This window comes from Mixophyes fleayi, chromosome 12 (genome assembly GCF_038048845.1).
Source record: "Mixophyes fleayi isolate aMixFle1 chromosome 12, aMixFle1.hap1, whole genome shotgun sequence".
Taxonomy (NCBI): Eukaryota; Metazoa; Chordata; class Amphibia; order Anura; family Limnodynastidae; genus Mixophyes; species Mixophyes fleayi.
Genome location: NC_134413.1, coordinates 84,816,325 through 84,887,324, shown reverse-complemented (window position 1 = coordinate 84,887,324; position 71,000 = coordinate 84,816,325). Strand labels below are relative to the sequence as shown.

At 43.8% G+C, this 71,000-nt stretch overlaps 3 protein-coding genes across 4 annotated transcripts in view; 2 read left to right on the top strand and 1 right to left on the bottom strand.

Annotated features, from left to right (window-relative positions):
- The window catches only part of F11R (F11 receptor), a 67,169-nt gene extending 61,193 nt beyond the window's left edge, over positions 1-5,976 (top strand). The window contains exons 9-14 of one of the 2 annotated variants that reach the window (XM_075193192.1): positions 122-277; positions 355-557; positions 923-1,022; positions 1,126-1,252; positions 3,105-3,150; positions 4,915-5,976. In XM_075193192.1, the coding sequence (XP_075049293.1) occupies positions 122-277; positions 355-557; positions 923-1,022; positions 1,126-1,252; positions 3,105-3,150; positions 4,915-4,950 (668 nt within the window). In that variant the 3' untranslated portion in view covers positions 4,951-5,976. Of the gene's footprint in view, positions 1-121; positions 278-354; positions 558-922; positions 1,023-1,125; positions 1,281-3,104; positions 3,151-4,914 lie in introns of those variants that run through there. The other variant, XM_075193191.1, reaches the window with a different exon arrangement.
- Positions 5,977-14,655: 8,679 nt separating this feature from the next.
- On the bottom strand, positions 14,656-43,265 carry KCNJ10 (potassium inwardly rectifying channel subfamily J member 10). Its single transcript, XM_075191853.1, has 2 exons — positions 42,945-43,265; positions 14,656-16,772 (listed from the first exon to the last, which is right to left on the bottom strand). Exon 2 carries the CDS (start codon positions 16,770-16,772, stop codon positions 15,636-15,638), a length of 1,137 nt encoding a protein of 378 aa, XP_075047954.1. The 5' UTR covers positions 42,945-43,265; the 3' UTR covers positions 14,656-15,635.
- A 15,930-nt stretch (positions 43,266-59,195) lies between these two features.
- Positions 59,196-67,342, top strand: KCNJ9 (potassium inwardly rectifying channel subfamily J member 9). The gene is made up of 3 exons (XM_075193311.1): positions 59,196-59,581; positions 61,297-62,244; positions 65,277-67,342. Exons 2-3 carry the CDS (start codon positions 61,329-61,331, stop codon positions 65,594-65,596), a joined length of 1,236 nt encoding a protein of 411 aa, XP_075049412.1. The 5' UTR covers positions 59,196-59,581; positions 61,297-61,328; the 3' UTR covers positions 65,597-67,342.
- Positions 67,343-71,000: the final 3,658 nt, after the last annotated feature.

The following is a 71,000-nucleotide window of genomic DNA, read 5'->3' as shown; positions in this document are numbered from 1 at the left end:
TGACCCAATATCTCAGACGTTACACAAATGACTTCGTCCACCCGGCGTGCGGTGTCCTTATGAATCCGGCCCTGTGTCTCTTGTAGGATTCCCCTGATCAGTCTCTTGTGTTCTGTCCTAGATTCATATAAGGACCGGGCTGTATTTTACCTCCAAGGCTTACAGCTAAAGAGTGTGACTCGGAAGGACAGTGGAGACTACGTGTGCGAAGTGACCGCCACGGACTCCACTGGAAAACCTGTCTACCAAGACTACAAAACAAAGCTGGTGGTTTTAGGTAACCTGAATTATCCAATACCTTCAGCCTAATGTTGCTTCCGTGCCACGTCTCTAACGTTGATGCTTCTTCTCCAGTTCCACCGTCGGTGCCTGTCGCTCAGGTGCCCACCTCTGTGACCACTGGGAGTAGGGCCGAACTTGTCTGCAATGAGCGAGATAGCTCACCTCCTGCTACAATCGTATGGTACAAGGACAAAATCCCAATGCCTGCAAACCCCAAAACCAGCCCCACCTTCCAAAACTCAAGCTACACCATTGACCCCTCCTCTGGCGTACTGGTAAGGTGCAAACTCCTAAATTTCCAGACTGTAGTGTACCTACTAATTAACCATTACCACATTGCCCCATACTAGTCATACAGCTGAATACTGATCCTACGTCGTTACTTATTACTGAATCGCCTCCGTAGCGGTCATAGAGCTGAATACTAATCCTATGGGGGGAATTGAATTCCTATTTGTAATTCCTGAAATGGGGTGCGGGCACACACGACTAGGCTGAGACGGAGCTATGCTCTGAGATGAGATTTCCCCACGTGTCATTGCCCTGTACCAGTCCTAGATCTGATTACTGAATCACCCAGGACAAGTCGTAGGTTTGAATGCTGATCTTTCTCTCAGTGAGATAATTTCTTGCTCTTCAGACGTATAACTCTGTGATGAAGTCTGACGCTGGAGAGTATTACTGTGAGGCAACGAACAGCGAGGGGAAGCAGGTGTCCGCAGCTGTCCGCATGGATGTCAGTAAGTACTGGTTTATTACATATATAAGTCGTGGCATGTGCCCAGTGTGGTGTTACCTGTATCTGTGTCGTCAGTGGATAGAACTGTGATTTCTCTTTGGCAGAGGATGTTAATGTTGGTGGGATTGTGGCCGCAGTCATCATTTCTCTTCTGATTCTTGGACTGATTGCATTTGCCGTTTGGTTTGCTTATCACCGCGGATACATTGGGGGTGAGTCTGTAGGGGTCATGTATATTGTATGACTGTAGGGAGGTGACATTTAGTCTTGGTGTCATGTAGGGTGACATCCTTATCACTTTAGAGGTGAGCCTTGGTAGCTAGGAGGACCTTCACAGAGAGCAGACCTGCTCAGTAACTCTGTGTCATGTAGGGTGACATCCTTATCACTTGAGATGAGTATTGGTAGCTAGGAGGACCTACTCAGTAACTCTGTGTCATGTAGGGTGACATCCTTATCACTTGAGATGAGTATTGGTAGCTAGGAGGACCTACTCAGTAACTCTGTCATGTAGGGTGACATCCTTATCACTTGAGATGAGTATTGGTAGCTAGGAGGACCTGCTCAGTAACTCTGTCATGTAGGGTGACATCCTTATCACTTGAGATGAGTATTGGTAGCTAGGAGGACCTACACAGAGAGCAGACCTGCTCAGTAACTCTGTCATGTAGGGTGACATCCTTATCACTTGAGATGAGCCTTGGTAGCTAGAAGGACCTTCACAGAGAACAGACCTGCTCAGTAACTCTGTCATGTAGGGTGACATCCTTATCACTTTAGAGATGAGTATTGGTAGCTAGGAGGACCTACACAGAGAGCAGACCTGCTCAGTAACTCTGTCATGTAGGGTGACATCCTTATCACTTGAGATGAGTATTGGTAGCTAGGAGGACCTACACAGAGAGCAGACCTGCTCAGTAACTCTGTCATGTAGGGTGACATCCTTATCACTTTAGAGATGAGTATTGGTAGCTAGGAGGACCTTCACAGAGAACAGACCTGCTCAGTAACTCTTCATGTTGTAGCATGTTGCACCTCTGTGGGGGGCGGGGGGGAGAATGAACGGAGACTTCTGCCATAACATTGGCACCATGTGGCTCCATTTACCTTCTGGAGACTCCTTGTGCCGAGTTGAAGGGACAGGCTCATTTAGTATTAGTGTCACTTACCTGGGCCCTAGAAGTCTATGGTGTCAGGTGTGTATTTATTTTCTCTTTAATTTGTAGAATGTCTAATGGGGTTTTTTTTTTCTTTCCTATTTTTATTTCAGGCAAAAACAAGTAAGTGGAGATGTTTCTAATGGAGTTCCTAGTCCTTCTGCCTGGTCACCATATAATACACAACAGATGATGCTGTGCAGCCCTGTCATTCCTGTACAATGATTGCACTCTCTGACAATCTCTGACATGAGTCAAAGCCTTAATAATCCTTCAGTTTAGTGTTGTAGCTTCCTATTAACCATATAACCACTCTGAAGGCTACATTTAGGTGTATAGTATTAGCCATCATAAATCTCTTAATGATGTGTTTATACACTGTCCAACTACTTACCCCTAAAACCTTATTGTGGCCCCTGATTGACCTCATTTATTTGTATAGTGTTGACCTGGGAATGTAATATAAAAGCGATGATGGAACATCTGATCCACGACCGTTTCAGGCTGCTTGAACTAGAAAGACTTGATGCAGTGGTTATGTCTTAATGTAGCGAGTCCATTCCTTGTGGTCAGCCGTATAATTAGAAGTCATCTTATGGTAGACGGACAGATCCTGTGTATTTCTGTGCAACGTGCAGTATGTTAAGACAATTGTATTGTAGTGTCCCCAGAACGCGGTGGTGGGGAGGGGAGACACCTATGAAAGGGCCCTGGTACATTCAATGAACGATGGTACAGTTACAGCACCCCCAAGAATCCTGATGGTTACATCCACAACACACTGCGAGAGCAGGAGTCTGTCCTGAAGTCCCAGATCCTCTGTAATGTCCTGGTCAGGGTTATAGCCGGTCACTCAGATCTGTCTAGTGATAAATGCAGTCGTCTCATCTCTCTCAAACTTTTTTTTTTTTTTTTCATTCTTGCAGCGGGAAAAAAGTAATCTACAGCCAGTCTTCTGAAACACGTAGTGACGTAAGTACCCAGCCATCCACACGCATGGTGCCTTCTCTCGCTCTGAGGCCGTCTCAGGTCACTCTTGGGCTTCCAGCTTATGTCTGATATACTGATCAGTCCTAGGGATGCTCACCAGTGCCACTCTAATGATGCCGATTAGTCACTACAGATGGGGACAGCAGCATTTTAAGTACGGTCTTAAAATTAGAGTTAAATCACTGACAATGGAAACCGTTCTCCCCAGCACACATCATATCTTATACCAGTTACTGTTCTCCCTGGTGATATCAGATCATCTAGCACAGCCGCCAGTAAGCTGTCTGCCATCCTGTCACATGACCTTCAGGCGACAGAGCAGCTCTTAGGTCACCCAGCATACAGCTGCTGTCTTACAGGCTCCGTGGATGGGACAGAGCAGCTCTTAGGTCACCCAGCAGCTGTCTTACAGGCTCCGCGGATGGGGGCAGAGCAGCTCTTAGGTCACCCAGCAGCTGTCTTACAGGCTCCGCGGATGGGGGCAGAGCAGCTCTTAGGTCACCCAGCAGCTGTCTTAAAGGCTCAGTGGATGGGGCAGAGCAGCTCTTAGGTCACCCAGCAGCTGTCTTACAGGCTCCGCGGATGGGGACAGAGCAGCTCTTAGGTCACCCAGCAGCTGTCTTACAGGCTCCGTGGATGGGACAGAGCAGCTCTTAGGTCACCCAGCAGCTGTCCTACAGGCTCCGCGGATGGGGGCAGAGCAGCTCTTAGGTCACCCAGCAGCTGTCTTACAGGCTCCGCGGATGGGGGCAGAGCAGCTCTTAGGTCACCCAGCAGCTGTCTTACAGGCTCAGTGGATGGGACAGAGCAGCTCTTAGGTCACCCAGCAGCTGTCTTACAGGCTCCGCGGATGGGGGCAGAGCAGCTCTTAGGTCACCCAGCAGCTGTCTTACAGGCTCAGTGGATGGGACAGAGCAGCTCTTAGGTCACCCAGCAGCTGTCCTACAGGCTCCGCGGATGGGGGCAGAGCAGCTCTTAGGTCACCCAGCAGCTGTCTTACAGGCTCCGCGGATGGGGGCAGAGCAGCTCTTAGGTCACCCAGCAGCTGTCTTACAGGCTCAGTGGATGGGGCAGAGCAGCTCTTAGGTCACCCAGCAGCTGTCTTACAGGCTCCGCGGATGGGGGCAGAGCAGCTCTTAGGTCACCCAGCAGCTGTCTTACAGGCTCAGTGGATGGGACAGAGCAGCTCTTAGGTCACCCAGCAGCTGTCCTACAGGCTCCGCGGATGGGGGCAGAGCAGCTCTTAGGTCACCCAGCAGCTGTCTTACAGGCTCCGCGGATGGGGGCAGAGCAGCTCTTAGGTCACCCAGCAGCTGTCTTACAGGCTCAGTGGATGGGACAGAGCAGCTCTTAGGTCACCCAGCAGCTGTCTTACAGGCTCCGCGGATGGGGGCAGAGCAGCTCTTAGGTCACCCAGCAGCTGTCTTACAGGCTCCGCGGATGGGGACAGAGCAGCTCTTAGGTCACCCAGCAGCTGTCTTACAGGCTCAGTGGATGGGGGCAGAGCAGCTCTTAGGTCACCCAGCAGCTGTCTTACAGGCTCCGTGGATGGGGGCAGAGCAGCTCTTAGGTCACCCAGCAGCTGTCTTACAGGCTCAGTGGATGGGACAGAGCAGCTCTTAGGTCACCCAGCAGCTGTCCTACAGGCTCCGCGGATGCCGCTTTCATTTCCAAGTAGGTCTGATTTGTGCATTTATTTCATGTCCTTACACTGATGCCTGAAACTGATCTTTCTCTTGTTTTCAGAAAAACTTCCAGCAAACTTCTTCCTTTCTGGTCTGATGACAAGACAGCGTAAATAGCTGTTCCATAATCTGTCTGCCTTAACGTTTATTGTGCCAGAAGATCTTCATATACGTGAGCTTAGGTGACATTCCAAGATTCCACAAGCTGAGAAACAAAGAACGTGTGTGTGTGTGTGTGTGTGTGTATATGTAGGAGAGACGCAAGAAAACTATGAATTAACTGTAAGATATTTATAATCCCAGACGTCTTCCTTATTAGATAACTCTTTATTATATGTACAGGTCATTCGCTGATCTGGTTATGTGGCCGTTCCTAGGTTTAGTGTTGTCATCTGCTTGTTCTTGTGTCTGACATCCATATCTGGTTTGATCCCACCTCCCATGTACATTTTATATATTTATTGATCTGCAGGCCAGACCCTTAGAGCTTCAGATGGCTGACGGTGTCTTGGGCTGGCCTGCCACCAAAGGACCAATCGGGTCCCTCCGCTCAGGCACCAAGAGACAAGATTTACATGTCATATCACGTTGGAGATAGCGATGGGGTCAGCAGATGTCATCTCACCTGGTTTTCAGAGATGCCGGTCGGTTGAACCCGTCGGCAGGAATATTGGTGGTATTTTCACCAGTATTACTGCATGTGCGTTCAGCATTGGTAAAATGTTCTGTTCTTGCTACAAACACCTGATTTTTCTTCTTAACCACCCTAATAATAAAATGAGCTTAAGGCTATTGATGCACTGGAGCAAATGAAGAGTGAGATTGCCGTGCATGAGTTGTACTATGGGTCTGTGTCTGCCGTCTTGTGATCTCCTCCGAGAGGTGCGATGTACCAGGACCTCTGGATACTGTGCAGCTGGAGGATCTGTACCCTGCGGCAGAGCTTTACCCCACTAAATCATTCACCATGTCTGCTGTAACTGGGGGTGAATAGATTTGTTTCCCTGGGAGTGGGGTGTTAACGGGGTTATGTCTTTTATGTCATGTCTAATATTTTTACATTCTTGTGTTTTCTATCAAGTTTTAATCTTATATTTGGGAATAAATCTCCTGAACCAAGAAATGTTGTCCTGTGTTCTAGTTGGTATTTGGCTTTTTACTGATCCGTCCAGGTCCCACAACCTCCAAGTAGATTGAGGCCAAGAATGAAGTCTGATAAAGGCTCAGCAGGAGGGGATAATTGTCAGTATGGTGGGAAAACCTCTTCTAGAGAGTTATAAACTTCAATAGTAACCCAAGGTTTAAGAGGGGATCAAGAGAGCTGCGTGTGGTAAGCTTCCAATTTAGGAGTGGCCAAGCCACCTCTAAGCTTGGAGCGAAACATTCGGTCTCTGGAGAGTCTAGGGCGTTTATTGTACCAAATCAAATGAGATTCTACAAAGTAGAATTTATTTATGACAGATCTGGGGGCCAGGTAAGGGATAGAGCTGAACAGATGCAGGATCTTTGGGAGCAGCATCATTCATAGCGGCCACTCTCCCCAGCCAAGAGATTTCATCATTTACCCAAGTTTTAGTGAGTGTGTCAAAATGTCTTAGTCGTGGTGGGTAGTTACACGAATACTGAACCAGGGGGGGGATATGAATTCCTAGGTATGTCATAAATGGGGGGCACCAATGAAACTTATACTGGAACTGTAAGGGCCGTAATGAGTCCTGTGGCAGGGCAGCAAGGGCCGTAATGAGTCCTGTGGAAGGGCAGCAAGGGCCGTAATGAGTCCTGTGGAAGGGCAGCAAAGGCCGTAATGAGTCCTGTGGAAGGGCAGCAAGGGCCGTAATGAGTCCTGTGGAAGGGCAGCAAGGGCCGTAATGAGTCCTGTGGAAGGCCAGCAAGGGCCGTAATGAGTCCTGTGGCAGGGCAGCAAGGGCCGTAATGAGTCCTGTGGCAGGGCAGCAAGGGCCGTATTGAGTCCTGTGGCAGGGCAGCAAGGGCCGTAATGAGTCCTGTGGCAGGGCAGCAAGGGCCGTAATGAGTCCTGTGGCAGGGCAGCAAGGGCCGTAATGAGTCCTGTGGCAGGGCAGCAAGGGCCGTATTGAGTCCTGTGGAAGGGCAGCAAGGGCCGTATTGAGTCCTGTGGAAGGGCCGTATTGAGTCCTGTGGAAGGGCAGCAAGGGCCGTATTGAGTCCTGTGGAAGGGCAGCAAGGGCCGTAATGAGTCCTGTGGAAGGGCAGCAAGGGCCGTAATGAGTCCTGTGGAAGGGCAGCAAGGGCCGTAATGAGTCCTGTGGAAGGGCAGCAAGGGCCGTAATGAGTCCTGTGGAAGGGCAGCAAGGGCCGTATTGAGTCCTGTGGAAGGGCAGCAAGGGCCGTATTGAGTCCTGTGGAAGGGCAGCAAGGGCCGTATTGAGTCCTGTGGAAGGGCAGCACAAGACTTTTAAACTTATCCAAGGAAGGAATTTGATGTCTGGAAACGTCAGTTATTAGTCTGCAAAATCTGCATATTATGTTATAGAATGATGATAATAATTGGTGATGATGATAAATATGATGACTGCCAGGACACCAAGAACATTAGGGCACAAGCCCAAACTAAAGTCCTGGTATCTAGGGGTTCAGGATCACAGGATGTATTTTTATTACAGATGGCAGAAATAACTGTAACCAATAGCAACTATATCAGATAAATACTTTAAAATAAGGCCCAAGTGATCACCATGCTCCAAACAACCCACAACCGCACCCAGTGTATGATATCCCTCAACTGAAAGACTTAATACAGTCTAGTCTGTTACTGTTCCCAGCTGTAGAAATGAACTCCGGCTAGACCAGCCACGTACCAGCAGTACTCAGTCAGTTTCTATGGAGATCCAGGGTGGGTACACAACACAAACAGAGTACTTAGTGTCTGGTGAAGCTGCTTGACTGATTCCTACAGCCCCTCTTAAAACTGTTGTCCAGCTAAGCAATTGCTGAGGTCCACTGTCCTGATGTTGTCCCTGCAAAGAAGTCTTCTGATCCTTCGAAGGTCTTATTTCTGGCCATGTTTTATTTTTCTATTCCCTGGCCAAGCTGTTGGCCGGGATGTTACTTCAGCACAAGCTGTTCCAGCACTCTTCTGATCCTGCGTATCCCGGGCCGCTCAGCCAAAGGTCTCTAACAAGGTGGCAGGGACCTGAACACCAGTCGCCCTACTCTGGTAGGCACACCAGGTGAACGGATCCATGAGCAGCTCCTGATGGAGCAGGATAAGTAACGGAGGTTCAGGCAAGCACCACAATGGAGCTGGTAGTAGACAACACTCTACCACCAGGCTTACCAGAATCCAGGACATCCTCAGGCTCCCCTGCAGAGTTATTCCCAGGTCATCCACGATTTTATGACATAGAAGGGTTTTTAAACAGTCCAGACTTCCTGTTTTACCTGTAAAGTGTTTCTTGGCCAAGATATAGAGAAGGATCCATATTGTAATCAATGAGTATATGTGCAACCTACCTGGCTATAGTTGTGACCATACAGTATCCCCAGATGTCTGCAATAGTGAGAGTCTGGATGACAGTTGCTGCCACAATAATGATGAATATTGATGATTATATGACCGGTTACTGCATTCTGCTCCTGTATCCGCTGTGTGTTTTACTGTTACTATGGTTGTCCGGTGATGTCCTGGAAGCAGTAGGACCTGAAGGAGGAAGTGACGGCCGGGAATCTACCTGCAGAGTTCCAGCATCTCTGGTCTGTTTAATGTTTAATCGCCCCCAGATCCTTCAGATGTTACTAGTGAAGATACTGTAAGAAGATACAATACTTACTGTACCTGATACTGTGGGTGCAGTATATATTATACCAGTATACAGTTACTGTACCTGATACTGTGGGTGCAGTATATATTATTCCAGTATACAGTTACTGTACCTGATACTGTGGGTGCAATATATAATATTACAGTATAGTTACTGTACCTGATACTGTGGGTGCAGTATATAATCCAGTATACAGTTACTGTACCTGATACTGTGGGTGCAGTATATATTATACCAGTATACAGTTACTGTACCTGGTACTGTGGGTGCAGTATATAATCCAGTATACAGTTACTGTACCTGATACTGTGAGTGCAATATATATTATTCCAGTATACAGTTACTGACACCTGATACTGTGGGTGCAGTATATATTATTCCAGTATATAGTTACTGTACCTGATACTGTGGGTGCAGTATATATTATTCCAGTATACAGTTACTGCGCCTGATACTGTGGGTGCAGTATATATTATTCTAGTATACAGTTACTGTACCTGATACTGTGGGTGCAGTATATATTATTCTAGTATACAGTTACTGACACCGGATACTGTGGGTGCAGTATATATTATTCCAGTATACAGTTACTGTACCTGATACTGTGGGTGCAGTATATATTATTCTAGTATACAGTTACTGACACCGGATACTGTGGGTGCAGTATATATTATTCCAGTATACAGTTACTGTACCTGATACTGTGGGTGCAGTATATATTATTCTAGTATACAGTTACTGACACCGGATACTGTGGGTGCAGTATATATTATTTCAGTATACAGTTACTGTACCTGATACTGTGGGTGCAGTATATATTATTCCAGTATATAGTTACTGACAACTGATACTGTGGGTGCAGTATATATTATTCCAGTATACAGTTACTGTACCTGATACTGTGGGTGCAGTATATAATATTCCAGTATACAGTTACTGACACCTGATACTGTGGGTGCAGTATATATTATTCCAGTATACAGTTACTGTACCTGATACTGTGGGTGCAGTATATAATATTCCAGTATACAGTTACTGACACCTGATACTGTGGGTGCAGTATATATTATTCCAGTATACAGTTACTGCGCCTGATACTGTGGGTGCAGTATATATTATTCCAGTATACAGTTACTGTACCTGATACTGTGGGTGCAGTATATATTATTCCAGTATATAGTTACTGACACCTGATACTGTGGGTGCAGTATATATTATTACAGTATACAGATACTGCGCCTGATACTGTGGGTGCAGTATATATTATTCCAGTATATAGTTACTGACACCTGATACTGTGGGTGCAGTATATAATCCAGTATACAGTTACTGTACCTGATACTGTGGGTGCAGTATATATTATTCCAGTATACAGTTACTGTACCTGATACTGTGGGTGCAGTATATATTATTCCAGTATATAGTTACTGACACCTGATACTGTGGGTGCAGTATATATTATTCCAGTATACAGTTACTGACAACTGATACTGTGGGTGCAGTATATATTATTCCAGTATATAGTTACTGACACCTGATACTGTGGGTGCAGTATATATTATTACAGTATACAGATACTGACACCTGATACTGTGGGTGCGGTATATATTATTACAGTATACAGTTACTGTACCTGATACTGTGGGTGCAGTATATATTATTCCAGTATATAGTTACTGACACCTGATACTGTGGGTGCAGTATATATTATTCCAGTATACAGATACTGACAACTGATACTGTGGGTGCAGTATATATTATTCCAGTATACAGTTACTGTACCTGATACTGTGGGTGCAGTATATATTATTCCAGTATACAGTTACTGACAACTGATACTGTGGGTGCAGTATATATTATTCCAGTATACAGTTACTGTACCTGATACTGTGGGTGCAGTATATATTATTCCAGTATATAGTTACTGACACCTGATACTGTGGGTGCAGTATATATTATTCCAGTATATAGTTACTGACAACTGATACTGTGGGTGCAGTATATATTATTCCAGTATATAGTTACTGACACCTGATACTGTGGGTGCAGTATATATTATTCCAGTATATAGTTACTGACAACTGATACTGTGGGTGCAGTATATATTATTCCAGTATATAGTTACTGACACCTGATACTGTGGGTGCAGTATATATTATTCCAGTATATAGTTACTGACAACTGATACTGTGGGTGCAGTATATATTATTCCAGTATATAGTTACTGACACCTGATACTGTGGGTGCAGTATATATTATTACAGTATATAGTTACTGTACCTGATACTGTGGGTGCAGTATATATTATACCAGTATACAGTTACTGTACCTGATACTGTGGGTGCAGTATATATTATTCCAGTATACAGTTACTGTACCTGATACTGTGGGTGCAGTATATATTATTACAGTATACAGTTACTGTACCTGATACTGTGGGTGCAGTATATATTATTCCAGTATATAGTTACTGACACCTGATACTGTGGGTGCAGTATATATTATTACAGTATACAGTTACTGTACCTGATACTGTGGGTGCAGTATATAATATTACTGGATATAATTTACTTATCCCAGTATATATAGTACATATGTATAATATTGATCATATTCTATATGCAGCACATTCTCAGAGATCACAATCACTAGTAGAAGATAAACATAATAAATGTATAGAACAACTGTCCCCTTTGTGGAAGTGGTGGCCATTTTCTTGTAGTAACTCTCTGGAAAATCTGCTAGGTGTGAGCTGGTAATTAGCAATGTAATGTAGTATTGTCCTCAATGGTACCCCAGCGGCGGCCATTTTGTTGTAGCCTCCGTGGCGGGAATTGGTATCTTGGTAGCTGCTGTCAGTGTTAGTTGTGGGTGAGGTGAGTGGAGGTGAGGTGAGTGCTGTCTGCCCTATAGGTGAGTGGAGGCAGCATCTGGTTTACATATATAAATAATGTATTAGGTTGGGCAAAATAAGGAAGATGTTTAGATCATGACTTTTTAATTAAACATTAGAGTAAGTTAATTTTACTGTTTTGAAAAATAATTCCTGTTTATATGTGTTTTGTCCAATTTCAGACAACTTGCCCATATAAATGGGTGTGCACGTAACATTGGGGTGTGCCCAGGTGGTTTGGAACGGCGGGTCCAGCCCTAGCTCCGCCCCCTCCTATATAACTGAGCATCCGGTGCCACGTGTGTCGCTGGTACACCCCTGGCAGGGCGACACTCAACAGGATTTATCCCCAACAATCTACAAATCGGCCCTTACACGGGGCGGAGGTATTATGTCTTACATTCCTCCTTCATACTGGAGAATCAGGTCTGCTGCCCAAAATAAACCCCCATCTAGAAATCCTGCGTGTTCCCCTCCGTATATTTACCGGCCAGTGATGCCGTGGAAGTAGCTATTTCCTTATGCCAGTAATTATTTATCAGCTGATTTGTAAAGGGGTGTTTGTTTGTAATTACACTTTATATGGAAAATGTAACTTAGTTATTTTGTGTAGGTGCCACCTCATTACAATATTGTATTGTGTACAAATGGGATAATGTGATTATAGCTTTTACTACGAACACTGTCGGGTCACATGTAAAGGATACTGTGGGGCGTTAAGTATACACACTTACTACGGCTAACATGGGCCTGGCCCAAGTACTACTGTGTTTGAGTTACATATGTTGCCATGCGTCCGACTCGGCATATAAATGGAAGGATGCTTTTTTCTTTGTGTGCATCCGTCAGTTTGGAGCACAAATCCTTCCACCTCTAAATGAGTAACAAAAGTATTCTCCCAGAAGTCATCCTCTTCTATTCCCATTAGTCTCATCTTTATTCAGTCTCCTTTAGCTTCACTCCCGATCACATTTCTCTTTCTCGATCATTTCAAACCATCTACTTTATCTTTCTCTGCATTCCCCAAAATCCTTCATCTTTCTTCTCTGTCCTTATCAGTCACCTTTATTATTCTCTGTATCCTCACCAATCTCCTTCCTCTTTTCCCATCCTTCCTTTCCTCCACTTTATTCATCAGTCTCCTTCATTCTCCCCTGCTCTTTCCCATTCTCCTTTCTCTCATCCCAGTCACTCTACTTCCCCTTCCTCTACTATATTCATCAATTCCTTCATGTTCCCCCGCACCTCTCCAATGTCCTTCTTTCCTCTCCTCCATCCCAGTCAGTCTCCTTCTTATTCCTCAGCACCTTCCCTCCTCTCTCCTCCATCCCAGTCAGTCACATTCATATTCCCACAGCTCCTTCCCAATGGCCGTCCTCTCTTTCCTCCATCCTAGTCAGTCTCCTTCATGTTCTCCTGTGCCTTCCCAATGTCCCTCCTCTCACTTCTCCATCCCAATCAGTCTCCTTCATGATCTCTTGCTCCTTCCCAATGTCCCTCCTCTCACTTCTCCATCCCAATCAGTCTCCTTCATGATCTCTTGCTCCTTCCCAATGTCCCTCCTCTCACTTCTCCATCCCAATCAGTCTCCTTCATGATCTCTTGCTCGTTTCCAATGTCTTTCTTCTCTTTCCTCAATCCCAGTCATACTAATTTTTCTGTTCATTCCCAGTTTGCTTCACCCCCTGTACCATCAGTCCTTCCCTGCATCCTCCTTAGTTTCCTTACACTTCCTCCAATCCATTCATCTCCTTCATCTTCGCTTCCATGTTTCCCATTTCCTTCCTCTTAATTGTTCAGTTTTCTGAATTTTGATTAAGTATTTCTTATTCTCAGTGTGTGTATATACAAGACTTGGTGACATAATTCATCTAAAACTACTATTATAAACAGTCTGTGTATAATTGTTATCATTGATATAATACCAACCTAAATATCTATTTAATTCCGTCTTCTCTTGCTCATCTCCATGTACAGTATGGAAGACATCTTTGTATAACTGATAGCACTGGGACCATTGTACATTACGTTTCAGCTAGTTATATAGTAGCTCTTCTGTCACTTTAAGAGGTTCTGAAATAAAGTGTTCTCAATGGAGACTGCTGGTTCTAGGCCTTATACCCACTTGTGTAAATTGTGTGCAATTAATGCTAGTACAACAAATGTAAATGGGTCCAAAATGAAAACATTGTTTCTAATGGCCCCTTACCACTTGCAATGTTATTTTGGGTGCATTGTACCAGCAATAACTTTTCTGAACATTGTCTGTGCTATTTACCTAACACATTTACCACAAGGGAAAGGCAAAATGCGTAGTACTTACAATCTAGTTATAAAGATCCTGGTTAACTTTACGCTGTTTTCTACACGTGATTTATTTTACAGCTTTTCTGACTTTTTTTTCCTTTTAGTAAAATGTGTTCATACCTCAAGATGTTATGTCATTGATTGCGGGATTTGTTTTAAAGTTACACTTGAATTCATTGCAGTTCATTATGTGTACGAATTATATCGGAATAATGGAATCCAGTACTGATTTATTGGGATCACTGAGAATCTCTACCATTGATGTGTGTTATGTAGCAATGTGTGCACTCAGGCAGTTTCCCATGGATGAACCTATGGTGAACAGGGCTGAACCACAGCAACCAATCAACAATTAGCTTTTATCTGTCTAGTGCAAGTGAGACAATGAATCCAAGATTCTGATTGGTTGCCGTCGTTTAACGCAAGGTTCACTCCTAAATCATACTTCCTAGCCGTCCCGATTTCAATGGGACAGTCCCAATTTCCAGCAGGACATCACGTTTGTCCCAACATGCAGTAAGTTGGGGGGTATGTACCGCTGACCTGCCTCTGGTGCTGTGGCAATTCAGGGGTGTTTTTAGGGGAGGGGATAGAGTGGAGCTCCAGAAGCACTAGACACCCTCTGGAATGCGATCACTTCCAATGTGACACGGAGACGCCCCGTTTCAGGCATGGCTGTGGCCAGAGTTAGACTTTTTAAATGTTACAATGTTAGTACATGATCCTCTTCTCTGTTCCTACTCGCAGAACAATGGTCTAATTGCCATACTATGCATCCTATCTACACAGAATTCATAACACATTGCGCATTAATCATTTTAATTTCTACCAAGTTCTAATGATGGTAACATTTCTGTCCCTTTACTTGGAATGTATCTGGTAGAGGATACATTATAACATATACATTCAGACAGGTGCTGGGTTAGTACAGAAATGTTATGCACTGATTCTCTAACTCCTCAGTAGTTCCGACTTGTGATATCTTCTATAGCAGCAGTTCTATTGTCTTCTTCCACTGATTAACACCATTATTATTCACTTCATTTCCCTTGGTCCCGTCACACTGTGCTTGGTATGGGCTGGTGCAGAATCTCGCTTAGTCTTTATGGATATTTAGGGGTGTATGAAGCAGAAACGCGTTGAGATTAATATTGCTAACGACTCAAATGTTTAAGATACCAGCATGAAATTGTCGATCGTGTTTGTCTACAAGTTTGGCAGCCATCATAGTTCATCCATTCACTTATACAAGTGACAAATGACTGCAGAGTTCAGATGTGTTGGTATAATCTCCAAACGAATTATTACTAGTTATTAGCTGTATCTTCCGGATAGTCAGCGATATTCTGGGCCAAACACCATGGTCAGCGAATGAGAGTTGGCTGAGACCTATAACAATAGCCACCAGGATTGCTGTATTCTCCTGGCACGAGAAGAGGGTGCAGTTGAGTGAATGCTGTATTGATTACCCTGAAACACAGTTTACAGGCCCCTCATGACCCAAGTTATCCCTCATCTGACAGCTCCATTAAATATTACATTTCAGCTGCTATAACTATAATAACATACACACTCCAGCTTCTCTGTAAATGCCCTTTATAAGATCCAGTACTACAGTACAACTTAATATTGCCTTGTACCTGCAGAAACATTCATCTGGTGGGTTTCTATAATTCCCTAGAAGTTATTCGGATATAAGGCAGTGCATTGTGTACCTGTCAAGACTGACCAGGTTCCTACTTTAGAAGATAACAGAATTGCTTATATCTTTTCTTCTACATATCAAACATTGCTGATTCTTACACTTAAAGGACTTCCATCTTTCTCAGTCTTGTCCCTGAAGGATTCTTCCAGTTTGAGTTTTTCTGGGTCTCCAAACCGAGCAGTCTCGTGAAAGCAGCATGGGGGAGACACTTTGAGAACCTGATCAAATAAGCTAAAGTCAGCCACATATTTTCCATTTGAGGATAATGAAATTATAGGGCTAAATTCATAGCCCCAAAGAATCTCTTCTGGTAAGTAGGAGGTGCGCACCTGACAGGTAGCACTTGTGGGTTCCACTGTTCCACTAAGGATGACCACCAGCTCAAAGTCCCCTTCTCCAGAACGGATAGCTACATCTTTCAGTGGACTAGTCTCATTGATGACATGATAGAAAGTGAGCGGCAGGATTAAAAAGGGACTATCGGACGACGTGTCAACTTGGAAGTCTACATTTATCTGGTTCAGATGTACATTCTCGCCCTCTTTCGTTACCTGTGTCTGGAGAAGCTTGCCAGTCACTTGGCATCCGATCAGTAGACTCTTGCGCATGTTGGCCACTCGAATCATAAGACATAACTTGCCCTCATGTTGAGCCACCACAGCATTCTGGCTGAATTTGATAGTCTCCGCCCTTTTCTTTGGACGAGCAATCTTTGCCAGGAAGGTTCCAGTGATGAATATTTCCAGGATTGTGGTGAGAACGAGCTGACTAATCAGCAGAACAATGGCTAGTGGACACTCTTCACTAATGTAACGAAAGCCATAACCAATGGTGGTCTGTGATTCCATTGAAAAAAGGAATGCTCCGGTTAATGTGTGGACCTGCATGACACAAGGCGTATGGTTAGCTGGAGCATTGAATTCCAAGAGATCACCATGTACTAAGGCCACCAAGTACCAAATCACACCAAAGACAAACCAAGTTCCTGCAAAGGTTGCAGAGAATAGCAGCAGCTTGTATCGCCATTGCATGTCGATAAAAGTTGTCCACAAATCCTTGAGGTAGAGAAAGCTCTTATCGGTGATATGATCCATGCGTACATTGCTCCGGCCATCCTTTGTCATTACACGTCTCCGCCTCAGGCTGGTTCCAATGAGAGGCCGACTGTCTGTCTGTGTTGTCTGGCTGTAATAGACCTTTACTGGAGAAGTCATCTGTGAATAGCAAGAAACAAGTAACGTTAATATGAATTCCACATTAATGCTGTGCAGTAGCAGAGACAAATAAGTGATGACACTGGAACACTGAGTCTATGGTCTAGCTCTAGGCTGTAATATGGCCACTGCCTGCCTTTACATTTGCTTGACAGGTCCTAAAAGTTATTTTTCTCTCTGTAATACTTAGCAATGGCCAGCAGATGTCACTGTAGCCTTGCAAATAGGCGCTGTACCAGCTTGCACTTTCTCTGCCTGTATTGAGTAAATGTCAAAAGTCTAGGAAGGAGTTAAATCACTGAGAGAACTTGCAGTATAAATGTGCAATTGATATTACAATTATTCATAATGGTACACATCGAGTAGCGATGCAACACAAAGATAGGGATCGCAGAATATCAGGTTTTTAGAAATGGCATGTATATATGGGTATACAGAAACATAACTGTACTCCACATTGTGGGTCTGAGACTTAGTCCACTTGCCGTGAAAATTACACTTAAAACTGCCTACAACTTAAATGGCAGAAACGGAGATGGAAAGGGCTGGATGGACGTAGGCAATGCACAGGGCATCTCCTAAGTAACTGTGATTTAGCCGTATCACCTGCACCAGCTACAGGTCAGGTGTAAGGGCCGACTAATAGTAATGACTACACGTATGCTGCCAGAACATGTGTTTGCTAGTAATAGCAACTATGAGAATGTATTCTATGCACAGTATGCATTAAGAATATCCTGATGTATATATTTCATGTTAAAGAAATGCAAAAATTGTTGATTTAAAAAAAAACAAACACATTTTTATTAACGATTATATATTATTAAGTGTTGTATTTTTTTTAAATAAAATCTATATTTAGTTGCATATGTTCTGGTGAGGTTTTATATTGCACATAGGCCTGTGCATATCATGCACTCTGTTCTGTCTGTCTACGTACGGCAAGTAATGTATAGCCAGAGCCTACTTACATCCAGATTGAAATGGAAACGCATAGTGAGATCCGCTTGTATTTAATGAGTCTGTAACTATTATGTATTATAACTATTATGTATAATATAAAATACATATTGCAAAATGTTTTCTAATCCCTTATTTGGGAATGAATCATTGATGACATCAGGTAGCCCTGAAGAAGTGTACTATTGTTTCATAAAGAGCTAAGGAGAAATTTCCTTTTGGCCCCATCCCATTGCCCTGCACATTGCGTCTAGGATCCATGGTCCCGTTCTGCACCTCTAAACTCTATGCTGAGGCTTCACTGAATATGTACAAAATATTTCAATTTATTGGAAGTAAAGATTGTCCACAGTCAGTGATTGCGATCTCGTGTTCCTCACCATTTACCCCATGTGCGTGTAACATGCTGGTGACAACTACAAGCCAAGAAGAAACTGACATCGAAGTCCAACTGTTTCTAAATGTATAAATATATGTAAATGTTTTGGGGTGCAGACATAGGTTGATATAGTGTGTGCAGTACATAGAGACGAATGTCTTTTTGGGCTCATGTTGCTGGAATAATGCATTCTGCAGGTGGGCGAGCCTCTTCTGAGCTTGGCCAATGTCATAGGGTGTCAGGAACATCAAAATATCATTGAGCAGCCACTAAAACCGGAATGGATGTCTCCTGAAGAGCAACCGCTCTGGACCGTTCCTTCTCCAGCTCTTCTCCTTCTGCATGGTCGGACCCTGAAGAAATCTGGCCTCCCCAAAGGAGGACCCGATATGTAGAGCTCAGCACAGCAGACCGTATTGTCCATGGCAACCACACTACGTCATCCTGCCCCTTGGTTTAGGCAATGTGACGTGATATCAATGCCCAAGCACTATTAACTACCACACGTTTCCACAAGAGGAAATGTCTTTTAATTATATAAAGATAATCACCTAAACCTCCATAACCTAAAGGATGACCCCATCAGCCGTGGTCATGTTATAGCTTTTTATTTTATCCATCGGAAAGTACCCAACCTTCATCTAATGGGCTGATTCTAGCTCCCACCATATCTGATGCCAGGCTATACTTTGTAAAATGCTGTTCTTCAACTAATAATTAGGCTAGAAGACTGGAAGGCTAGTAAATATGTACGGATATTTGAGTAATGTGCAAATGAATCTATTGGAAAACAGCAGTAAAGAAACAAGGCCCCCGAGGGAAGGTTCCAGGCTCGTTACACTAATTACTGAAATAGGCTGTGCGCTACTCTTCCGATATGAAAAATGCAAAACCGTCACAAATTAAATTTGAATATGTGTAATATTTGTTTTCAGCAAGTTATGACAACAATGTTCATATTATAGGTAGTATTCTGAGAGTCTGCCTTTAACAACGCGTTTCATGTTTTAGACTATTTCCAGAGCCTAAAAACTAAAAAATACAAAGTTTTAGAGAACCATGGTCTGTTAGAAGATGGTCTCATTGTCGTCTGTGTCACTTTGCTAATGAAACAACGGGCACATTCTTAATAGGGAAAGATTAAATTCTGTATAATGGAGTCTTATCCCGGAGGATAAAGGTTAGTACAGAATAATCCGGCTCACAGGCCTCGGAGGAGTTAATTTGAGAAGTTCCACCATCGGTTTCTCTCTTTCACTCTCTGATCTGTGTCAAGTCTTTTGTCCATCATGTGCGGATATGGTAATCGGGAAAGAAGGAAAGATTTATGGGAGAGGACACTGTGATCTCAGGAAGACAAATCCTTTGGTGCCTGACACACATTTACTTGTAGGACAACAATCTTCAGTACTGATCACTTATCAATGAATGGAAAACGGAAGAGAGCTAGATAGTGACCGTATTCTGTTCTGTTGTATTGTTGCTTTTTTAAATCTCTTTAAAAGGAATATATTGAAATATGGCAGAAATAGATGAATTAATAAGCAAAATGTATAATTCCCGTGCATGTGAGAGTAGATGTATTAATACTAAGAAAATATACTTCCTGTGTGTGAGAGATGCATTCATACTAAGAATATATAATATATTCATTTATACGGTAGAAATGTGTCGGGACTTCCTGTGTGTGATAGAGATGTGTCGGTACTTTCTGTGTGTGATAGAGATGTGTCGGGACTTCCTGTGTGTGATAGAGATGTGTCGGGACTTCCTGTGTGTGATAGAGATGTGTCGGTACTTCCTGTGTGTGATAGAGATGTGTCGGAACTTCCTGTGTGTAGTAGAGATGTGTCGGTACTTCTTGTGTATGATAGAGATGTGTCGGTACTTCTTGTGTATGATAGAGATGTGTCGGGACTTCCTGTGTGTGATAGAGATGTGTCGGGACTTCCTGTGTGTGATAGAGATGTGTCGGTACTTCCTGTGTGTAGTAGAGATGTGTCGGGACTTCCTGTGTGTGATGGAGAGGTGTGTGATGGAGATGTCGGTACTTCTTGTGTATGATAGAGATGTGTCGGGACTTCCTGTGTGTGATAGAGATGTGACGGGACTTCCTGTGTGTGATAGAGATGTGTCGGTACTTCCTGTGTGTGATAGAGATGTGTCGGGACTTCCTGTGTGTGATAGAGATGTGTCGGGACTTCCTGTGTGTAGTAGAGATGTGTCGGGACTTCCTGTGTGTGATGGAGAGGTGTGTGATGGAGATGTGTCGGTACTTCTTGTGTATGATAGAGATGTGTCGGGACTTCCTGTGTGTGATAGAGATGTGTCGGGACTTCCTGTGTGTGATAGAGATGTGTCGGTACTTTCTGTGTGTGATAGAGATGTGTCGGGACTTCCTGTGTGTGATAGAGATGTGTCGGGACTTCCTGTGTGTGATAGAGATGTGTCGGTACTTCCTGTGTGTGATAGAGATGTGTCGGAACTTCCTGTGTGTAGTAGAGATGTGTCGGTACTTCTTGTGTATGATAGAGATGTGTCGGTACTTCTTGTGTATGATAGAGATGTGTCGGGACTTCCTGTGTGTGATAGAGATGTGTCGGGACTTCCTGTGTGTGATAGAGATGTGTCGGGACTTCCTGTGTGTGATAGAGATGTGTCGGGACTTCCTGTGTGTAATAGAGATGTGTCGGGACTTCCTGTGTGTGATAGAGATGTGTCGGGACTTCCTGTGTGTGATAGAGATGTGTCGGGACTTCCTGTGTGTGATAGAGATGTGTCGGGACTTCCTGTGTGTGATAGAGATGTGTCGGGACTTCCTGTGTGTGATAGAGATGTGTCGGGACTTCCTGTGTGTGATAGAGATGTGTCGGGACTTCCTGTGTGTGATAGAGATGTGTCGGGACTTCCTGTGTATGATAGAGATGTGTTGGGACTTCCTGTGTCTGTTGGAGATGTGTTGATACTTGCTGTACATGGTAGATGTATGTTGGTACTTTGTGTGTGTGGTAGAGATGTGTTGGGACTTCCCGTGTGTAGTAGAGATGTGTTGGGACTTCCCGTGTGTGTAGTAGAGATGTGTTGGGACTTCCCGTGTGTGTAGTAGAGATGTGTTGGGACTTCCCGTGTGTGTAGTAGAGATGTGTTGGGACTTCCCTTGTGTGTAGTAGAGATGTGTTGGGACTTCCCGTGTGTAGTAGAGATGTGTTGGGACTCTGTGTGGTAGAGACATGATGATACTTCCTATGTATGATAGATGTAGGTTGGTACTTCCTGCGTGAGAGTCATAAATATGTCATACAAATCATAATCTGATTGCATAACAGAAGTTGAGCATAAAAAATTAGTCAAGGAAAGTAGGGACAAGATATTGGTGGCAGTCTCACAGGACTAAATATTACTAACCATATATAGTTCAGCATATACGTTCTGCAGTTAGTCCGTGATTTCTGGTGTGCCAACCATTCTTGCCGACTTTCCTGGAAAGTTCATAAGACACACTCCTGATAAAGAGGTGTGCTACATCAAAATGTCTACCACTCTCCAGCACACCTATGTATTCATTACTTCTTCTCCCCAGTGACAGAGACAAATAGAGGAGAAAGGCTGAGGGATATAGAGATAGGAAGTGGGTCAGAGAGAGAATGAGTATGGATACAGTAAAGGTCGTGGTGAAGGGAGATGGGGGACAGAAAAATGAGGGATAGAATGAGAGAAATAAAGGGTCTGTGAGTGAGGTAGAAAGAGATAGTGGGGGGAAAGGTTGGGAGGAGAGAAGAGATGTGGGAGGGTATGAGGCCTGACCCACCTGTTATCATATTTTAAGCCACTGCCCGCTGGTTGGTCCCCTGCTCATTCCATATAAATGTCTGACACCCAAACAGTAAGGGCCTCATTTAGATTTGGACACATTTGCGCCTTGAACATATGCAGGAAAAGATACACACAAAATAAAGCGTATATATCCGGACAAAGCTTAAGATGCATCTAGGTAGCATATGCGCCAGACTACGTCAGGAGTACCCCGCTAAAGCATAGAGATTACCCTATTTGTACACAATATATAATATGAATATGTGATGAGGGAATGGTGTCTGTAAAGTTATTTATCAATGGGAAAGTTGCATTTTTAATATAAAGTTAACCTAAATACAAATGAAAAGAAAGGTAAATTAAATACAAGAATTTGTTGTTCTCTCCATAATGAATCAGATGGGAATCTTCTTTTCTGCTACAATCCTTATGGAAGGGTCAGATAAGTAGTGTACATAAACGGCCGTGACTTGATATTATATAGCTGCTGTGCTAATGAATGATGTACTACCCGAGGGCTTGGTGCAGGATCGTAGGACGCTGAAGGTCATCATCGTCACTGCGTCTCGTACCAACCACCCAGTACCCACAAGATATATGGTGTGCGGATGCGTCTACATCTAATTGTGTCACCATTACATGAATACTCCTTTTCTGTACTCAGCCCCCATCCACCTCTCCCATGTGATGTTAGGCAATGATACATTCTGCACACACAAATGTATATCATACCCAAAAATACATATGTATGTCCAAATGTTATGGAGCCTCCCAGTGTATAAATCAGACTGGATACCACAATACTCCATTGAACTACACAATAGCACTGGTATTAATGTTATATTGTGAATCGTCCAGATTGGACATTTAATATCCATTCCCGGTGCTTTGTTAGTTACAGGAGAGATAATATATTTACTATACAGATCTGTCTTCTCATCTGGTGACCCTCATGTGTTGACACCTTCAGATACTTGGTAATCGCCGGATATCCAAGCCCGGCGGTCAGTGCAGATTATTAGACGCTGGCACTTGGTGCCTCCTATCCATCCGTACTCACTAAACAACTTGGGCTCTGTAGCAGCTACACCCAAGGGTCACATCACTCTGCTGACCATAAAATCATCCTTTCCAAAGACAACAGCCGCTGCTAGGGGCATAGGTTATAAAACGCTGAGTGATTTGTGGGGGACACGGTGCAGGCAGAGGGGGGAAAGTACATTTTGAGCACAATCTTCTCCTTGTTGAGCTGGCAGAGGGAATGAATGGCTGGAAATGTGACAGTGAGAGAGTGATTAATGGCTGGGCTTTGTATCAAAGAGGAGAATGTCTCTAAGCTCACGCATTTTATGGAAGAAGAAACCGAGCAACGGGTTTATGTCTATGCCGACCCAACAACCTGCAGGTGCCCATCGCAGTCACATGACATTTCTCCCCCAAATCAGTACTGTATCTGTGGGATCCCCAGAGCAATAATAACACTGGATTTACTAATCACTGGTTTATTAGTTACTGTTGTCCTGTCTCTTTCAGACCTTGTGTAAATATACTTTATATATCTGTTATACTTGGGAGACCTAGGGGTATATTTACTAAACTGCGGGTTTGAAAAAGTGGAGATGTTGCCTATAGCAACCTATCAGATTTTAGCTGTCATTTTGTAGAATGTACTAAATAAATAACTAGAGTCTGATTGGTTGCCATAGGCAACATCTTCACTTTATCAAACCTGCAACTTGATAAATTTACCCCCTAGACTGTTTCATTATGAACTTCCACCTGTTGTAATAAATCTTGGGGGCCGATTTATGAAAGGACAAAAGGCTCTACTGACAGCAGAATGGCGCCTTCTCGCTACGACCTAAACATGAGAGTTACTGCTGCTGGATGGTAAGAATAGATGAAAAGTATTGTTCTCAGAGTAAAGAGTTTTTTTCATTACTTAAAGGTTTTTAAATATTTTTACTTCCTTCTTTTTAGTGTCAGTAAAAGCCCAGATCTGCGCATGAAATAGTCGGGTCACACATGTGAATATCTACAGAGAATGGACCGTTAAACCTTACAGCACCAGTATCGCTGGGGCAGCAGAGGATCGCTACAAGTGGGGATAAGAAAATCATCCTTAACGCCAAAAATAAATAGATAGGCCACTAAGGAAGATGTTCTAAGTGTTTTCATGCTTTCTATATGTTATGATGTAGAAGGTGGATGTGGTACGAGTCTGATTGTTGCAGTATCTCAGTATTAACACCTTATCTCATCCTCCTGTTTCATATGTCTGGCTTTGCCCAGCTCAGTGTCCAACATAGATCATTGGAAGACTACCGCACATACAGACGGGATAGCGGACTTTTCCCACCTCAGTTATCACCATGGCTGATAATAGTCTGGATTATTTTTGGTCACCAGGGTCACTGTCCGATACTCCATTGTGCTCTGCCACAGCTCCTGCACGGGGCATCTCACATGACATATTTCACTCTGAATATTCTGCTTCTAATGATCCTACTTGGTAGATTCCTGTATGTAGTACAGCAACCCCTGTATAAAAATACACAGATTGTGTCATGGTCGCCACTCTACACAGAGACTGGAATTAGATGTTACATGAAAGAGACTTATTTATCAGTAATGTAAATAGGTAGTCCAGGAAGCTGAGGTCAGAACCAGCAGACCCTAACAGAACCAGAATCAGATACAGAAGAGTAGTGGAGAATAGCAGGAGTCAAGCCGGAATAACAGTAACATCCTGTGCAGGATCCATAAGAACAATCATGCTGGAGCTGGAACCAACAGGTGTGACCCAATACTCTGCCAGAATCTGGCTTATATAGGCAGTCAGTGACCTCAACCGATAGGGAACTGAATATGAAGTCCCGATGCCTAGTGTGCACCCGCAGAGTAGGTGGCAGAGGAATCTGGAAGTAGCGTTCCATTGCTAGACAACGGGTGCACCGGATATTGGAGGAGAGTTGGCGTTCGTCCCTGCGACCAGGTAAGGTAACCAGGTAAGCAAGAAAACCTCGAAACCGAGAGATGTTATAATAATTCTGATAGGGATATCAGTGAGCTTTGGGCACCGATAACCCTTCTTTGGACCACTTTTGGTAGGTACAAGCCACTGCATAGTGGGAACACCCCACAAGACCTGTCATTTTGGAGTTGCAGTCATCTAGCCATCAAAATTGTCATCAAAATTGCCATCAAAATTGCCATCAAAATGTAATGTACATCATAGAGTAGATAGTAATAAGAATAAATATATGAACCTGGACAACAGCATAAAGAAAGTCTCTGTAATCTGTATGTGCAGAGATAACGTTTCGCCTCCGGTAGTAGCTTCCTCAGTGAGATTTCCGATGGCATACAGTCACTCCACACTGCAACAAACAGCTAAGTTGTGGAAGCTACCATAGATTGTGATCAGGGCCCTCTCCCCTCTCTGTCTGTATTACCCAGTATTGTTTTATTATTGTGTTTGTTCCCAATTGTAAAGCGCTACAGAATTTGCTGCCGCTACATTAATAAATATTGTTGATGAAGTGTTTCTCCAGCAATTGGAATTTCCACCCTCTGATAAATATGCCTATGAATGTGTTTCTGGTGTTTTCGGAATCACATTAATGTAAATATCTGCATAGACTATCAGATTCATTGTGCGACTGGGCTTCCTGGCATTGTAGGTTGGATTTAATGTTCTGATTCACTGCTTCATGTTAGTATTTGTTAAAGTCTAACTAGACCAGAGTAACATAATGTTACGTACTTCTACCCTTAAGGCAAAGGTTTTTAGAAAAGCAAAACAAGTGAAAACTTGTTAAATCCTGCGAACAAGCTATAAACAAGGGCACGACAAGTTCACTCTTAGGCCATGTTTATTCCAAACCCTGTGGCCTGAAGTCTTCATCTGTGACGAGTGTTGTTTAACCACCTAAAGGGGGCGCTCTGCTGGATGTGGTTATGTAATAGAACAGATATTATAGGGCATATTTATCAAAGGGCGAAAAATGGGTGTTTTGTTACGCTCTAGGGCTTTGCTCTATATAGCAACGTGTTTACGCTGGCGATAACAGCTATCAACAGAGGTAACTCCTGTCAGCGATAAGATGGGCGTGAGAAGCCTATGTAACCAGCTTTCTGGCTGTGCGCATACCAATGCTATACTAGATAGGATAGAGATAATAGAAGAAAATGAATGAAAAGATACTTCATTACTTCAGTAAGTTTTATCAATGGTCAATGTTTTCTATATGTTTTCTTTCAATATTGTTAATCTATTGTAACTTTTTGTCGTGCGAAATGGAGCTGAAGGCTTAAGTCTTGGCTTTCAATTCCACTGCGCAAACAGAAGCCGGAGAGTTGGCAGAGACTGGGAGATGGCAAAGCAGCAATTTAACCCTTACCGCGCTGGTCCTGTATGAGTATCGCTCAGCTGCCTTGGAGACTTTTATTGATAACCTGCGGTTGTGACATGTTTCTATCGCTACTTGTTCATAAATAGGCAACTATTTCTGAGGCGCAGGTGATGGTGGGGTGGTATTTAGGGAAGAGTGGGCATAACATAACATTTCATATTTAATCTAATAAAGCACAGAGACCATAAGAAGATATGTAAAACAAATTCTGCTGCAAGTACGTACGACTACAACGTATCTAGGAGTAAAATGCCACCGATGTGGTTACATGAGATAGTACTGGAAGTGATAATGGAATAAGAACAGTCACATCATTAGAACTGGAAGAAAGTAAATATTCATTATGGAAATGGAAAGATTTTAGAAAAATATATGAAAAGCATCTAGATTCACAAAGACGGAAGCTGAAAGACAAATGACTTAGGGTTAGTCCTAACCCTAAAACAGCAAATCTAATCCCTAAATGGTTTATAAATGGTGGGGAAATAAAACAGGTCATATTGGGCAGTAATTGGTAAAAAATGACAAATAGTTGGAGAAGATTTGGAGAAGACAGTTTTCTACCTAGAATGTTCTTCCTTTTCCAGACCTTGCCAGTTACAGCCCCAGGTAAGATAGGCTAACAGTGCTAATCCTAATCCTTCAAACAGTCAGCACTACATCTATATGGATTAACAGAAAACCACGTATAAAGAAAACATCATGGCAGTGGCACCTGTGGTGGGGTTACTGGGGCGCCCATTGTGCCAAACATCCTACTATGCAACCTGCCTGCTTTTAGCGTGTCGTACATCAATATGTGGAAAGATGAGTACACATAGGAAATTATTTAGTAGGTTAGAAATCCCAAGAATTTATCCCTTGACTCAAAGCTCAACTCAAAATCTGTTCTGTCCATCCCCAACTCTAAGCACCTGGGACAAAATCAACAGAGGTCTCCCTGGTCAGTTCACCTCTTCCTGATATCCCCCATATGGGACCATCCCCTATTCACCCAACAAAAGGATCATGGAAGGACTGCTGACGTAACACGCTTTCACCAAATCTTTGTGGACTTGTCTCAACCTCATTCACAGAAGAGAATCGTTCTTTTCCAAAGACAAAGTTTTATCATTATATGTTAATTTTATCCACACAAGTCTCACAGCAGCCCTGTCCGGAAAGCTCACTTTCTATGCACCTGTATCTACTTGCCCAGCAATAACGGTATAGTCTCCCTTCTATGTCGCTCAGCTTTGGCCCTGAAGACGCCAACACTTGAGGCTCACATGGCCACTTGGGAAAATGACTTAGGCTCACCCCTCAAAGAGGACGCTTGGGAAGAAGATATAAGCTCTCTGCTGGAAGAGGTCTTTTGGGAGGAAATCATAAGCCCTAACCTGGAAGAGGATGCTTGGGAGGATGACTTAAGACCTCCCCCTGAAGAGGACCCTAGGGAAGATGACATAGGCACTCGCCTCGAAAAGTACGCTTGGGTAGAAGTCCGCACCATACTAGCCAAATATTCCATTAGTGTTGCCGTCAGGAAAGACTAGAATATGATTTAATCAGGTGATCACTAATCCCAGACGACAACACCATCTCTGACCAGTGTTGGAGATAGTGTGAGCAGAGTGGCAGCTAGGTACACATTAGGTGGTCCTGCCTGTTAACAACATCCTAAACCCACCTTGGCTGGATCCTGTCCTTTTTTTAAACTCTTTATTTGTTACAAGAGGAAACAGCATAGAAAAGAGCGAACAACAAGTAAAAACCAACTGTTTTAAGACAACAAGATGTCTCCTCTTATTTTAAAATTTTTATAGTAGAAGGGAGGGGTAGGAAAGAGACAGGAAACTAAACAGGTTAAGGACGGGGAACGGGAGGGAGGGTTAGGAAAAACAGGCACGTATACATCACCATACCTATAGCAAAAAAGGTTGTAAGCAACATATCTACAGAGTAACGACCTATAAATAAAATAAGAAAATAAAAAGACGGCAAGATATATGGATCTCTTACCCATGGCGCACGACGACCAACCTGGAGGATCCGGAGACGGCCCAGAGTTTATGTACCATTAGAGGACGAGAGAGCCAAAGGGGGTAAACAGCTACGGCTGATCCTGTCCTTTTTAATCTTTTTATTAATGACCTTATATATGGTATAGACAGTGTCTGTAGCTCCTGACGACACTAAGATTTGTAGTAGTAATAACAGCGTAGGATAGTCACGTACTACAGAAAGATTTGGATAAAATGGTAAACTGGGCCGCTAAATGGCAGATGAAATATAATGTAGATAAATTATGCACCTAGATCATGGTAATAACTACAATACTTACACATAACATGGAATACAATTGGGGAAAACTGAGATGGGAATGGATTTAGGAAAAGTAGATGACAGAAAGCTGAGTATCAGCTCAGAGCCAGGCAGCAGCTGTAAAAGGGAATAAAATACAGAGATACATGAAAAGAAAATGAATGTGCTGCAAACATAATACTATCATACAAGTCACTAGATAGAGCACATCTGAAGTATGTGGTACAGTTCAGGGCACCACATTGTATGAAGGACATAGGAGATATATATACACACCGATCAGCCACAACATTAAAGCTACCGGCTTAATATTATGTAGGTCACCCTCGTGCCACCAACACAACTCTGCCCTGTCGAGGCGTGGACTCCACAAGACCTTGGAGTGTCCTGTGGTATCTGGCACCAAGACGTTAGCAGCAGATCCTTTAAGTCCTGTAAGTTGTGAGGTGGGACCTCCGTGGCTCAGACTTGTTTTTTCAGCACATCCCACAGACGCTCGATCGGATTGAGATCTGGGGAATTTGGAGTCAACACCTTGATCTCTTTGTCATGTTCCTCAAACCATTCCTGAACATTTCCTGCAGTGTGACAGGGGCATTATCCTGCTGAAAGAGGCCACTGCCATCAGGGAATACCGCTGCCATGAAGGGTGTACTTGGTCTGCAGCAATGTTTAGGTAGGTGGTACGTGTCATAGTAACATTTGTCAGGTGCATTGTAACGAGATAATCAATGACAATTACTTCACTTGCCAGTGATTTTAATGTTGTGACTGACCGGTTTGTGTATGTTTGTGTGTGTGTGTGTGTGTGTATATATATATATATATATATATATATAATCTTGGTCAATACAATTATTTGTCTAGTGGACTTTTTGTACTTGAAGAAACCATGAGTATAGGGAAGGATTATTTACTGCTAGGGTGGTAAAGCTGTGAATTCCTGATCACATGAGCGGGTGGGATGGCAATTCACTGACAGAATATAAGAATGGATTAGAACCTTTCTTTACGGGAATTGAGATCTGCAGCTTTAATTAGCAGAGGACATTCCGGGGGTGATTTGATCCAGGAAATTTATCCAATGGACATTTTGGGGGTCAGGAAGGAATGTTTGTTCCCCGTGTGAGCTGTCACACTGAGGGTTTGTTTTGTCTTCTGGATCAACACATTGTGAATTTATGAAGGGTTAGTTATTGGATCTGTGTCTTTTTTAAACCTCTGTATGTCACTATGTTTTTTTATGAATCATAATAATTATAATCACTGGGAAACTAAAATAATGTTGGCTGATCGTGGAAAGATAAAGCAATGAAAGTTATGGTGGACACGTTCAAACTAATACGTTAAAGTAGTCTGAAGGTGGAAACCCCTTAAAGAGTAAAATACTCACTACAATTACGCCTAGGCCCTGTGCTTTACGTGAGTAATGAGCGAGTAGTCATGTTGCCCCCTCCACGAGTCTTCACACGTTTATAAGCACATTAGACCAGGCAGAGCCATAATTAGAAAGTTTAGAGCCTGGAGCAAGAAAGAAAGCTGTCCTTTCCCTTTGCCCTCAAGTTTAATCAAATTAACCTAAGCTTATAAATTCCCCCCACCCCTCTCAGCTTTGAGCCTTGGGCAGTAGCCCATCTCACCCAGCCCTAGTTATGGCACTGAGACCAGGTGCAATAGAGAGACCTTCCTTAATGTAGCAGATAATTGTGGCACAGCATTGACCACTCTCTGCATGAGAATAACCTGCTTCTGACTGCAGAGAACACCCAAAAGAGGTTGTCAGTACTTCACTGTCACTGACCAGCCCAGTAACCAGCTCCCTATGTAAATAATCACTGAGTGATGTTCCGCTTCTCTTGCCAACCATGCAGCTGTGTCCTGCTTCTTAAATTACGGCACTGATTGGCCGAGAGTGCCGGAACATGGCTGCTCTTATAGCCTCCGAGCCAGAGTGAAAGAGAGAAATGCTGTTGTTTGGGAGGTTTGATGGCTAAATGTTGGTTGTCCGAATGGACTGGAGCATGCAGTGAGAAGAAAGAGGAGGAGGAGGAAGGTACTGAAAGCTGCCTGTTTTATGGAACAGACACAGGCACCATTGTACATTCCGTCGGAGAGGGCTTGAATGGATCTCTGGCTGCACAAAGAGGCCTTCACAATGGGAGTCTCATTAGCATGCACAGGGAGGGAAGGGCCACTGATTCTCCCTCTGCCTCCCTCTCTTCATCCAATTCCCCCTCTCAATATCTCCTTCATCTGCCTAGCTTCCAAAACTATGCCTGTATGCAGGTGATTGTGTTAGCACAGCTGCCAAATGGACTCCTGAAAAAGAAACCTTATTGTAGCAAAACCTGGGCATATATTAAATTAGAAAGCAGCATAAGTCGTCTTTTACAGGAGAACTGGCCAACTGTAATCATAACAGTCAACCAGTCTATACAAGTTCACAGACATCCAATCAGTATACACAGTGGCCCAGTCTGTACAAGCAAACAGAGACACCCAATCTGTACCATCGCACAGAGTCACCCAGTCTGTACAAGCACACAGAGACACTCAGTCTGTACCATCGCACACAGTCATCCAGTCTGTACAAGCACACAGAGACACTCAGTCTGTACCATCGCAAACAGTCATCCAGTCTGTACAAGCACACAGAGACACTCAGTCTGTACCATCGCAAACAGTCATCCAATCTATAGCATAGCACACAGTCACTTAAACTTAAACATACCTCACAAACATACCTCACAATCACCAAATCTGTGCCATTGCACACAGTAACCCAGTCTGTACCATCACGCACAGTCACCTAATTTGTACCATCACACACAGTCACTCAATGTGTACCATCGTACACAGTCACCCAATCTGTACCCTGAGACACATTCACCCAATCTGTACCCTGAGACACAGTCACCCAATCTGCACCATTGCACACAGTCACCCAATCTGCACCATCGCACACAGTCACCCAATCTGTACCCTGAGACACAGTCACCCAATCTGCACCATCGCACACAGTCACCCAATCTGCACCATCGCACACAGTCACCCAATCTGTACCCTGAGACACAGTCACCCAATCTGCACCATCGCACACAGTCACCCAATCTGCACCATCGCACACAGTCACCCAATCTACACCATTGCACACAGTCACCCAATCTGTACCCTGAGACACAGTCACCCAATCTGCACCATTGCACACAGTCACCCAATCTGTACCCTGAGACACAGTCACCCAATCTGTACCCTGAGACAGTCACCCAATCTGTACCCTGAGACACAGTCACCCAATCTGCACCATTGCACACAGTCACCCAATCTGCACCATCGCACACAGTCACCCAATCTATACTGTGAGCCACATTCACCCAATCTGCACCATCGCACACAGTCACCCAATCTGTACCCTGAGACACAGTCACCCAATCTGCACCATCGCACACAGTCACCCAATCTGCACCATCGCACACAGTCACCCAATCTGCACCATCGCACACAGTCACCCAATCTGTACCCTGAGACACAGTCACCCAATCTGTACCCTGAGACACAGTCACCCAATCTGCACCATCGCACACAGTCACCCAATCTGCACCATCGCACACAGTCACCCAATCTGCACCATCGCACACAGTCACTCAATCTATACTGTGAGCCACATTCACCCAATCTGCACCATCGCACACAGTCACCTAATTTGTACCATCACACACAGTCACCCAATCTGTACCACCATCATCATCAGCTTTTATTTATATAGTACCACAGATCCCGAGCACCAGACAATCAGTAATCATACCAATACGATATATATAAATACAATAAGCATAATAACAGATGCGTGAATACAATTAGGCATCGTAACACAAGCGTGATAGTCATAGGCTAAGAATTACAGCCAAGACTGACAGAGGTACAAATTTCAGGTGTGTGATTAAACAAAAGGCAAAAAGTTCAGCAAAGGACATGACATCAGGGACTTACGAAGTAGCCAAATATCAGATATAGGATAGAGAGGACTATGCCCGTGAGAGCTTACAATCCTAGAGGAAGAGAGAAAAAGGACAAAATTGCATGTGGTGGATGGAGGAAGTGGACATGAGAGTCTAAGAGGTGTAAGGTATATAAGTAAGAAGAGGTGGGTTTTGAGTATTTGAAGGAATTTAGTTTCAAGGAGTGTCTAATAGGGTGAAGCAAGGAGGTCCAAAAGAGGGGAATGTGACGGAGGACTTGGAGATAGGAGTGGGATGGGGTTATAAGAGGAAAAGAAACTAAAATGTGAGGTGCGGAGGAGAATGGTCTAGCTGGGCTGTATCTCGTGAAGAATTCGGAGATGTATGGAGGGGAAGTGTTAGTGAGAAACTTGTAGGGTGAGGAAGAGCAGCTTGAACTGAATTCTGGAAAAAATAATAAGCTGGTGAGGGGTTTTACAGAGTGGGGCACCAGATGAGCAGCATTGGGAGAGGAACATTACTATAGCCTCAGATTTTAGGATGGTTTGTAGAGGGAAATGACAGGTAATGGGGAGGCAAGAGAGGACCAGGTTACAGTAATCAAGGCGAGAAATAGTGAGTGGATCAGGGAATTTGTTTCTTCCTGAGTAAGGAAGGGGTATATTTTGGCAATGTTGCTGAGAAGGAGGAATAAAGACTGCGAGAGGAACTGGATGTGAGGAGTAAAGCTGAGGGTGGGTCAGGAATGACAACATGGCAGCGAGTATGGGGAAGAGAGGAGACACTGCTGTTGTTGACTCTGAGAGAGATGTCGGGAGAGGTAGTGACACAGTCACCAATAACTATACCATAACTCATATTCACCCAGTCTGCAAAAGGGTTGGAATTCATTAGGACTAACTAGCATGAAAGGGGTTAATGGAAAACAAGTAAGCAGAGAATATTCATAGAGAATTATAGGACTGGAATACGAAAAGACATCAAGTCACATAGCCTGTACTTACCTAACAGTTACATATCCTCTGGGACAACCTCACATTGTCATCCACTCTATACTAAGTTCACATTGTCATCCACTCTATACTAAGTTCACATTGTCATCCACTCTATACTAAGCTCACATTGTAATCCACTCTATACTAAGTTCACATTGTCATCCACTCTATACTAAGCTCACATTGTCATCCACTCTATACTAAGCTCACATTGTCATCCACTCTATACTAAGCTCACACTGTCATCCACTCTATACTAAGCTCACATTGTCATCCACTCTATACTGACCTTGCATTGTCATCCACTCTAAACTAACCTCACATTGTCATCCACTCTATACTAACCTCACATTGTCATCCACTCTATACTAACCTCACATTGTCATCCACTCTATACTAACCTCACGTTGTCATCCACTCTATACTAACCCTACTTTGTCATCCACTCTAAACTAACCTCACATTGTCATCCACTCTATACTGACCTTGCATTGTCATCAACTCTATACTAACCTCACATTGTCATCCACTCTATACTGACCTTGCATTGTCATCCACTCTATACTAAGCTCACATTGTCATCCACTCTATACTGACCTTGCATTGTCATCCACTCTAAACTAACCTCACATTGTCATCCACTCTATACTAAGCTCACATTGCATCCACTCTATGCTAACCTAACATTGTCATCCACTCTATATTAAACTCACATTGTCATCCACTCTATACTAACCTAACATTGTCATCCACTCTATACTAACCTCACATTGTCATCCACTCTATACTAACCTCACGTTGTCATCCACTCTATACTAACCTCACATTGTCATCCACTCTATACTAACCTCACATTGTCATCCACTCTATACTAAGCTCACATTGACATCCAGCCTATACTAAGCTCACATTGACATCCAGTCTATGCTGACCTCACATTGTCATCCACTCTATACTAACCTCACATTGTCATCCACTCTATACTAAGCTCACATTGACATCCAGCCTATACTAAGCTCACATTGACATCCAGTCTATACTGACCTCACATTGTCATCCACTCTATACTAACCTAACATTGTCATCCACTCTACTAAGCTCACATTGTCATCCACTCTATACTAAGCTCACATTGTCATCCACTGTATACTAAGCTCACATTGCATCCACTCTATGCTAACCTAACATTGTCATCCACTCTATACTAAGCTCACATTGACATCCAGCCTATACTAAGCTCACATTGACATCCAGTCTATGCTGACCTCACATTGTCATCCACTCTATACTAACCTCACATTGTCATCCACTCTATACTAAGCTCACATTGACATCCAGCCTATACTAAGCTCACATTGTCATCCACTCTATACTAACCTCACATTGTCATCCACTCTAAATTAACCTCACATTGTCATCCACTCTATACTAAGCTCACATTGTCATCCACTCTATACTGACCTTGCATTGTCATCCACTCTAAACTAACCTCACATTGTCATCCACTCTATACTAAGCTCACGTTGTCATCTACTCTATACTAACCTCACATTGTCATCCACTCTATACTAAGCTCACATTGACATCCAGTCTATGCTGACCTCGCATTGTCATCCACTCTATACTAAGCTCACATTGACATCCAGTCTATGCTGACCTCGCATTGTCATCCACTCTATACTAAGCTCACATTGTCATCCACTCTATACTAAGCTCACATTGTCATCCACTCTATACTAAGCTCACATTGTCATCCACTCTATACTGACCTTGCATTGTCATCCACTCTATACTAAGCTCACATTGTCATCCACTCTATACTAACCTCACGTTGTCATCCACTCTATACTAACCTCACATTGTCATCCACTCTATACTAAGCTCACATTGTCATCCACTCTATACTAACCTCACATTGTCATCCACTCTATACTAACCTCACATTGTCATCCACTCTATACTAAGCTCACGTTGTCATCCACTCTATACTAACCTCACATTGTCATCCACTCTATACTAACCTCACATTGTCATCCACTCTATACTAAGCTCACGTTGTCATCTACTCTATACTAACCTCACATTGTCATCCACTCTATACTAAGCTCACATTGACATCCACTCTATACTAACCTCACATTGCATCCACTCTATACTAACCTCACATTGTCATCCACTCTATACTAACCTCACATTGTCATCCACTCTATACTAACCTCACATTGTCATCCACTCTATACTAACCTCACGTTGTCATCCACTCTATACTAACCCTACTTTGTCATCCACTCTAAACTAACCTCACATTGTCATCCACTCTATACTGACCTTGCATTGTCATCAACTCTATACTAACCTCACATTGTCATCCACTCTATACTGACCTTGCATTGTCATCCACTCTATACTAAGCTCACATTGTCATCCACTCTATACTGACCTTGCATTGTCATCCACTCTAAACTAACCTCACATTGTCATCCACTCTATACTAAGCTCACATTGCATCCACTCTATGCTAACCTAACATTGTCATCCACTCTATATTAAACTCACATTGTCATCCACTCTATACTAACCTAACATTGTCATCCACTCTATACTAACCTCACATTGTCATCCACTCTATACTAACCTCACGTTGTCATCCACTCTATACTAACCTCACATTGTCATCCACTCTATACTAACCTCACATTGTCATCCACTCTATACTAAGCTCACATTGACATCCAGCCTATACTAAGCTCACATTGACATCCAGTCTATGCTGACCTCACATTGTCATCCACTCTATACTAACCTCACATTGTCATCCACTCTATACTAAGCTCACATTGACATCCAGCCTATACTAAGCTCACATTGACATCCAGTCTATACTGACCTCACATTGTCATCCACTCTATACTAACCTAACATTGTCATCCACTCTACTAAGCTCACATTGTCATCCACTCTATACTAAGCTCACATTGTCATCCACTGTATACTAAGCTCACATTGCATCCACTCTATGCTAACCTAACATTGTCATCCACTCTATACTAAGCTCACATTGACATCCAGCCTATACTAAGCTCACATTGACATCCAGTCTATGCTGACCTCACATTGTCATCCACTCTATACTAACCTCACATTGTCATCCACTCTATACTAAGCTCACATTGACATCCAGCCTATACTAAGCTCACATTGTCATCCACTCTATACTAACCTCACATTGTCATCCACTCTAAATTAACCTCACATTGTCATCCACTCTATACTAAGCTCACATTGTCATCCACTCTATACTGACCTTGCATTGTCATCCACTCTAAACTAACCTCACATTGTCATCCACTCTATACTAAGCTCACGTTGTCATCTACTCTATACTAACCTCACATTGTCATCCACTCTATACTAAGCTCACATTGACATCCAGTCTATGCTGACCTCGCATTGTCATCCACTCTATACTAAGCTCACATTGACATCCAGTCTATGCTGACCTCGCATTGTCATCCACTCTATACTAAGCTCACATTGTCATCCACTCTATACTAAGCTCACATTGTCATCCACTCTATACTAAGCTCACATTGTCATCCACTCTATACTGACCTTGCATTGTCATCCACTCTATACTAAGCTCACATTGTCATCCACTCTATACTAACCTCACGTTGTCATCCACTCTATACTAACCTCACATTGTCATCCACTCTATACTAAGCTCACATTGTCATCCACTCTATACTAACCTCACATTGTCATCCACTCTATACTAACCTCACATTGTCATCCACTCTATACTAAGCTCACGTTGTCATCCACTCTATACTAACCTCACATTGTCATCCACTCTATACTAACCTCACATTGTCATCCACTCTATACTAAGCTCACGTTGTCATCTACTCTATACTAACCTCACATTGTCATCCACTCTATACTAAGCTCACATTGACATCCAGTCTATGCTGACCTCGCATTGTCATCCACTCTATACTAAGCTCACATTGACATCCAGTCTATGCTGACCTCGCATTGTCATCCACTCTATACTAACCTCACATTGTCATCCACTCTATACTAACCTCACATTGTCATCCACTCTATACTAAGCTCACATTGTCATCCACTCTATACTAACCTAACATTGTCATCCACTCTATACTAACCTCACATTGTCATCCACTCTATACTAAGCTCACATTGACATCCAGTCTATGCTGACCTCGCATTGTCATCCACTCTATACTAAGCTCACATTGTCATCCACTCTATACTAAGCTCACATTGTCATCCACTCTATACTAAGCTCACATTGTCATCCACTCTATACTGACCTTGCATTGTCATCCACTCTATACTAAGCTCACATTGTCATCCACTCTATACTAACCTCACGTTGTCATCCACTCTATACTAACCTCACATTGTCATCCACTCTATACTAACCTCACATTGTCATCCACTCTATACTAACCTCACATTGTCATCCACTCTATACTAAGCTCACGTTGTCATCCACTCTATACTAAGCTCACATTGTCATCCACTCTATACTAAGCTCACATTGTCATCCACTCTATACTGACCTTGCATTGTCATCCACTCTATACTAAGCTCACATTGCATCCACTCTATACTAACCTCACGTTGTCATCCACTCTATACTAAGCTCACATTGTCATCCACTCTATACTGACCTTGCATTGTCATCCACTCTATACTAAGCTCACATTGCATCCACTCTATACTAACCTCACATTGTCATCCACTTTATACTGACCTTGCATTGTCATCCACTCTAAATTAACCTCACATTGTCATCCACTCTATACTAACCTCACATTGTCATCCACTCTATACTAAGCTCACATTGCATCCACTCTATACTAACCTCACGTTGTCATCCACTCTATACTAACCTCACGTTGTCATCCACTCTATACTAACCTCACATTGTCATCCACTCTATACTAACCTCACATTGTCATCCACTCTATACTAAGCTCACGTTGTCATCCACTCTATACTAAGCTCACATTGTCATCCACTCTATACTAACCTCACGTTGTCATCCACTCTATACTAACCTCACGTTGTCATCCACTCTATACTAACCTCACGTTGTCATCCACTCTATACTAACCTCACGTTGTCATCCACTCTATACTAACCTCACATTGTCATCCACTCTATACTAACCTCACATTGCATCCACTCTATACTAAGCTCACATTGCATCCACTCTATACTAAGCTCACATTGTCATCCACTCTATACTAACCTCACATTGCATCCACTCTATACTAACCTCACATTGTCATCCACTCTATACTAACCTCACATTGCATCCACTCTATACTAACCTCACATTGTCATCCACTCTATACTAACCTCACGTTGTCATCCACTCTATACTAACCTCACATTGTCATCCACTCTATACTAACCTCACATTGTCATCCACTCTATACTGACCTCACGTTGTCATCCACTCTATACTAAGCTCACATTGTCATCCACTCTATACTAACCTCACGTTGTCATCCACTCTATACTAACCTCACATTGTCATCCACTCTATACTGACCTCACGTTGTCATCCACTCTATACTAAGCTCACATTGTCATCCACTCTATACTAACCTCACATTGCATCCACTCTATACTAACCTCACGTTGTCATCCACTCTATACTAAGCTCACATTGTCATCCACTCTATACTAACCTCACATTGTCATCCACTCTATACTGACCTCACGTTGTCATCCACTCTATACTAAGCTCACATTGTCATCCACTCTATACTAACCTCACGTTGTCATCCACTCTATACTAACCTCACATTGTCATCCACTCTATACTGACCTCACGTTGTCATCCACTCTATACTAAGCTCACATTGTCATCCACTCTATACTAACCTCACATTGTCATCCACTCTATACTGACCTCACGTTGTCATCCACTCTATACTAAGCTCACATTGTCATCCACTCTATACTAACCTCACATTGCATCCACTCTATACTAACCTCACGTTGTCATCCACTCTATACTAACCTCACGTTGTCATCTACTCTATACTAACCTCACATTGTCATCCACTCTATACTGACCTCACGTTGTCATCCACTCTATACTAACCTCACATTGTCATCCACTCTATACTAACCTCACATTGTCATCCACTCTATACTAACCTCACGTTGTCATGCAGCCTGTACTGCTTGACAATCTGTCTCACATATTGTCAAGCAGTCTAAGTTTAGGCTTCTGGTTTTGTGAGACATTCACATAATCCCAAAATTGTGACATTTTAGCTTCCATATAAGGTGCATATAAAATGTACATCCCATGATGTAGGAATCATAACCTGGCCAATAAAGGGCATGGATGCCCTTTGGGGATCACATTTTTATTTTGTTTGACTGGGATTCTCGGCAACTGTGAGGCGCACCTTGCCACACAGGACGTGTCGTCATTGGATGCCGGTGTCGCTTGATTGGACAGATACACACAGGATCTACCTAGCCTCCAAGCCAATAGGGATAAATATTGTGACTTAAGTGTTTTAACTTTAACAATTGGATTTTTAGGCTTAATTAGGTTGGATGAAGCTGGGATTAAAGTTCCTCTGGGGTTCTTTCTTGGTCTAGGCTCACTAATTATTCTTAAACTGGCCCTGGGATGAACTTTGTTTTGCATTTTGTTCAAAGCATAAAAGGGAGGTTAGATGATGATGTATGGAAATTTATATAAAATAACAGGTCTGCAGATGTTTGCCCATGTGGAGGCTTTCATCCCATGTGGACACTTATCAAGGATGCTGAAGTAACATTCTGTGGCCTATAACAGGACAATAAGTTGAAGTGAGGTAGATAAAATGAGGGCTTATATGGCCTGATAATATTGTGTCACTAGCCTGTCATAGCCTAGTGCTGGTAGCGGCTTTTCTGAAGGACTGCATAATGCCCACCCCCCAACGTAACTTGCACCTAGAACCTGCAACAGATATGCCTTCTGAAAGGTGTATCTGTGGCTGCTTCAACCTCTACATGAGCCGCAAGTAAGTCAACAGTAGGTCTACATTGGAAAGCCCCTGTTCTATCTCTAAGTATAGAGAGCCTGATTCATTAAGGTGTGTAAATGGTGATATGTTGTGTATAATGCACACATTTAGTCCGTGAATGCTTAGTACCGTACCATATGTCATAGAACGCAGCACCGTCCGATATATCTCCAAGCACAAAGGGCACATACTACAGCCTACAATTTCATAGGCAGAACGGGGTGGGGAAGGAACGTATGCACCTAGTCAGTGTACAGAAAGGGCGTGCCAAGCTCGAGTGTAAATGATTTATGTTGTATCACTGGCATCAGTTACAGGTCTAGTCTAAGTAACGATGGCTGTGTATACAGCTAGAACATGTGTTTGCAATCAGGAGCAGATGTATTTTATGTACAGTAGACATTAATTACATCCTAATAAATTTATATCAAGGTAAAAAAAATTGTGTGTGTTCTTTTGTGAAGTATGGAAAGCTACAGTTCCTGGCCACAGAACCAGCTCTTATTCAATGACTGATGGTAGCAAAGCTCGCCTGCCTTCAACGGTAATGTACAGACGGTGGTTGAAAACAAGTAAGACAGGGCTGGAGATATTCCAGGGCGTTTCATCCTATGCTTCGCCTTGTCTACAGATTGCCCACCTCCACCCAGTGACAGCCTGCACCTCAGTCTGTCCGTGGGCACCAACGTTCTATAGCTCAATGGTCACATACTAACTGGTGTGTGTAACGTTGTGTCTGGGTAACTTGCCTCGGAGGCCATCAGCAGACTCATTTATAATCCAATCACATCCAATCCAATCTCATGTTAATTGTTTAGGAAATGATGGGCCACACACAGCGGTTTGATTTACGGGGAAATGATCTCAGAGTCGGACTTTCTCTGAGATCCACAGTGGGGTAACTGAGGGGACATTTGAACTTAGACCTTTTAATCACCTTGATAACTATATATACAGACTGTGCTACGTGAACCTTCAATCATATTACTATATCTTTTTTACTGTTATGGTTTTTGGTTATGTGGTGTGACTGGGACATATCTTTTATCATGCCCCTTGTCACCCTAATATTTAATATCGTCATGTATCATGTCCGGAGATGTTAGACACTGTTCCCTGTGTGGATAGTAGCTGTGTCTGTTCCCTGGTTGTGTCCATGTACAAATGGTCATTTTCATGTAAACATAGATCACATCAACATAGAGGTAACAGACATTAAATGTCATTTCTGCTGTTTTGTGACCTCAGGCAAATGTTTATATGGTTAGAGTACCAGTTTGAGGGCAAGGATGGGGTTGGCGAGGGTGCAGATTCTTGCACAGTCTGCAGTTGAGCATATCTAAGTGCAAATTAGGTGCACAAGATTGCACTTTGCGGGAGAGGATTAATTAAATCAGGTGACGGCGGTGTTATTTGTTTATTTACTAGTGGATATTAGTTAACCCGCTTATTATATACATGTATTACGTTGATTGGGTTCTCTTTATGCTTTGACCAGGAAATAAACCATATTTGACTTTATCTAGAACTGAGTTTTTATTACTGTATGTTTCTCAAATCGTGCTCTTTTCTTGCCTTTATCTGGGTTACATTGTGTTCTAGAAGTGGTTAATCCGCACTTGTGTCCTCGTACTTGTGATAAAGAATCCTAAGGGAGAGAGAAGTTCCTGAAAGTTGTCCGGAGACTCGTAGGACTGGGAATAGGAAGTAATGTTATTTCTCTGCCTGGCAGATTGCTCTAACCATGGGAGAGATGAACACAATAACGAGAGACTGGCAGGAAAACTAAATGATACATAAAAGGAAAATACAAAGCAGAGGAGAGAGATTTCAGCAGCCTACGACAATACAGTGTAATATATCGGCAGTACAGTGCAGTATATTACAGTGCAGTATATCGACAGTATAGTGGCAGTAGTGTAGTGTAATGCAGTATAGTACAGTACAGTGTAGTACAGTGCAGTATATCGTCAGTACTGTGCAGTATATCGTCAGTACAGTATATCGGCAGTACAGTGCAGTATAATGCAGTATAGTACAGTACAGTGTAGTACAGTGCAGTATAGTGGCAGTGCAGTATATCGGCAGTACAGTGCAGTATAATGCAGTACAGTATAGTACAGTGCAGTATAGTGGCAGTAGTGTAGTGTAATGCAGTATAGTACAGTACAGTGCAGTATAGTGGCAGTAGTGTAATGCAGTACAGTGCAGTATATTATAGTACAGTACAGTGTAGTATAGTGGCAGTATAGTAGTATAGTGCAGTCTTACCGTGGCAGGTGGATTTATGGCAGTACAGGCTAGTATCACACAACAAGGTGCAACGTTGTTCCCTCCAACAGCTAATGACACAGTCTTCCGATGTTGGGCTCTGTTTTATCGACTTCTCCCAAATCAGATAAACATCTCCCGTCATCTGGGGGTGCAAGGTCCTCTAATTTAACAGATTATTGCCCATTTCCTTCCACCTAAAAAACCTCTTATGTTTAAATGAATAAAAGAATTATTTTAATTGCAGAAGGAAGGCAGAAAAAAAAGCAGCGATTGGAGGAGAGTACAGGGAGGGAGAGGGGGTAACATAAAAGTGGAAATTGAGGAGGAGATCGGGAAACTTTCTAAAGAGATTTAATGAGGTGGAAATGAATGGAGATTTCGCATCGCATTACTGGGAGGTGGAGACACATTCAGGGGCTGAGCGAAGGCAGAGAGCACCAGGACACGGAGAGAGAGTGTCAGGGCACAGAATACTCATATAGCAAGTGTCAGGGCACAGAGAGAGTGTTAGGGCACAAAATAGTAACAGAGAGAGTGTCGGGACACAGAATACTCACGTAGAGAGTGTCGGGACACAGAATACTCATATAGCAAGTGTCAGGGCACAGAATACTCGAGAGGGTGAAGGTTTGCAGTAGGTGACAGATGGTGAAGGGAGGAGGTAGGTTATAGATGGTGAAGAGAGGAGGTAGGTGCTAGATGGTGAAGGTTGGCAGTAGGTGACAGATGGTAAAGAGAGGATGAATGTGATAGATGGTGAAGGGAGAGGGTAGGTAATAGAGGGTGATGGGAGGAGGTAGGTGCTAGAGGATGAAGAGAGGAGGTAGGTAATAGATGGTGAAGGCTGCAGGTTGATGACAGATGGTGAGGGTGGTGATAGATGGTAGAAAGCGAAGAAAGGAGATAGGTAATAGAAGAAGGAAGGAGGTAGGTAATAGAGGAAGGTGATAGAGGGTTATGGGAGGAGGTAGGTGTGAAGAGAGGGTGACTGTTGGAGATAGTGGGAGAAGGTGAAGAGAGACGATAGGCAATAACAGGTGGAAGTAGGTGATAGAGGGTGAAGGCTGGAGGTAGGTGATAGGGATAAAGGGAGGAGAAATGTGACAGGGTAAAGAGGGGGTAGATGATAGAGGGTGATGGTTGGAGGTAGGTGATAGGGTGAAGGGAGGAGGTAGATGATAGAGGGTGATGGTTGGAGGTAGGTGATAGGGTCAAGGGAGGAGGTAGATGATAGAGGGTGATGGTTGGAGGTAGGTGATAGGGTGAAGGGAGGAGGTAGATGATAGAGGGTGATGGTTGGAGGTAGGTGATGAAGGGAGGAGTTAGTGATAGAGGGTGGAGTGAGAGGTAGGTGATAGAGGATGAAGCCAGGAGGTAGGTGATATAGGATGAAGGGATGAGTTAGTGATAGAGGGTGGAGGGAGAGGTAGGTGATAGGGTGAAGGGAGGAGGTAGATGATAGAGGGTGATGGTTGGAGGTAGATGATAGAGGGTGATTGTTGGAGGTAGGTGATAGAGGATGAAGGGAGGAGTAAGTGATAGAGGGTGGAGGGAGAGGTAGGTGATAGAAGATGAAGCCAGGAGGTAGGTGATATAGGATGAAGGGATGAGTTAGTGATAGAGGGTGGAGGGAGAGGTAGGTTATAGAGAGTAAGAGGAGAAGTTAGTGATAGAGGGTGAGGGAAGAGGTTGGTGATAATTGGGCTTCTTCGCCTGGTTCAGAAATATAAATATAGAGACATCAAACACATCTCTCCTTTTATTTCTCAGCTCAGAGAAGTTTTGTATTTTCAGGTTAGTCAGAAATAATAAGATTTTTGTATTCCCTGTCAGTATTATCCCATAGTGCTGAAATAGCAGACTGTACCAGCCAGTAATGCATCATCCCTGGATCGTTGTTCCAAGCCGAACAAATAGCGTCTAATGAGGAATGAGGTCAGGACAGTCTGGTGGATACACAGGTGGATTACAGGTATCAGGTGAAATCCCCAAATCTGTCCCTTCTGTCTGCACGTACTACAGAAACTATTATTCCCTCGTAAAGCGCATTGTGCCCCCCTGCACTATACGGAATGTGTTACACCTCTATCCTCAATGCTGTATAATATGTGGGAATTATAAACATTTCTTTATATGACTTCATACACATTTATGAGGATCTAATATGTTACTTCGTAATATCTGCAATAACTTATATTAGAATATACGTTATTCATGATTATACAAAAGTTTCCATCTTAATGAAAAACATAATCAAATTAATATTTTAAGATTCATTTTTTGTTTCAAAAGATATGTATTGGCAGCAACACTGTTTCAATATAACCAACTTTATTTAGATAAGCAATATACATAACATAGATAAACACATATATAGTTAAATCACATAATTCAAGTGAGAGTATTTAAGGATAATAAAAAAACTATGTAAAATTCCAATATCACATTGACGATGAAAACCCATCCAATATCACAATGTAATTATTCCCTTTTAGATGAAGTGTGGCCTAGGCAGGACGATATTATGTTGCAAATCTACGATAATAATAATAATTGATTTATAAGGCGCCACAGTGCTCCGCAGCGCCGTACGGTAGGGAAAACAGTACATACATAAAACAGTACACACATGAAACAGGGACATACAAGGCATACAAAATAAATACAGACATGTAAACAAAGGGTATAGAGGATCCTGCTCATTAGAGAACTTACATTCTAAATGGAAGGGGGGACAGCTGAAACAAGAGGGGTAAATATGATTCAGATTGGAGATTGGGATAGTTGTGAGGGTGCATTAATGTGAATAGTGTTACCAAGGATAAGGTCACCTCTAAAATAGAGATGGGTTATCAAAGAGCGTCTAAAGATTTGAAGGATGTGGGAAAGTCTGATTGAGAGTGGTAGGGAATCCCATAAGTGGGGAGCAGCACGGGAGAAGTCTTGTAGGCGGGAGTGAGAGGTGGTTATCAGAGATGAGACAATGCGCAGGTCAGAGGTAGATCTAAGAGGGCGGGTGGGAGAGTATTTGGATATGAGATGTGAGATGTATACAGGGGTAGTGTTTTTGAGGGCTTTGTAGGTAAGGGTGAGTAATTTGAATATGATTCTGGAGGACACAGGGAGCCAGTGTAGGGATTTGCAAAGTGGTGCAGCAGATGTGGAGCAGTGAGATAGGAAGATCAATCTTGCAGCAGCATGTAGGATGGATTTGAAGTTTGGATATATGGGTGTCAGGAATGCCAGATAGCAGAAGGTTGCAATAGTCAAGACGGGAGATGATGAGAGAATGGATAAGAGTTTTGGTAGCATGTTGAGTAAGAAAAGGGTGTATTCTGGCAATGTTTTTAAGGTGGAGTCGACAGGACTGGGAGATGTGAGGAATAAAGGAGAGGGTGTAGCCAAGTATGACACCAAGGCAGTGGGGCTTGGGAGACTGAGGAAATTGTGGTGGTATTGACAGTAAGGGAGATTTTAGGGCAGGTGGTGGCTCTGGCAGGAGAGACATGTGCTTTAGGTAGCGTTGGGACATCCATGTGGGGATAGCAGAAAGAGAGTTGGTTACACGAGATAGTACAAAAGGAGAGAGGTCAGGGGAAGAGATATAGATTTGGGTGTCATCAGCATAGAGGTGATATTGGAGGCCGAAAAAGCGAATTAGTGCCCCAGGAGAAGAGGTGTACAATGATAAAAGTAAAGGGCCAAGAACAGAGCCTTGTGGGACCCCAACAGACAGTGGGAGTGAAGGCGAGGATGTGCCCGAGGTAGAAACACTAAAGGAACGGTTCGAGAGGTACGAAGTGAACCAGGAAAGAACTGTGTCACGAAGGCCAATGGAGTGAAGGGTGTGTAGGTGTTACGAGCCACCGCGGCTCCGGGCACTGCCACGACTCGTTTCCTGTCTTGTCTCTGAGTCCCGGCCGTCGTCATGACGACCAGGAAGTCATTTCCTCCCGGCCGTTGCCTAGGCAACAGTCCGGACGCCAGCAGTAATCAGCGCCGCTTCCTGGCATCTAGGACAGCCGGGCGCGTGCGCATGTGCAAAAATAATCATAGCCCAGCTGGGCTAAGTATTCCCTGCTGTGCAGGGCACTGTTCATTGACCCCTGCATGTTTATAAGGCAGGAAGGGACATGCTCTTCCTGCCGGTTATAGTCCCTGCATCTGCATACTTCCTGCTGTGCTGTGCTGCTAGTATTGCTGTACCTGATATTTCTCTCCGTTGCCGACCTCTGCCTGGATACCTGACTACGTTTGACTGCCTGTGCCCCTTGACCTATTGCCTGGACTCTTACCTGCTGTTTTGCCTGTGACCTCTGACCTCAGTTTGTCTACTGGATACGCTGTCTGCTGCCGGGCCTCGACCCTTGCCTGAACTTCACTCCACTGTTTGCTCCTGTACTCTATCGCTAGGTTCTCCCCAGTCAGTGCACAACTCAGGACCCTCTGTTGTCTGCAGCCAAGTCTGTCCCCACCACTAGGGGCTCCAGCGAACACCAGACTACAGAGCAGACTCCGGGTTTTGTGGTGCTGGCTGTTGGGGTTCCTAACAGTAGGAGAAGAGGGTGATCAACAGTGTCAAAAGCAGTAGAGAGTTCCAGGAGAATAAGTATGGAGAAATTACCATTAGATTTTGCAGTAAGTAGATCATTGGTCACTTTTGTTTCAATGGAATATTGGGGGCGGAAGCCTGATTGCAGAGAGTAAAGAATGGAATGAGAGGAGAGAAAGTAAAACAGGCGTTTTTACACTAATTGCGCAAGTAGTTTGGAGGAAAAGGGGAGGAGAGAAATATGGCGGTAGTTGGAGAGAGAGGCTGGATAGAGAGATGGTTTCTTTAGAATAGGTGAGATGAGCGCATGTTTAAAGGAGGATGGAAATGTGCCAGTGGAGAGAGACAGGTTGAAGAGGTGAGTTAGAGGTGGGCATGTAGTGGAGGATCGGGAGCAGAGTAGTTACGAGGGAATAGGATTGAGTGGACAGGTTGTAGGGCGAGATGATAAGATGAGTGCAGAGACTTCATCTTCAGGTACTGGAGAGAATGAATTCAGGGTGGATTGGGGAGTGTAGGGAAAGGTGGGTGAAGTGAGTGGAATTTGGCATGAGGAAATATCTTGTCGAATTGTGTCAATTTTGTCTTTAAAATAGGTGGAAAATTGATGGGCAGTGAGGGAGGAGGAGGTACAGGTGGGCAGAGAAGTGAGTTAAAGGTGGCAAAGAGGTAATGTGGGTTAGAAGACTGGGTGGATATTAGAGATTTGACGAATGTTTGTTTGGCATTTGAAAGGGCAGCGCTGTAAGATGAAAGGATGAATTTATAGTGGAGGAAATCAGGATAGGAACGAGATTTCCTCCAGTGGTGTTCTGCAGTGCGGGAGCATCGAACACCTTTAGGATGAATTGGACCACTGACAACAAGCCAAGCCTATTCACCCAGCATCAGTGCCCGTCCTCACCATCACCTAGCATCAGTTCCCGACCCCACTGTCGCCCATCATCAGTGCCTGATTTCACTATGACCCAACATCAGTGCCGGCCTCACTATCACCTAGCATCAGTTCCCGACCCCACTGTCGTCCATCATCAGTGCCTGATTTCACTATGATCCAACATCAGTGCCCGAACTTACTATCACCTAGCATCAGTTCCCGACCCCACTGTCGCCCATCATCAGTGCCTGATTTCACTATGACCCAACATCAGTGCCCGAACTTACTATCACCTAGCATCAGTTCCCGACCCCACTGTCGCCCATCCTCAGTGCCTGATTTCACTATGACCCAACATCAGTGCCCGAACTTACTATCACCGAGCATCAGTTCCCGACCCCACTGTCGCCCATCATCAGTGCCTGATTTCACTATGACCCAACATCAGTGCCCGGCCTCACTATCACCTAGCATCAGTTCCCGACCCCACTGTCGCCCACCATCAGTGCCTGATTTCACTATGACCCAACATCAGTGCCGGCCTCACTATCACCTAGCATCAGTTCCCGACCCCACTGTCGCCCATCATCAGTGCCCGATTTCACTATGACCCAACATCAGTGCCCAAACTTACTATCACCTAGCATCAGTTCCCGACCCCACTGTCGCCCATCCTCAGTGCCCGATTTCACTATGACCCAACATCAGTGCCCAAACTTACTATCACCTAGCATCAGTTCCCGACCCCACTGTCGCCCATCCTCAGTGCCTGATTTCACTATGACCCAACTTCAGTGCCCGAACTTACTATCACCTAGCATCAGTTCCCGACCCCACTGTCGCCCATCATCAGTGCCTGATTTCACTATGACCCAACATCAGTGCCCGAACTTACTATCACCTAGCATCAGTTCCCGACCCCACTGTCGCCCATCATCAGTGCCTGATTTCACTATGACCCAACATCAGTGCCCGAACTTACTATCACCTAGCATCAGTTCCCGACCCCACTGTCGCCCATCCTCAGTGCCTGATTTCACTATGACCCAACATCAGTGCCCGGCCTCACTATCACCTAGCATCAGTTCCTGACCCCACTGTCGCCCATCATCAGTGCCTGATTTCACTATGACCCAACATCAGTGCCCGAACTTACTATCACCTAGCATCAGTGCCCGTCCTCACCATCACCTAGCATCAGTTCCCGACCCCACTGTCGCCCATCATCAGTGCCTGATTTCACTATGACCCAACATCAGTGCCCGGCCTCACCATCACCTAGCATCAGTTCCCTTCCCCACTGTCGCCTATCCTCAGTGCCTGATTTCACTATGACCCAACATCAGTGCCCGAACTTACTATCACCTAACATCAGTTCCCGACCCCACTGTCACCCATCCTCAGTGCCTGATTTCACTATGACCCAGCATCAGTGCCCGGCCTCACTATCACCTAGCATCAGTTCCTGACCCCACTGTCGCCCATCATCAGTGCCTGATTTCACTATGACCCAACATCAGTGCCGGCCTCACTATCACCTAGCATCAGTTCCCGACCCCACTGTCGCCCATCATCAGTGCCTGATTTCACTATGACCCAACATCAGTGCCCGGCCTCACTATCACCTAGCATCAGTTCCTGACCCCACTGTCGCCCATCATCAGTGCCTGATTTCACTATGACCCAACATCAGTGCCCGGCCTCACTATCACCTAGCATCAGTTCCCGACCCCACTGTCGTCCATAATCAGTGCCTGATTTCACTATGACCCAACATCAGTGCCCGGTCTCACTATCACCTAGCATCAGTTCCCGACCCCACTGTCGCCCATCCTCAGTGCCTGATTTCACTATGACCCAACATCAGTGCCCGGCCTCACTATCACCTAGCATCAGTTCCCGACCCCACTGTCGCCCATCATCAGTGCCTGATTTCACTATGACCCAACATCAGTGCCGGCCTCACTATCACCTAGCATCAGTTCCTGACCCCACTGTCGCCCATCATCAGTGCCTGATTTCACTATGACCCAACATCAGTGCCCGGCCTCACTATCACCTAGCATCAGTTCCCGACCCCACTGTCGTCCATCCTCAGTGCCTGATTTCACTATGACCCAACATCAGTGCCGGCCTCACTATCACCTAGCATCAGTTCTCGACCCCACTGTCGCCCATCCTCAGTGCCTGATTTCACTATGACCCAGCATCAGTGCCCGGCCTCACTATCACCTAGCATCAGTTCCCGACCCCACTGTCGCCCATCATCAGTGCCTGATTTCACTATGACCCAACATCAGTGCCGGCCTCACTATCACCTAGCATCAGTTCCCGACCCCACTGTCGCCCATCATCAGTGCCTGATTTCACTATGACCCAACATCAGTGCCGGCCTCACTATCACCTAGCATCAGTTCCCGACCCCACTGTCGCCCATCATCAGTGCCTGATTTCACTATGACCCAACATCAGTGCCCGGCCTCACTATCACCTAGCATCAGTTCCTGACCCCACTGTCGCCCATCATCAGTGCCTGATTTCACTATGACCCAACATCAGTGCCCGGCCTCACTATCACCTAGCATCAGTTCCCGACCCCACTGTCGCCCATCCTCAGTGCCTGATTTCACTATGACCCAACATCAGTTCCCGACCCCACTGTCGTCCATAATCAGTGCCTGATTTCACTATGACCCAACATCAGTGCCCGGTCTCACTATCACCTAGCATCAGTTCCCGACCCCACTGTCGCCCATCCTCAGTGCCTGATTTCACTATGACCCAACATCAGTGCCCGGCCTCACTATCACCTAGCATCAGTTCCCGACCCCACTGTCGCCCATCATCAGTGCCTGATTTCACTATGACCCAACATCAGTGCCGGCCTCACTATCACCTAGCATCAGTTCCTGACCCCACTGTCGCCCATCATCAGTGCCTGATTTCACTATGACCCAACATCAGTGCCCGGCCTCACTATCACCTAGCATCAGTTCCCGACCCCACTGTCGTCCATCCTCAGTGCCTGATTTCACTATGACCCAACATCAGTGCCGGCCTCACTATCACCTAGCATCAGTTCTCGACCCCACTGTCGCCCATCCTCAGTGCCTGATTTCACTATGACCCAGCATCAGTGCCCGGCCTCACTATCACCTAGCATCAGTTCCCGACCCCACTGTCGCCCATCATCAGTGCCTGATTTCACTATGACCCAACATCAGTGCCGGCCTCACTATCACCTAGCATCAGTTCCCGACCCCACTGTCGCCCATCATCAGTGCCTGATTTCACTATGACCCAACATCAGTGCCGGCCTCACTATCACCTAGCATCAGTTCCCGACCCCACTGTCGCCCATCATCAGTGCCTGATTTCACTATGACCCAACATCAGTGCCCGGCCTCACTATCACCTAGCATCAGTTCCTGACCCCACTGTCGCCCATCATCAGTGCCTGATTTCACTATGACCCAACATCAGTGCCCGGCCTCACTATCACCTAGCATCAGTTCCCGACCCCACTGTCGCCCATCCTCAGTGCCTGATTTCACTATGACCCAACATCAGTTCCCGACCCCACTGTCGCCCATCATCAGTGCCTGATTTCACTATGACCCAACATCAGTGCCCGAACTTACTATCACCTAGCATCAGTTCCCGACCCCACTGTCGCCCATCATCAGTGCCTGATTTCACTATGACCCAACATCAGTGCCCGGCCTCACTATCACCTAGCATCAGTTCCTGACCCCACTGTCGCCCATCATCAGTGCCTGATTTCACTATGACCCAACATCAGTGCCCGGCCTCACTATCACCTAGCATCAGTTCCCGACCCCACTGTCGTCCATCATCAGTGCCTGATTTCACTATGACCCAACATCAGTGCCCGGCCTCACTATCACCTAGCATCAGTTCCCGACCCCACTGTCGCCCATCCTCAGTGCCTGATTTCACTATGACCCAACATCAGTGCCCGGCCTCACTATCACCTAGCATCAGTTCCCGACCCCACTGTCGCCCATCCTCAGTGCCCGAACTTACTATCGGCCAATATCAGTGGCCAAATGCTTTTGTGGCTGAGTTGATGTAAATCTAGTGGAAAGCTTTCCCAGAAGAGAGTTGGCAGTTATAGCGGCAAAGTGGGATCCAACTCCATATTAATGCCCATGGTCCACAAGGACATATGCAGGTGATGTATGGGTGTCCACATACTTTGGGCCGTGTAATGTATGAACAATAAGAGGCAGCCGTGTATATTTCCACTGTAGTATGTGCTAAGCGTGGGCTGTGTCACTACATTTACTCCAGTGAATGTTTGTAAAAAGATTGTACCAATCCCAGCATGGCCTCTGGAGTAAGTGCGTCTCATGTGGGCACACGGGGTGGGGTCACAGAAACAGGGGACATTTGTTGGATATAAGACAGCTATTGTTCCTATATCTAAACCCACTACTTTTCCATAGAGAATATTGTTGTATTTCGTTCTCTGATCCCAGTCCGTGATGTGGGTGGTGGACAGTGGGTTCGGAGATAAATCCAGACATGAAATAGTGTGAAGGACAATCTGCAAGATTTTCCCTGTAGACAGGAATCGTCGCCCCAGTCCTGCACTTGTTCCTGGGAGAGATGGGGGACTCCTGACCTCCAGTGGATATAATCTCCTGAGAAAAGATCTGACAGATGCACAGTGTATGGGAAAGCGGTCACAAGTTACCAGTCCTTGTCTGGGAAATATATCGGACAAATTCTATTTACAGAGAGATGTATGCAATGTTCATCTTTGGCCAGTGGAGGTCACTGCAGCTCCACTTCAGGTGTATGTTCAGCTGCAAACCAATTATCATCCATTATGTTACGCAGTGTGATCTGTGTGACTGGCCTGTGTTCCTCTCTCCATGATACAGTGTTATTTACTGTAGAAATATGTATTTATCTTCATTCTACTCTTTATGTCTGGAATATATGACAATATGATGTTGTTGCTGTAATACAGACAGATTGTCAGCCACAAGATGAGTCCATTATAGGAGCACAAATTAATACCTGTACATAAACGTTGTATCGTACACATTCACTGACCCGTGAGAGGAGCACATGACATTTGCTATATAAAATATGGGGAAATACAATTTTTCTAATTATTATTACTATTATTATATGATATAGCATCACCTAATTTCATAGAGCCGTTCAGTGGAAAAATAGAGCATAGAACATTTTAGATAGATGACCAACAAGCAAAATACAGAACAATAAGGGCAGGATGCGAAGTTGAACATACGTCTGTGAATTCTCTCTGCACATGCCCAAAAAAAAATCCTGCAAGTACCTATGCAGCGTTGCATGCATCCACCCTTGCGCCTAAAGAGGCTTTTCGAGGGAAGGAAGAGGCATAAAATGTTTAACGGTTGATGTTTTCGGATAATAAATCGCCCCTGTTTGCAACCCTCCTTACAAATTACTAATAAATAAAGGACACAGAAGAGAAAACAATAAGCAGTTCGGCTAGGACCAATTCTCCTAATATGACATTGAGGGTCATTTACCCTCTCAATATCAATACATGGGGAGCCATTTCACCAAGGCGCACCCCTATCCTTAAACTTGGATAACCCTTGCCCCAAGCATCCATGAATAGCATTCCTTTTGGACTGATGGCATGCAACCAACAAACCCGTCACCTAGAGCGTTGCCTGTCCCGAAACAAAAGCTTGACTCTTCGAAGGGAGGCATGTTCTACCGTTATATAAAATTAATCTAATGTGCACCCACCGTGCATAGTCTGCTGACTGCTCAATGCTTTCCGTCCACCTCTGAAAATTCCTCCACACCCTCCGGGGAACTATATCGGATCAACAAATATTCAATTCAGGCCATAAGGTATGTAACCAAGCCAGGTCAGTTTGTATATGCAAAAATTAAACCCATGGACTTAACATGGCCAAAATCATTCCCCCAAGAAGGATTACCAAAACAGTCTACACCCCCTGCCTAATGACTTCCCTCGTCACCATGCTCTAAATCCTGCCCAGCGCAAACCACACTGAGCCAACCAGGAAACTACCAGAGGACCAGGAAAGAAGGAAGTGTCAGCCACTGTCCGGTTGTTGGGGAATGAAGAAGTGGTCAAGTTTCCACATCCAGGCCTCCGATGAGCTGTAAATCATGAGGAAAACTCCAATGTCAATCACAAGGAAGCGCACAGAAAAAAGTATGCGTCATAAAGCGTCAAAGTAAGAAGAACCTAGAACAAAGAACAGGAGGAAGAGAAAGAACAGCCAGAGGACAAAGAACAGGAGTCACACGCAAAGGTAAAAACCATGAAAATCCTTGTGACGATCAGGCCCACTTTGGAGGAAAAATCAAGTAAAATCGATTTGCGCCCTTCCTAAAGCAACAAGCGACTAAACCCCTGCATCACCCTCAGGCAGAAAGAGCAACCACACATCTGCGCCATGAGCCCTAATACGGGCAAATGCAGTAACAATTTTCATCTGGCAAACCGCACTATTCCTCTAGGGAGAGAAAGTAACCCATCGTCCCTTGGCCAGTGGATCAGTCTTGGACTTAGTCACTTTGCAGGAGGAAGTGGCAATAATAACTTGCTTGGCTAACATACTCGTGGATGGCGCTAAGATGGAAAATGCTATCAATTTACTCAATTGCAAGGAGCCAAAAAACAACATAACACTGTGCCAATGCGAAAATCCCGAGACAAATCAACCTGCCTGTGGAGCTTAGCAAAGTAGGAGATATCTGCCAAGGCAGTGGACCTTGCCACCTTGGTCCTCCTGCTCTTGTAGTTAGCACAAATGAAAGAAAGCATGCACTAGTGCAAACCTGTCCGAAACTTGACACACTCCTACCAGGCCATCCTATACATCTGGGTGTAGGGGCAAGCAATAGTTCAGCGAAACCTTCTCTGCCAGCTTGACAATCTGCCAGACATAAACAGGACAAGTAGAACCAATGAGTGCTGCATCGGGCACTAGAGCCCTAAACTTATCCCAGAACCCACGTGACATCAGCCAACCCGTTAACGACACTCGAAACATGTCTGGCCTGAAAACTATCAGAAAGCGGGCACTGCAAAACTAGTCTGTAATCTGCTTGCCCTTAAACATAGGCATCCACCACTCAACCGCCACAACAATTGGAAACACCTCGAGCAGGACCAGGTTAGCAGTCCATCTGGAACTAACCCAATCCCCCGGCCAAGATGCGGAACACCAAACACCGGTAAAATGTACCCCAAATAACCCTACAGCCCCCCAAAAGTTGTAACTCCCTATTGGATACTGGGGGCTCGGGCTATAAGTGTACCCTGTTAAAATCCTGTAAAAATACATCCCAAACCGCCAAATGCTCCCTTATCTCTTTGGAAAGGGAAATCCAGCAGTGAGGTCTGGTAAAACCCGCAGTCGCCGGTTCAGACTTACAGCAAAATATCCTACCCATAGGAATAACTCAATAGGCAAAATTTAAAAGGCCCAAAATAGACTGTGCCTTCTTAAATATCACCCTTGGGGACTCCCTAACCTCAGCAATCGAGTGCAGTTTGCAGACCTTATTGGTGGGCAACTGATAGGGCCCTCGAACCGTGCCAATCTTGATGCCCAATTAAGACAGACGAGTATTGGGAGCCTCGGTTTTATCACAAGCAACGGGGACCCCCAGGGAACAAATCAGTGGAATAACAGAAAACAAGGTGTCTGAATATGTTGTGGACTGACCAGTCCCCATCACCAGGAAATCATCTCATTAAGGGGTGATAGCGGAATGACCCGTCACTGCTTCAGAGTGCCATCCCACTGGTATTGACCTGGACTTTCTCGTTGCATGTCAGGCCGCATTGGAAGGCCAAGTGACCTGACATGCATGCTGGGCAGAAGTATATCCTTCCACCTCAGACCACGCCATCAGCCACGTGACTCCTTGAGGCTGAGCGACGGTCACAGGGTGGAGACGGCCGGACAGGTAAGTAAGAAGGGGTAGGGGGCAGCATACCACGGAGGCAATGTCTTCCATGAGACTAATGTAGGGGACTAGAGATTTAAAATCATGTTGTGGCAATAGAGATGGAGGGAATGTTGGAGCAGGTAAGGACAGCGGACAGAGAATGAAAGTGGAGTGAAGAGAAAAAGTGGTTGATGAAAGGAATGGAAGAAAAAAATGTAAAAACAAAAGCCAAGGGAATAAGTGAGATGAAAAAGAAGAGCAGGGGGCAGATAATAGAGAGAAGGGCAAAAAAAAAAAAAAAGAGACTAATTCAGTTGTCTAGAGAAATTGCATAGACAATTATCATGTAACTGGGCCTGCATACAGGCAGGCAGTACCCACCAGCCAGGGAAATTTATAGTGTGGCCAAAGTGCCCACCCACAGTCACACAACATGGGTGTACCAAGGCTCACTTTGTCTGTCTACTTTAACCCCTTTAGAGAGAGGACAAATAAAGTTACGGGCACACACCACAGCTTTTAAATTCCCTCTGGTTTAATCATCCCTCGGTTATAATTTAATGTGTACATACACAATGTGTTTTTATAGTCTATCTTTCTTGCATACACATGTTCTGAGCTAATGGCACGCATATGTGTAGTTTTTAAAACAAAGACTATACCGCATCGGTCGTCAGTCGACACTTACACCTGTCCTGTAGCTGTTGCAAATGATACGTCTGAAACCAAGTGTACTTATGAGAAGTCCAGGACTTGACTGTGCCGTATATGCACGCCCTTACTGTACATTGCCTACGTTAGTCCATCCCTACCCTACCCTGTTCCATCTCTCAAGTCATAGGCAGTCGTAAGTGTCACTTGCGTTCAGACATGACTTACATAATTGCGTTCATTGGAGTAGGGATGAGCGGACTCGAATTCTCGCAATCCGAGCCCACCCAAACAGTGCAGATCCGAGGCCGATCCGAGCACTGTTCGGGAACTTCCTGGCGGCAAACGGAGCCAAACCGAGACTATGACATCCAAGTCTCGCGTCGGATCTCGCGAAACTCGGATATCATAAATACTCACCTTGCGGGCACCATCTTCATTCTGGCTGTGATCACTCGTGAGGGAGGTTGTAGTTAAGGAGCTCCTGATCAGTTTAGTTGTTCTTTGTGCTTTGTCCAGTGCTCTGTCCTGCTGAGTCCAGTGGTGCTTTTGTCCTGTGCTCTGTCCTGCTGAATCCAGTGGTGCTGCCTGTGTCCTGTGCTCTGTTCTGCTAAGGGCATAGTTATTTCAAATTTATTCTAAAGTTATAAAAAATTTAAAAAATAATTATAAAAAACTTGTACAAATAAAATGTAAAAAAAATATAATTTTTTTTAAAAAAAATTATACAAAAATAATTGAAAAAAAACATAAAAAAATTAGTTTAAAAATACTAGGTACTGCTATTTAAGTCAAACTACGTTCACTGTTGCTGCTGTACCAAAAAAAACTAGGTACTGCTATTTAAAAGTCAAACTACTTCTCTGTTGCTGCTGTACCCAAAAATAATAGGTACTGCTATTTAAAAGTCAAACTACTTCTCTGTTGCTGCTGTACCCAAAAATAATAGGTACTGCTATTTAAAAGTCAAACTACATTCACTGTTGCTGCTGTACCAAAAAAAACTAGGTACTGCTATTTAAAAGTCAAACTACGTTCTCTGTTGCTGCTGTACCCAAAAATAATAGGTACTGCTATTTAAAAGTCAAACTACGTTCTCTGTTGCTGCTGTACCAAAAAATACTAGGTACTGCTATTTAAAAGTCAAACTACGTTCACTGTTGCTGCTGTACCAAAAAAACTAGGTACTGCTATTTAAAAGTCAAACTACGTTCACTGTTGCTGCTGTACCCAAAAATAACTGCGGCCTTAACAGCTATGTTGGTGTTAGACGTGCATCCGGTGTCCGTCATCTGTGCAGTGGAATTCAGACCAGTTGGAGGAGGTATTGTGGCCCCGGTACCAAATTGGGTACACTACGCAGTCCAGAAAGCTACCTCGGTGCAACGTTTTGGACTAAAAACTATTGTGAGGTGTGAGGTGTTCAGAATAGACTGGAAATTAGTGGAAATTAATGTTATTGAGTTTAATAATAACGTAGGAGTGGAAAAAAAACTGGATTTTAGCGCTTTTTATGCTTTTTTAAAAATAAATCAGAACCCAAAACCCTAAATCAGAACCAAAACCTTTCGTCAGGTGTTTTGGCAAAACAAATTAGAACCCAAAACCTCAAGCTAATCAGAACCCAAAACACTAAAAGTGGCAGGTGCACACCCCTACATTGGAGTAATGTCCTTTTTTGGGCATGTGTAGAGCTATTTCATGCAAGATATCACGGATCGCACATGAACTTACGTCCGAAAATGAATCTGGCCCAATATGCACCCCGTCCTCTTCGTTCTCATTCAGTATCACCGATGTGTTTTGTAAACTGTACATTCTGACCACAGAATCCGGAATGATGGTAGATGTACAGTACCAGGTTATTACACAAGTACCGATACCATTGATATTAAGATAGTGTAGTAGGTTACATCAGCTACTACTGGAGGATGATGAGAGCTGTAGTCTGACAATATCTGGGTAATTGAAGACCACAAGGATTGACCACATTGATCCTGCAGGACGTATACTATAGCTGATAGAGAGGAAATACTAATGATGTGAATGGATCAGAGCAGATCTTATATCTGGCCCTGAATACAGTTATCTGGCGGAAATAATTAGGCTGGGAGAACAATAACAGTGAGGCGTGTATTTGGTTTATACATTTGCTCAGGAATTCTATGGAGAATTCTCAGTCACATGTCTGTTGCTAATTCAATCCTAGGGAACATTCACAGTTTCGGCACTCGTTAGTTCACTGTTCCACGTCTACAAACGACCTCCTTCTTTCCTGAGAGAGAGAACAAGCTCCCTCACCTGTCACTCATACACGAGACTCCCACCTGCTCACTCCAGCTTACAGTCCCCGCTTTTATCCCTCATCCTCCTGACACGGGAAGAAAGGCAGGGACTAAGCATCCTCTCACACCCCCTCCACAGACAGGATTTCTGCAGCAAGACATCAGCGGGGGAACCCTTCAAACTCCTGTCTTCTCCCTTCACCCTTTCTCCCCGAGGCCAGATGGCTATAATTAGACACCGTGGTCACACAATGGACCTGGAGAACACGATGAAGGAGTCGGCACAATCCTTCCATCTCACCAGGTAAGAATGAGCCATTCCTACCCATCTCCCATATCCCTTCATTCTGTATAGATAGATAGATACATTCAATATGGGCCGTTACACGTATTCTGCCAAGGAAGAGTTTACAAGATCATTCGTCTGCAACACTTTATTTTAATCCTACAAAGCACAAGTAGTCGTATACTATGAATAGATATTGGGACGTCAAGTTGACGACTTGCAGATAATGTTATTGCACAATGGGGGTTTTCCTGCAGCAATATCTGTTCACCCCTGACCCAGCTGCTGGTCCTTTATTGTCATAGCAAATACTGAGCACAATTCTGAATGATCAAGCCTACGACGTGCAGATCCCAGCGTGCGTCAGCATCTTCACACGTTATGTAACAGTTGGGGTGTGAGTTACGGACGGGTGTCACGGATAATGAAAGGGGCGTAATATGAATTGGAGACAGGACGGGGATGACGCTCATTACATCTTAGTTTTCAGGTCCTTATAGACGACATTAGATCTGAAAGTGGTTTCCATGGCAACAGCTGAAGCAGGGGTGTCTGGGAAACGACATGACATATATAGATTTTAGATTATCGGCTGATGCTAATTTTAGTAAAATTCAGCTGGGACTGTAGACGACTATTTAACCCCTTCCGTGCTGCAGTTATTGATGGCAAGCCCCTGGGAGAGAGAGTGTTGAAATATGGGCACGGGACACTGTATACTACGTATATAAAGCATTGATAGATGGTATTAGGTCTGCATATGGAGCATCTTCCACTGTATAACAGAACCCATGTTCTGATTATCACCCCACATTACCAGGATTTCTCTACCGGTCTCACCAAGCATATAGGGGTACGGTTATTGACCAGTGAACTCAAGTGCACGAACATTGATCCAGGATTCGGGGGTGATGGCTGGAAAATGGGTGACTGTTTTAGCTCTGGAGCGGCGTTAGTTTACTGTGGACATGGAGATGAGGCGCAATTGTCGATATTCTGACTCTTGACCACACACACACACACTGTACAAAAGGCCACACAAGCCTGGTTGTGTTGTGTAAATTACCCAGTTTCATACCGCGCATTCACGCCACAAATACGATATGTGTACGTCATTACTAAGATTTTTGCGCCTCCTTACACCTGAAGGGGAGGGAAGGGGCGTACAAGCTTAGGATGAACAGGCTACGTGACATTAAGACAGGGGGATCCCATGATGAGGGGCTCCCTGTCACTAGCCCAGTCTGCCATAGCCTAGTCTGGTAGCAGCCATGTTTGTCCTCCTCACACATGGTAGGGGGGGTAACCACAAAGCGGACAATGATGAAGAACTGGTGTAAAACATGCTCACAAACTTTAAAAATGTGGGTACTAATACAAGCACAAAGGTACAATTTCTCCACAGCCACTTTTACAGATTTCCGGATAATCCTGGTGATTTTAGTGAGATACAAGGGGAGAGGTTTCATTAAGATATAAAAGTGACGGAGGAAAGGTATCAAGGCAGATGGGACAGACACGTGATGGCAGAGTATTGCTGGAGCCTCCAACGTGATTGTCCTGATAACCCACATAAAAGAAAATCGTACAGAGTTTTACTATGCATTAATTGTAAACAGACCTGTATTCAACGTAAATGAGGTCCATTATGCTTACATTTAATTTATAGAAAATGATTACTGGTTGTGAAGTCCACAATAAATTGGATAACTGATTGTTTTCTCTTTGTGTAGACAATAAATATCTGGTTTGGAATTTTGTTACAATGGCCAAAGACAACAATGCCTTCACCGTCGTCCCTGGATCTACTGTCACGAATACCAAACCATCACTCTCTCGTCCTTCCAAATTAGCTGAAAAGTTAGAGAAAGCAGACAGGAAACTGCGACGTCGGCAGCGTTACGTAGAAAAGGACGGGAGGTGTAACGTTCAGCATGGAAACGTTAGGGAAACATATCGGTATATTACAGACATCTTCACAACGTTGGTGGACTTAAAATGGAGAGTTAGCCTTTTGGTCTTTATTTTCGCCTATGCTATCACCTGGCTTTTTTTTGGGGTCATCTGGTGGTTTATTGCTTACTGTCGTGGGGATTTGGATCACTTGGAGGACCAAGCATGGACACCTTGCATCAAAAACCTCAATGGGTTTGTTTCTGCGTTCCTCTTCTCTATCGAAACAGAGACTACAATTGGTTATGGACATAGGGTGATCACAGATAAGTGTCCAGAGGGAATAATTTTACTTCTCCTTCAAGCCATTCTTGGTTCCATGGTCAATGCCTTCATGGTGGGCTGCATGTTTGTAAAGATCTCTCAACCCAACAAAAGAGCCGAGACTTTGGTCTTTTCTTCTCATGCCGTGATATCTTTACGGGATGACAGACTATGTCTCATGTTCCGAGTGGGAGATCTACGCCAGTCGCACATTGTGGAGGCCTCAATAAGGGCTAAACTCATTATGTCCAAACAAACGCAAGAAGGGGAATTTATTCCGCTCAACCAGACAGACATCAACGTTGGTTTTGAGACAGGAGATGATCGGCTTTTCCTGGTTTCACCACTAATCATCAGTCATGAAATCAACGAACAAAGCCCATTCTGGGAAATGTCCAAACGACAATTAGCAAAGGATGAGTTTGAGATCGTCGTGATCTTGGAGGGCATGGTGGAAGCAACAGGTAAATTAAGAAAAACAAAAACAACGAGATTTTGGGGTCAAAAAAAAAGTGCCCATTATTTACCCACTTTAGTCCCTTTTCTCTTCTTTCTCTGGGACTATATTTCTTGAGTATTGGTTACATTTCCGAGGAAGCAGCCAATCAAGCTCAGGATAAAGCCACCAGTCTACGGTGTATTCTATTTCTTCACAGAATAATTACAATAGTCACAGTATTGGAACAATATATATAGTTACAGCAGTTTCCACTTTATTGTATCAAAGGAGTATAATATTAGCACAGACAGAGGGCACTCAGTACTATAGATCAAGGCAAGATGATGTAAGAATTAGAGTAAATTAAAAATCTTTGTGCAACATATCAGTGGAAAATCTACTGTAATTAGAAATAGAAAGAACCATTAGAATTTATAATAATACCATATCCAGAGGAAATCACTATCCCAAGGCTTCCTCATAGTTGTGGCTGGCTTGTAACCTGGTCTAGCCAGGCTCCTTATTACGGAGTCTGGAATAGATTGGTGGTTAACCGGCACATGGTAGGAATCTCAGCTCACTCCGAGATTTGTGAGAAATAAAACACTTTTATTTTAAATTCTACAGCAACATTTCCAATAAATAGTAAAAGTGGTAACACATAAAATAACAATCAAATAAAGTAACTAACTTTAATCCCCCTCCTGAGACTTAAACTAGCAAATGGCTCAGAAACGTCCTGGGGTTTGTATCCCGCACACTGCTGTTATTAGCAGTCTACACAAGGCCGTAGACCCTCCCCGCTTTTGGTGGGCCCACTCCAGCTACCAGAATCACAGCTGTCGTGGGCCTCACCTATGCAGTCAACAATGGGTGTTGGCCTGCCATTGGATAAGGCATCTTGGAGATGGGTTGAACTGATCAGGGGCATGAAGAAAGGATATCCCCCTCCCATACTGTCCACTCGGGGGCTCCAATATGACTGGAATAGAGACAATGAGAGAGAGAGAAAAGGGTCAGGATAAGATAGTGGGGTTATGTGCATGATTTAACCCCTTGGTATATTTTTCTCTTAAGTCCCACCATCCTGCGGAAAGCAAACACAACGGAACTATGAATGGGTTTGATGGACAGGTCAGCACACATTGGAAATCAATTTCTGGCTTCATGTGTTCTGCAAAGGGGGTCATGACCCTTAGTGACATGGTCCAGGCATCCCTTACATTGCAGCCATAAATTCTGAATAACTACCTCTTGGTGATTTGTGATATCGGGTACAGTAGCGGATATACCCGGCTATAAATGCCTTAATTACAAATACTAGTGTATATACCACATGCACCTTGCAAAGAACTGGAGCAACATCCGAATTAGATCAATACTTGTATGGTCTCCTGCAGACTAGAGCGACCCTATTAGTACAATTGTATGTATTTCACTCAGATTCCCACTGAGCTGGAGGAGAAGGGCAGCGTCCAACCAGAGTGTTCTGGCTGAGAAGATCTGAGGGTAAATTTAGGGCTATATTTAATCTAAGCCTTTTCCACCTGATAACACAAAACATCAGCTAAAAAAATATCAGTGTTTTAAGCTCTGAACCTAATCACAAAGGTTAAAAGTTAATAACTTCAGTGATTGCAGAGATCACTTGCTATGCTAATGCATTTCTACAATGGTACTTATAAATAGGGACAAAATAATCGGGATGAGACAGTTGGTTGGAAGATCAGATTAGACGGAGTTCCATAAGGGGAGTACCACCGTGTCAGTCGCCCTTCCAGGAACACCGGAGAATTTATCATTTATTTTACTACCATTTAGCTGTAAATGCAGACTTCAATTTCACAAAAATCCAACCAAAAACTCATTTCCATATTTTCGAGATTCTTTAATAACCCAAAAGCTCAAATAGTTTCATATGATTAATACTGTATTCACTATAGTATAGTGAGTATTTCCCAGTTTCTATATCCAAGACTCGGTCTGTATATGTAAACACAGCCCAGTGACATAAGCCTGAGCCAATGTAAGAGGAACTGCTGTCATAAGAATAGGCTGAAATGCAAATACCAGACCGCTTCATTATGCTGCTTCTGCTATTAGTTAGGGAATTGGGGAACTTGCATTTTTATTTTCTCATGGGAGCGTTGTAATCTTCTAAATAATACAGATATAAGACACTAGTAACAACAACCCTACACACAGGCATATACAACGCAGTGTTATTTCCGGGACGTCTATGTATCATTGCCCCAGGAAGGTCAGAGCGAGCCTGTACTCCGGTAATATCGGGTCCATGGTCCGCAGTCACCGGTTGCATGTTATCACTGGCCTCTCTTCGTCCATTGTAAGCGTACACAATGGTCTAAGTCCCAGATCTCCTGTCCTCCTGACCACAGGATGGAGACACTTCAATCAATGCATCCTTAAGGCTAATATAAACCTACTGTCCCCAGTTACCCTCAGTAAGACGATCATGTTTTACTTGCAGCAGATCGGCGTAGAGAATGAACACAGTAGAAATTGAATGGCGGATGTAATAGGGCCTTTTATATCCAAATACTGACACAGTAAAATAATCGTCAGGACAAGCGTCTACAATTCATGGAACGCAGTGAGAATTTACTGGTGATGGCATCACTAGCTCTGACAGCAGCGCATCACCTGCGACACGTTCCTTCCATGACCGCTGTGTTCAGATATGATAGTTACATGCTAGAATAAACACTAAATACACATACTGCAAACTGAATACTAACTTTACCAATATTATGGAGACCACATAATGAGCCACCGTTTGACAATTGGTGAAAGGTGCCAGATAGATATAACATACAAGTATACGATCAATGGTTTAGAAGGCGATGACACAATCTATTCACTTTTCCTTTGCCGTGTCTGCTGCCATCTTGCATGCGACCATGCCCTTGTGTGAGACCTATTATTTAGAACAGGCAAGATTGCATTGTTCCGTTCTACTGGTCGACCTTTCATTAAGACAAGAATCATAGTGTACAGGTCAATTTTCACAGCATTGTTCAATGTTCCTCATTTCAGGGATGACGTGTCAGGCGCGGAGTTCTTATCTGGTGGACGAAGTTCTCTGGGGTCATCGTTTCATGTCGGTGCTCAGCCTGGAGGACGGCTTCTACGAGGTGGACTACAACACCTTCCACCAGACTTTTGAGGTTCCCACTCCATGCTGCAGTGCCAGAGAGATGGCTGAAACTGCGGCCAGAATGGACGCTCACCTCTACTGGTCCATCCCCAGCCAGCTGGACGAGAAAGTAGAGGAAGGGACAGAGAAAGAGGACTTGGGCAAGCAGAGAAATGGCAGCGTGAACAGCCCTGAGAGCGAGCAAGTACTTGTGGAGTGAACGTATTCATCATAAAGACGCTTCAGAGATTTTCTGAGAGTGTTGTATGGTGATGCTGAGGAATGAGCTATTAGGTTGACCAGTGCGTCTGAGATACAGGACATTAACACTACACACTCCGACGAAATCTCCTTATCACCGTTCAAACTGTGGACCCTTCATAATCCCGTAGTATAAAACCAAAGTGACCAGTTCATAGTCAACCGCTGGTACCTGGAAATTAAAAAGATGAATGACTTATACAAGGTCAGAAAAATTGTGATTCAGGGCTCCAAACTCTTCATTTGTTTATGAGAGGAGCTGTAATATTGTTATATTGTCGCCCCGCAGCATTGTCCACACTCCCATCAGCGTAGGGTTACCACCGAGAGTATCTAATAATACAATACAGAGCAAGGTGCACTCACGTCTCTCGCTGACATTTGTCCGATTATATTGATTCATTATCACTCTAGCGATAGCCGCACAGTGTGCAATCTGGTTGTTGATCCCGATCACCGAATTACCAGATTTGGCCACACTCAGAATGGGCAGATTACAAAATATCTGGTTGTTAATGTAGCAAGCGGAACAGGGGAAACACTCTTTCAGTTTCCCGTTTCCAGGTCAGCCTCTTATCTATTGCATGTGATGTCAGGGGTCAATGTGCTCTCTCCAATCTATTCTGAACAGAATGGATTGAATATCAATCATTTAGAGAATTAGTAACATCCAACCTTTATCTCATTATAATACTCCATCCTGCAAAACATAAAATAGTGTTTTACATGTGACCCCATCGTTTACCATAAAGTGATTTATCCCATATCCCAATCACCTCAATCTACTAGTAGCACCCTGAGTCCATACTGTGCAAATGATGGGTGACTGTAACCAGATGGGCTTACTCTGCCACCTGGTCTTCATTCTCTACAGTTTATTTGAGATTTTATTGCTCATCTTGTGGTTCCCTCTTACCGTCAGTAACCTGATGTTACTGACCACTCGTACTAGTGGTTCTCATCGACCAGACAGAGATTGCGATTGCCAACATCACGCTAGATGCAGGAGGATACCGCTGCCACCACCAGGCTTCTTCAGCGGCACCTCTTATCTGTAGGTCACAGGATACAGCAGGTGACATGCAGGATATCTTGTAAGCACCAGTCTGTGGTACTGATGATTCGGGTATGAGGGCGACCCAGCCACAATGATCCATAAAGGCACGCAGGAAAATTAGGGTGTGTATTACATTTCCACTGCTGTGATTAAGTAATTTTCCAACGTGATCAGAGTGTGCCCAGCACTATATTCAGTCTCTAATCTCGTCATTAGTTGTTTCCTAATTCATCTTTCAAATCCACCCCCTTCTAATAAGAAACCTCACTCCGATTAATGATCATTTTCGCCCACGTTACTCCTATGAACACTCACTTTGTTGCACAAGAGCTTGCTCTCCCCTCCTATCGCCTCGTATTGTTCAGTGGGATCCCACAACAGTTCCGCTATATGAATGGATCCAATATTTGCCAAAAACTGACAATCCACAAGATAACAGTTAACTCTTCCCTGCCTGGACAAGAGCAACGCAGTAAAGGTTAATGTGAGTGAGGCATGTTGGGACGCTGATACGGTTATCTGCCCTTAAAACCTGTAGAGCAGGAATTATATAAATGATATACAACCAATACATACCAACCGGATTTCCAAATATTGTACCAAACAAAGTGTTTCATTATTATTATTTATTAAAGAGACTGATTCATGCTCGTGTTTTTTCTTGTGTATCTCAGGTGTGATATACGCGTTTCACTTTCTGGGTAATGGAATGAATGGAGAACATTAGAGACAAAATAGGTATACAGACCAAGTGAACTTTTTATCACAAATTAAAATAAGTTGCATTTACTATGTCAGGAGTTAATTGAACAATTAGTATATCAATGTGGTATAAGCGACGCTGATCACATTAACCACAATCTGCTCCTTATGCATTTCATGGTAGCCCCCTTCAACAAGCAATGTGGCACACAAAAGACATTATACAATGTTTCTTATTCATACCAATACCTCTGACCGTGGTAACAGTGCAACGAGTTACTGCTAAAATGTATGTAAAAAAAAATAAATCATGTAAAACTATACAAAAATTAATTATATATAATATTCATACACTATAATGGGCTCAAGTGTATAGAATAATACATTAACAAAAGTTATGCAAAACAAGTACAGTAGTTTTCCCTCTATGTTTAATATCGTAATTATACATGATGTTGAATGCATGCAATCCATTTACTACTAAAATATGTATAAGATAAATAAAATATTGATAATAGAGAGAAAAAACATAACTAGATCAATGGGAATCAGAATCATTGTGTTCCAAAAATTCCAAAAATCATTATTAAAAGAAAATTAAAAAATATAATTCTGCTAATCTATCTCACCTCTGTCACCCTGTGAAAAAATTTCTATGCATAACCCTAATAAATAGGATCCACACTGTGGCACTATTGATATTGGTGCTTTTACTATTGCCTTATCTGAATGGCAAAAGTGGACACAAGAAAGGTTTGTACCCTGTACTTAAAATCCAACTTTCAGAGGATAAAAGGAAATAGATGACCAAAGGTTGAGTGATAGGAGTATGACCACTCCTTGATGAAGTAATAAAACATGAGGGTGATGCTATAGATAGCATCAAACACACCTAAGGTGCAAAGGACCCCCAGAGACAGAGAAGACCATTCCTGGAAAGATGCAGGAAGGAGGTGAGCTTGGGAACACTAATAAAGGAATAAGCTGGGAAATGGTAAACATGGACATGTCGAATGAAACAAATTCTCCAAGGGCAGAAACCTCAAAGGGTCTAGGACAGTGGTTCCCAAACTTTTTCAGTTTGCGGCACCCTTAGATTCTCCATCATTTTTTCAAGGCACCCCTCCAAAATAATTACCGAGCAGTCCCGTTTTATAAGTAGTTGGGTCAAAATAACGTAATAAGTATTTAGGTGAAGATAGAAATACTTAGAATGTTGTTTGTTAAAATAATACACATAAATCAATTATATTTCTGTCAAAGAATAATTTACAGCTAATACTAAGAGGAATAAGATCAAACAAAATAAAACAAAAACATGTACAAAAATCATCACACTGTGCCCCTTCACGATCACACTGTGCCCCTTCATCCTCACACTCTGCCCTCCTTCATCCACTGTGACCCCTTCATCGACACACTTTGCCTCTCTTCATCCTCAATCTGCCCCCTCCTTCATTTTTTTGCCCCTCCATTGCTGTTTCCTATCACCATTTCCCCTACCCTTTCTTTACTCACCATACTTGGCCTTCTTTCTTCTATTTCTTCTTTCTTCTATTTCTTCTGTCGTCTTACCAATCTGACGGTACCTGGGACCCAGCATCCTCCTCTCTCCCACTGTTTCTCACTGAATATTGTCGGACGTGATGACGTCACGCCCAACATTCAGTGAGAAGCGAGGAGGGAGGAGGATGCTGGGTTCCAGGTACCGTCGGATTGGTAAGTTTTTGGTTTTTTTTCTTTTCTTCCTGGCCACGGCACCCCTGTGACAGAGTGCGGCGAACTCTTTGGGAACCCCTGGCCTAGAAGAAATCCCAATGCAGAGGCCGAGTCTTACAGGGATACAACTTGCACCTGAGCTGACATTACAAACACTAGTGGAAAAACTAGTACAGTTAATACGGCAATAAGTAGCTGGATTTCAGCTCGCGGTTAAGAGAGCTGCAAGCTGAAATCCAGCAAGAAAATTAGCATATTAACAGTTTTTACGCGCACCATTACTGTAGTAACGGTAATAGTGCGACGAGCGCAAGATTTTTGGCGTTTCCTCCGACAATTGAATATGTCCCTGAATGTGTTTATAAACTAACAGCTGCAAATCCAAGGACTGAAGCTATGTAGGATGGCAAACGTCACTCATAACCTGCGGACCTGGCACTTGGTGTAAGGGACATTGATGCTGTCATTGGGCAACTGGAACCTGGTGGAGAAGTAAATAAAAATCAGGAGCATTTGAAGCAAATAATTCACAAAGTACAGACAGAAAATGCAGCCAGAGTCCAGATCTTCATGTGGATCCGAGTCTGAAGACCTCCCCCAGATGGTGCACAGCTGCTGCATAAGAGACCAGCGGAGACGCAGAACTAGCAATATCCCCATTGACGTCAGCTTGTAATTGATGGTTCTCGACTCTTATTTTATATAATGCTATAGATTTTTTGGTGCCATAGTTATTGTTGTTCACTTTATTCTCAAGTTTGATGGCTGCTATATTAGTCATATTTTATATTGCAGCGTTTGCTGGTCATATATGTCTCACTGAGAGAGTAAGATCCAAATAATAGATTATTGTTCCCTCTCATTTATGAGGTTATTAATAAATGGAATAAATTCACAGGAGATAGAGGTTCCACCTGCCCCTCAAGCTTATTGCCGATGTTTGATGGTGACCTACATATTGATTTCTAATATTAGCCATTTAAGTGTTCTATACACACATTCCTCATGGGGAAAAGATTGATGAAGTACGAACCTACCTATTCCAGAATGAGGGGATCTCAGACAGGCAACAGGACCTTCTCCTCGATTCGATTTTGTTAATTTTTACGTATTTTCTTTTTGACAGTATGTGTGCAGGCACAAGAGACATCCATGGGTTCTAGGTTTGCCCAAAGCTTTATATGGAATAATTTGAGAATGAGTATATTTGCGGTGTCCCTATGGGATATACCTAGTTCATTATGGCTGGTATATTGATGATTTGTTTATTATTTGGGATGGGGGTTGTGATTTAGCACTACGGTTTGTATCACATCTCACTACAACAATTATAATTCACCCATCACTTTGATCCAAATTCAGTTAACTTTTTGGACATCACCATCTCAGCCAAGGGGGAAAACCTTTTTTCATCTCCTCCAACTATAACAAAGCGGTTGACTCTAGCAATTATGTGCATTATAGAAGTGGGTATCATAGACCATGAATTAATAAGATCCTTAAAGGCCAGTTAGGCAGAATGAGGTGCATTTGTACTCTAAGCACTGACTGTAGATTGCAGGCAAAGATTATGCTGATTACTGATCCTTTTGAGAATTGCCAGGAGAAACTGCCTACGTATAGTAGCCGCATTGACTCCCATTTACAAGAGTCTTAGGTGGGTATTTTGGGAGTGGCGAGGTCGTACTATGCTGACCTATTTCCAAAAAGTTTTGGCTAAAAATAAGATGGTCCAATTCTTAAAGGCAACTCCTAAACCCAATACTAATAATCTCAAAGTGTCCATTTCTGCAGCTGACTTAACAGAGGTGGAGGGTTGACAACCTGCGGAAAAACGCTCCAAGCCTAGAGGGTATAACAACCGAGCGCTCAAACTAATTTAAAG

Coding starts and splice junctions, on each gene's coding strand:
- KCNJ10 (XM_075191853.1), bottom strand. CDS start 16,772: ATGACTTCTCCAGTAAAGGTCTATTACAGCCAGACAACACAGACAGAC.
- KCNJ9 (XM_075193311.1), top strand. CDS start 61,329: ATGGCCAAAGACAACAATGCCTTCACCGTCGTCCCTGGATCTACTGTC. Junction 62,245..65,276: donor GGGCATGGTGGAAGCAACAG/GTAAATTAAGAA, acceptor TCCTCATTTCAG/GGATGACGTGTCAGGCGCGG.